The 71,929-nt window shown below is 45.8% G+C and overlaps 3 protein-coding genes and 1 non-coding gene across 5 annotated transcripts; 3 read left to right on the forward strand and 1 right to left on the reverse strand.

The window, feature by feature from the left end:
- The first annotated feature begins 605 nt into the window (after positions 1-605).
- Positions 606-3,165, forward strand: LOC125507869 (epoxide hydrolase 3). Its single transcript, XM_048672393.2, has 4 exons — positions 606-994; positions 1,063-1,239; positions 2,070-2,308; positions 2,386-3,165. The coding sequence occupies exons 1-4, from the start codon at positions 692-694 to the stop codon at positions 2,675-2,677; spliced, it is 1,011 nt and encodes a 336-aa protein (XP_048528350.1). The 5' UTR covers positions 606-691; the 3' UTR covers positions 2,678-3,165.
- A 4,259-nt stretch (positions 3,166-7,424) lies between these two features.
- TRNAE-UUC (transfer RNA glutamic acid (anticodon UUC)) lies at positions 7,425-7,498 on the forward strand. Its single transcript has one exon. It is a non-coding gene; the product is annotated as a tRNA-Glu (tRNA).
- Positions 7,499-7,689: 191 nt separating this feature from the next.
- MCCA (methylcrotonyl-CoA carboxylase alpha chain) lies at positions 7,690-14,014 on the reverse strand. Its single transcript, XM_048672394.2, has 16 exons — positions 13,573-14,014; positions 13,033-13,154; positions 12,701-12,848; positions 12,357-12,494; positions 11,854-11,949; positions 11,710-11,769; positions 11,384-11,476; positions 11,023-11,134; positions 10,226-10,330; positions 10,010-10,146; positions 9,550-9,775; positions 9,304-9,467; positions 9,036-9,152; positions 8,695-8,937; positions 8,512-8,607; positions 7,690-7,975 (listed from the first exon to the last, which is right to left on the reverse strand). Exons 1-16 carry the CDS (start codon positions 13,912-13,914, stop codon positions 7,958-7,960), a joined length of 2,217 nt encoding a protein of 738 aa, XP_048528351.1. The 5' UTR covers positions 13,915-14,014; the 3' UTR covers positions 7,690-7,957.
- A 21,146-nt stretch (positions 14,015-35,160) lies between these two features.
- LOC125507872 (protein tesmin/TSO1-like CXC 2) lies at positions 35,161-43,109 on the forward strand. Of its 2 annotated transcripts, none has more exons than XM_048672396.2 (11): positions 35,161-35,449; positions 36,658-36,827; positions 36,911-37,640; positions 38,041-38,417; positions 38,499-38,570; positions 40,713-40,893; positions 40,966-41,061; positions 41,143-41,209; positions 41,960-42,128; positions 42,232-42,631; positions 42,714-43,109. In XM_048672396.2, the coding sequence occupies exons 1-10, from the start codon at positions 35,402-35,404 to the stop codon at positions 42,605-42,607; spliced, it is 2,286 nt and encodes a 761-aa protein (XP_048528353.1). In that variant the 5' UTR covers positions 35,161-35,401; the 3' UTR covers positions 42,608-42,631; positions 42,714-43,109. The 2 variants fall into 2 exon arrangements, with proteins under 2 accessions (XP_048528353.1, XP_048528352.1); XM_048672395.2 differs by having other exon boundaries at positions 35,163-35,449; positions 38,029-38,417.
- Positions 43,110-71,929: the final 28,820 nt, after the last annotated feature.

Raw genomic sequence — 71,929 nt, forward strand, 5'->3', positions numbered from 1 at the left:
TGTGCTATTATTTCTTCTTCTGTAACGGGGTCAGTTTTTTCCTTTTGTAATCAAAGTTCAATTGTTGCCTTCTTTATTCAGTAAGAGATCAAAAAGAATTAGGACCCCAGTAAATCCTGAATGTTCGGATTTTAAGCATGTCATCCTGAACGTTTTTTCATGGCAATTTTAGTTGAAACGAGGTGACAAGTTTAGTTATTAAAATATGGCAATTTTGTCTCTGTTTGTTTTTCTGTCAGATAATTGTCATGTTTTATCAATCTCGCGTGAACTAAAATTATCATGAAAAACGTTTCGTTGTCATGCTTAAAATCCGGATGTTTAGGATTTATCATTTCCGAAAAATTATTGTGAAATCTTCAAACTGGAAAGTGTCCAGTGCAACGATTCTGCTATTCATGTCACCTGAAAGCTCGAGACTGCACGTCTCGGCGTTTTCCTTTTTTCATTTTCCTTGAGTGGATCATGTGCGTTTGATGTAGAATGAACGGCAGATTGCTCGGTGGCTGTGCTCTCAAAGTCGCTGAAGCTGACCTCATTGCTTATGTCAGTCTGACTCCACAAATGACAGATCGCTCGGTGACTTTGCTCTTCAAAACCACCGAAGCCGTCCCTCGAAAAAACAAAAACACTGAAGCCGAGTCCGACAAAGCACGCTCGGCCGGCGAGGCGAGTGAGAGTCAACCCAACCATGGAGTCCGGCGGTGCAGGCGAGGTGCGGCACTGGAACGCCGACGTCAACGGCGTCTCCCTCCACGTCGCCGAGCAGGGCCCCGCCGACGGCCCGGCGGTGCTCCTCCTCCACGGCTTCCCGGAGCTCTGGCTCTCCTGGCGCCACCAGATGGCCGCTCTCGCCGCCCGCGGCTTCCGCGCCCTCGCCCCCGACCTCCGCGGCTACGGCGACTCCGACGCCCCCGCGGACCCCGCCGCCTACACCATGCTCCACGTCGTCGGCGACGTCGTCGCGCTCCTCGACCACCTCCGCCTCCCAAAGGTGCGTACCTCTTGGTTTCTTTTTCCTTGGCCGCCGCGAGTGACGCACTGACGCCGGCGCTGGCGCAGGTGGTGGTGGTGGGGCACGACTGGGGCGCGCAGGTGGCGTGGCACTTCTGCCTGTTCCGGCCGGACCGGGTGCGCGCCGTCGTCGCGCTGGGGATCCCGTTCTTCCCCCGCTCCCCTCGTCCGATGGCGGAGATGTTCGCCGCGCGCGGCGATGGGTTCTACATCACGCAGTTCCAGGTGCTGTGATCCTTGTTCCAGGTGTATTCTGACTTAATTTCAGCATTCATTCTTCTTCTTGCCAATGCCATGGGGGGGACCTGATACAGCATGGAAGCAGTGAATTGGTTGTGTGAAATACTGAAATGGAAATTAATCACATACAAACTGAAGCAAATGTTCAAAGGAAAAATTATGAAGCAGATGCTGATACGAGGGGGCTAATTGGTTTGAATCTTTGAACTTCTATGCTGAAGAAGCATAGATTTATTAACCGATATTATGCATCTAAATTATGATCCAAATTGTTTTCTGAAAATTAGAACAAATACATCATCTATTAACATTTTGCCAGGGTAACATTCTATAATCAGGACACAAACGCTAAGATTATTTTTGTGGGTCCAAAACTACAGTCTAAGGTCCAGGATGGCACCAAGATGAGAGCGCGGCGATTTGGTGCCCGCACTCAGATGAGCCCAGACATGAACAGTACAGCGTTTTGAAAGGGGAAAAGGTTAAAAAAATCAATGTTTTTTGTGGTGCAAGATGCTTCTGTGCGTGAACTCCGTGCAAAATTTTGTGAAGTTAGAGCTCGTGGCAAAAAAGACAAATTTTGGACGAGCTCCTGAAATGTCCAAACTTCACAAAATTTTGCAAGGAGTTCACGCACAGGAGCATCTTGCACCACAAAAAAAATTGGAATTTTTCGAACTTTTTTTCTTTTTAAATCGCGGTACTGTCCACCTGGCTCTGGGTTGAATTATCGCTAAGATGAGCATATATTTGCCTTGTAGTTGCAGTCATGATCTGCATACCAACTTCGCCTTATTTAAAGCTCATCCCTGCAGGAGCCTGGAAGAGCTGAAAAGGCATTTGCTCGGTACGATGTCGCAACTGTCCTAAAGAAGTTCTACTCCCTTCAATTAGATGACCTTGCTGCCCCTCCTGGAGTAGAGGTCATAGATTTTTTTGAGGCATCATCATCCCCACTTCCTTGGATGTCGGAGGAAGAACTGGGACAGTATGCCGAGAAGTTTCAGAAGTCTGGCTTCACAGGACCCCTCAACTACTACCGCGCCATGGACACGTAAACTTCATTGCTTACATTCTTCCTATGGTTTCCATTTTATGTAGCTCATACGCACGAATTCACGTCAAACACAGGAACTGGAAGCTTACTGCGCCCTGGCATGGTGCAAAGATCATGGTGCCTGCGAAGTTCATCGGGGGTGAGAAGGACATCGGTGTCGAGTCCTTTGGAGTCAAGCGCTACATCGAGAGCGGGGGTTTCAAGTCCAATGTTCCTGATCTTGAGGTTTCCATCATTGAAGGACACCATTTCCTCCAGCAAGAGCAGGCCGAGAGGGTGAACTCTGAGATACTGTCCTTCCTGGACAAGCTTTCTGGAGAGGAAGCACATAATAAGAACGAAGTTGGCGAGGAGGTGGGTAACTAAGAACCGAGTAAAAACTAAAAAGATAGTGTATGAGCTTGTTTTAGATTGTGAAAGTTGTCTTTTCTAAACTGAAATATAAAGCTGGTGGACCGACATACTCAAATAAATGTCAGAGATAGGCTTCAATAAAGTGTACTCCTGGTTAACAGAATACAAAGGGGACCTTCGAAGGTGAACTCCTTTCTAATGTGGTACTCCCTCCGTTCGAAAAAACTTGTCCCAAGCTTATCCCTTAAATGGATGTATCTAGCACTAATTTGATGTTAAATACATTTATTTGGGGGACAGGCTTTTTCGGACGGAGGGGGTATGGAATAAGATTGTGTTGGAATGTATAGATTCTAAAATTCTAGTTGCTGAGCAGCCTATGTTCGGAGATCTTGTACTGAACAGTGAACATGGAGATAGTATTGAAGAAAAATGGCAACTTAATGTTGTTTATATCCTTATGAAACGATAATAAATACCTCAATGTTGTCTTTTTTTTACGGGAAGCCATCCGGCTAGCTTTATTGATTGGCAATAATAGTTACACCGTTCAAAAGAGAAGTAGTGGGTTCATCGACCCAGAATACAATATTTGCAGAATTACTAGAAGACCTAGCATCCAAATTGGCTTCTCATGGGCATCCAAATTGGCTTCTCTTGGACAGAATTCAAAACTAGCATCATCAGAACCGTACTGCAGAACTTGCTGTTGATGAGAATCCACTATCATGTAAAGTTCCGATAACTTGATGAGCACAATCAGATTGAAGTATGATTTTTATGGTGCCCCATCTGCTGGTCTAGCAAGCCCATCTCTTGCTGCACTTGATTCGGCCATAACAGCGTCGAGGGCGTTGTTAAATTTTTTATTTTTTTTAAACCGAGGCAAAAGATTTGTCTCATATATTAATTAAGAAGGAGGATAAAATTTGTTACAATTCACCCAAAAAGCGACAGGAATGATTACTCTCGCAATACAATTGACCCTAACTTCTTTGCCCCGGCGATGACCCAAAGTTTCGCCTCCCCCAAGATGATGTTTAGCAAGATCGGTGGGGGCGCGCTCTTGTGCCGAAATACCCGTGCATTCTGCTCATTCCATATGGACCACGAAACTAGCATGGTGAGAGAGGCCATTGCCTTCCTATCACGCGTGTGAGCACCGGTTCGGCTTGCCCACCAATCCTCAACATTGTCCTCCATATGACAAGTGGAGGTGTCCCAATCCTCAAGGCGAAATTTCTTGATGACCAAGTTCCACAACTGAAGAGAGTAACGGCATTTGTAGAAGAGGTGGGGTCCACATTCTTGCACCCTCCCACAAAGGGGGCAAAGGCCGCAGTTTGGCCGTCCCCTTTTAGCCAACCTATCGGCAGTCCATATTCGATCTTGAATTGCCAACGAAGCAAAAAACTTGACCTTTGACGGTGCCCAAACCTTCCACACCATTTGGTCCATGGGAGAGAGGACCATGACGAGGAATTGCGCTTTGTAGGCGGAAGCCGCCGAGTAGTGGCCACTGAGAGTATGCTTCCAGACAATGTCATCCTCAACAAGTCCATCAAGATGGATCTCCTGAAGCAGCATCCAAAGGGTGAAAAATTGACAGATGTGCTCAACGGTAACAATGGTTTCTGGGTTGATCTTGAGAATCCATTGTCGTACTTTAGGGCCTCCCCCACCTTCCAAATCTTCCTCGATGAGGCCTGAAAGATGAGCGGGGCAATATCAATGCGCTTGCGCCCAAGTAGCCAGGGGGGCTCCCGAAAAGGGGTCCTCATCCCGTTGCCCGCTCTGATGGTTGTCGAGGCATAGAAGAAGTTAAGGTCCTCCTCATCACACGGGTTTCCCATCCCCACCCACATCTTGCTTGGCTCCTTCCACTTGAACCATGGCCACCTCAAGCACAAAGCACGCACAAAATTGTCGGTGTTGAGAACCCCAAGGCCTCCATACTCATGCGGTCGGCAAACAATCTCCCAATTCACCTTACATTTTGTCCCGGCCGTCGTATCGGAGCCAGACCAAAGAAAAGCTCGTTGAAGCTTATTGACATTACGAAGGGTGGTTGGTGCAACAACAACAAGGGGAGCCACTCGAAATGTCCACATTTCTTCAGAACCTGAAAAACAAGGTAAACAGGGGGCGACGGCGGCATGAACCCTAGATCAGATCCACCGCCCAAATTCGATGGAAAAATAAAAACATCAGGAGAATTTAGATAAGCTGCTTGGTGTGGTACACGGATCTAACCTGCCCCAGTTGTGGCCTGCTCAAGCATTTGATGAACTCGCGCCCACGGTTGCCATTTTCCTCCTTCACACAAGTCAAACCCTTCAGAGGCTCCATGCGCGGGCAATCGGGGCATCTTGTCAACGGCATTGGACCGTACTGCGGCCATGATTGACGGGAGGCCGAAGTTGAGCTAGACATCACTCATCGGCGGCGCGCTTCGTTGCCAGAGAAGAGGGAGAACAAGGTGGGGAAAGGGGAAAGGGGAAGTGCAAGCAATGGGGGTGGGCTGACTCGGGCTCGTGGATGGCTCGGGTCGGGGCACACTGATGAGCGGGATGAGCACAAGCATGCTTATGTGGATAAGTTGTGGGTTCCGCACGCATGTGAGTAAGTGGTGGGTCCCACATTCATGTGGATAACTGATGGGTCCCGCGTGTCATAACTCAAACCACTGACCCCTTGTGTTTTGCATTTCATGGTTAAACAGGGCAATGTCGCATTGAAGCTATAGTTGGCTGCAAATACGTCGCACTAGAGATATTTTCGTTAACTACGTCGCTCCTTATTCAATTTATCTCAAAGATGTCACACAGGAGCTATTGACCTGCAATAAATCCCCGGTAAAATATGTGCTCTGATTGTAGGCCGCATCGCCATTCAGCATATATGCTCCCTCCGGAGGCCGCTTCCAACGAGCATTGCTTTTCTGAATTTGCCTCCTACAGCTTCTTGTACAGTTCAACGTCAGTCGGCGCTCCAGTTGACATGATTGCCCTGTTAACCGGCTGGACATCTTCCGCATGTGTCAACTGCCGTCTTTCCCGACAAAATAAACCATTCAGCCACAAGAATAAGTCCCCTCACACGGGTTTCTGGAGATAATAATAATACTCCAGAAGCTCTTCGAGAACAGCCGCTCCTTCCCTGTCAATTCTTATTAGCACGCTACGAACAAGGTCGTCAAGTCTAGGCCCCACCCATCAATCTCAGCCGCACCTGCCAAGGGAGGCCCACCTGCAGGTCAAAACCACTGTTGACTAATGCCACATCAGGAGCAAATGGAGACAAACCACCCAGGGGTTCTTTCATCCGGTATGGGTTTGTTTAGGGGGTGAAAAGAACAGAAAAATAGATGAGGGGGTAATGTGAACGAAAAAAGTCCATTTTACTATCCTGAATAAAGTGGGTGGTTCACTTTACCCCCTGATCTATTTTTTGGCTCCTTCTATCCCCCAAACAAACCAAAACCAGACAAAACACCTCCCTGGCTGGTTTGTCTCCACTCGCTGCTGATGTGGCACTAGTCAACGGTGGTTTTGACCTCGGTGGGCCCTCCTTGTCAGGTCGGGCGTGGGCATCCCCGTCGCTCCCTCGCGCATCGTTCCGGCTCCAGCGCAACCCCGCCGACGAGCCGCGTCGCCACCTGCTCCACCCCGCTGGCCCGCCTCCTCCCGCGGCTACGCCGCCCCGCCGTTTGCCGTGGCGCTCTCGGTGAGCATCCCGCTCGACCTCGCCTCGCTCATCCGCGACATTGGCTCCGGCGCCGTCCGCCCCGTCGCCGCTCCGGCCGCGCGCCTGCGCCGCCCCGCCTCCTCGCCGAGCTTGCGCTGTGGACCCCAGCCGCCCTCACGCGCTGCTCGTGTCGTCGTCCCCGGCCGCCCGCCGGCTCCGACCGCCCCCGCTCTGCCCTCGCGCGCGCGGCCCTGTCCGCGCCCAAGCCGGTCCAAGCCGCTCTACCCTCGCGTGCGTGAACCCATCGTTGAGCTTGGCCGCGCCCAGCCTCCCCCGCTCGACGCACACCGGCTCCGCTCGCCGGTTCCGACCACGCATGCTCTGCCCTTGCGCACGCAGTCCAGTCCGCGCCCAAGCCGGTCCGTGCCGCTCTGCCCTCGTGCGCGCGAACCCGTCACTGCGCCTGGCCGCGCTCGGGGCGCGCCGGCTCCGCCCGCCACGGCCGCCTGCCGGCTCCGCGAGCACCAGCTACCGCCGCTGTGGCCGGCTAGTACTGCAGTAGGGGGCCACCCTTTTTTTCTTTTTTCTGTTTCTTTTTTAAAAAAAAACTGATGAGTGGGACCCACCGGCAGGTCAGATACCACCTTTGACTGTGTCCACGTCATCATCTGGTCTGGGTAAACCACCTAGGGTGCTTTTTTGTCCGGTATGAGATTGTTTAGGGGGGTATAGGAACCGAAAAATAGATCGGGGGTAAAGCGAACCACCCACTTTACTCAGGGTAGTAAAATGGACTTTTTTCAATGTGAATCACCAATTTTATTCAGGGTAGTAAAATGGACCTTTTTCTTTTTTAGGGTATATGTGTTTAGTCATCTTGTGTGAGGCTTAATCCTCATTTTCCAAAATTAAGAAAAAATGCAACCAGACAGTTCTCATTTCCAATTTTTTTATCAGGTCACAAAATTCATTGTTATTAGAACTGTATTCTTTTCTAACAGTTAGGTACGAAAAACACCATTCTGGGTCACCGAGTATCTCATGTTCGAACCTAATCCTTTCATTTCACAAATCCATTGTCGTCCAGCCCGGTTAGGATACCTGGCTTTCACCCAGGCGACCCGGGTTCAAATCCCGGCAATGGAGCCTTTTTTCTATTCTTTCAACTATACCTAAATTTCCAATTTTTTTCTATTCTTTCAACTATACCTAAATTTCCAATTTTTTTCTATTCTTTCAACTATACCTAAATTTCCAATTTTTTTCTGTTCTTTCAACTTATACCTAAATTTAAATTGCAGCTCCTGCTACCGAAATTTAAACTTTTGAAAACTAGCTATCAAGAAGGTTCACGTTGGACAATGCAAGGCAGACAAATTGCGTTACATACTCACATGATTTGTTACATTGCACAATGCCACTGACACTAATGTACACGCTATACAGGAAATGGGTGCCGGAAGATATGATCTCCAGCTAACTAGGGAGATCACCTAGTATTATTTAGTCACAGAATGATCTCCAGCTGCTTTTTTGCTTATTCTTCTTTCTGAAAGGCGGAGTCGCCACTTGAATTCTGATGCGTGGCTCCAATTTCTTGGTTCATCAGTTTGTGCTCTTATCCTGGAGAAAGGAAAAAAATACAAGTTGATGGGGAATCACCAGAAAAGCTAAGGACAAAATACAAGTTGATGGGGAATCACCAGAAAAGCTAAGTGATTATATTTGTATACTGAATGACGGCACATTTTCCAGTGTTGCAAAATGGGAACATTATTTACTCCTGAGACGTTTGGTTTTATTTAGTTCGACACGGGATCCTGGTTTACCAGAAAACCATTATAGGGCTCTCTAGGTGGGGTTGAAACTCGCAGCCTCCAGGAGAAAATGAGGTGCACCGCTACCACCACTGTTTCTGTTAACTCAAATATTCACATTGTCGAACATTACTGTTTAGTTCAGCTCGTTAGAGACAGAGAAATTTTACATAAATGGTAACAAATGGATCCAATCTTCTAGGTTTGAATACTTCTCAAGACTTTCATCGGTATGGGTCAAAGTATAATGATGGCCAAACGTAGACTTGGGATACACTTTGTTGTGACAAAATGGAAAACAAAGTGTAAAATTCAAAGATATGGTCAATTGTTAATGCATACCTTGACAGTGAAAAGGACACTGGAGTCAAAAACTTGTTGTCCAGCGGTAGCCTTCAGCCCTTCTATATAACCTGCCCAAGGCGCCTTCACAACGTGCTGATAGAAGGAATACAAGAGAGTTATGTCAGCATTGACTAATTTGATCAACAATTTACAAAACATCGTCAGCAAGTTCATTCGGACCTCCATCTTCATTGCTTCTATAACCATGACAGGCTGACCATCTTCCACGTGTACCCCATCCTTAACCAGAACCTTAACGACCAAACCAGCCATTGGTGCCAATACACTCCCTTTTGGATGTGACCTTCCCTCGGAAGCCTGGCTAGGTTGAGAACTATCATCGAGTAAATGCTCAGCCCTCATGGTTTGCCTGTAATGATGGTGATGCTTCCCATGCCAGATGTGTATATGTTTGCTATTATCCTGAAAACAGCAGCGGAAGAAAAATTCAGTGATGAAATAACAGTCAGAAGAAACTAATGAATAAGCTCCAACCTCCATAGAAGGTATCAGGGCGTAACCTTTGAATAAAATGCTAATGTCACGTCTGTTTGCACACCACCAACTTCAACCCGGAAATCATGTTCACTCCTACCATCTACTTTGACATCAAAACCAGGAGAAGAGCCATCTTCAGTCTGGTCACAAGTCACAAGGGGAACAATGAGTGAAGGTATTGGTCAAGTGTTACAAACTTGTATTAGTATTCACACCTCAGCAAAGAAGCTTCCAAGGTTTTACAATTAAACAAACCAAAAGCATAAGAGGTTCTGTGTGTTAATTAATCACCTCAATGAAGTAGCCTCCATCAGATCTATATGTAACCAATAATTTAAGGAGCTCATCACTCAACCCCTCAAGTTCTTCATCTAACTCAAATTCCATCAAACGCTTCGCAGAGTGATGCATCCTGAAAGGTGGACGGGTATACCATACCGAAAGCGTCTTGTCACCTACCGACAAACATATGTCAATATCAGGTCATGTTGCCAATGTTGTTGAGTGACAAAACAAAAGGGCAGGCACATGACATACGAAGAGATTCTTCGGAGCTAATGTGATCCTTTTTACAAATGCAGGCAGCAGCCAAAATTGCACCGAGCTTAGCTGCATCATGTGCTTCACCCGAGGCCTTAGCAGAAGTACTTTGAAAATCATCTTTGTACCGCTCAATGAAATGTGTATCAACTAGGCCTCTTTCGAAGGCATTATGGCCTGCGAGTTCTTGAAGGAAAGCAACATTTGTAGGCAAACCTGCAATCTGTCTATTCATTAACTACAGCATGATAGGGACGGAATGATCAGAAGTACCACATCAGAATCCTTAAGTTGGCAGTTTTTTCGCAAACGATAATTAGTAGTAAATTTCCAAGTAACTAGGGCTCGTGGAAAAATTAATAATTGATCAGCAGAAAGAGGACACTAAAATATATTAAAAATCAAAGAGAGAAGACTTCTATATAGAAGTGTAAATTAAGGTGATGGGCATATATACCTGAAAGTCCGACAAACAGTTCTTTAGCTTGACTAGTGCAGCATTGCGACTTTCACCCCAAACGACAAGTTTGGCTATCATGGGATCATAATGCATGCTGACAGCATCTCCTTCTTCGACTCCAGTTTCAACTCTTACTGATCAAGAATATGTTACCAACACCACACCGAAAAATAACTAGTAAAAATTCTGTCGCTGGATATCTCCAAAACTTACCTGTTGGGGAAGACAGGACTGGTCGATAGTGATGTAAGGTCCCTGTTGCAGGAAGAAACCCTCTTGGAACATTTTCGGCGTATATTCGGGCCTCAAATGCATGTCCTGGATCAAGGTACACTGATGGTTAACAAATAGTTCTTACTTTAACTGGCATTATGATTTTTAATTGTTAATGATACCAACATAAATATAGAACCTAAGATCACCCATATAATTTGAGTAAGTAACTTAGAATAACTAATATTATTCATTTTACATAAATTAAGGTTAATGAATATTAGCTCAAGTATCAAGAGAAGACATTCAGATTATGTGCACCCTGCGCCCAGGGTTCGACTCCAGTCGGGAGCGGATTTCTGGCGCCTCACCCAGGTGGCTCCTTCTACAAAAATATGTCCTGGGTGCTAGTGCCCATGGATCTCTTTTTTTTTCAGATTCTGTGCGTATTTGTTAGATGCATAAAAGGTTCTGACCCGCTTCTAGAGAATGGTTGGATTCCTTTTCTCTTCTGGATGATAAATAGATCCAACAAGGCAATAAGCTAGAGAAGTGAACAGCAATAAGCAAGTCAATTTTGCTTACTCACTAAGAGACCTGCTTAATGAGTTTAAGCACAAATAAAGCATAAAACAATGCTTGCATCAACAGCATGATGTACAGTACTATCAGGCTAACTGATAGAGGTTGGATCTTCGAAGCATAACACAAATACGGCTAGAAGAGATGGTTATGTGATGAAGCTTAAACATATATTAGTGTTGAGGATGAGAACATGAATGCTCTGCAGGGCTTACCGTTTAATGGAACCTGCTCCTGAGATAATGGCAGGCGCTCTCCATTTGCAACACGTATTTGCCACTCCACAAGATCTTGACCGACGATCATCTCTGTTACTGGGTGTTCAACCTTCAAAGATCAAGGTGAATTTGAGAGAGAGCGAGAGTATGGAAGCTAGCACATACTTTTTTGTATTTAAGCTAAACGTGGTTACAAGGCTATCCATAATTCCATATACAGATGGAATAACATATGTGATCACTCAGGCTTGTCTGCTAGATTTGAACATATTATTCCACCTTTATGGTTCTTGCACTTTTGGGTTTTACAAGGTACTAAAGCATCTATATGATCAACTGATACTCATAAACATAGTACCTGGAGTCGAGTATTCATCTCCATGAAATAGAATTCTCCTGAAAGAGTATCCACAATAAACTCCACTGTTCCAGCACTGTAGTAACCAACTGCCTTCAACACAAAGAATCCAATAAGTGACCCTGTGTATAAAATATAAAGATTAAACAGAATAACTATTGCAGAACATAGGGTGGGGGGTTTTGTAGCTTGAAAGTGTTAAATTGGGTACTGTTTCATAAATAGTGAATGAACTAAACAGTGTAATGAACTGAAAACATAAGAGCATCAGATCAACATCTTCAATCACAGCATGCAATATTGTGTAGAAATATCAAGTATGTCACCTTCGCAGCCGACACAGCAGCTTCACCAATATGAGTCCGAAATTCAGTTGTCACATTTGGCTGCAGTCAGTACATAAACGGTTAACGTTAAATGTTACTTTCTTCAAAGGGAAACCGTGGCATTGACAGGTAATAAAGCCTTACAGCTGGTGCTTCCTCGATGATCTTCTGATGCCTTCTTTGTAGACTGCAGTCCCTCTCGTAAAGGTGAATAGCATTTCCATGTTTGTCACCAAATACCTACATATTGAAATAGTGCCACATTAACCATCATGTTTCTTTTGATCGTCTGAGTAGATCAATTTAGGCAAGCTGTTGCAATAAGTTTGTACAATCATAAGAAAAAGTAATCAAAAGAAGTGGTACCCATTAATAACACAGGGCATAAATTAAAACGAAATGGCAAGTATAAGTTCGTTATAATTCATTATTCATAATAGTGAATGCAAATATCATTCGAGTCTTATGGAGTAACGACTAACAAGAAGGAGCAAACAAACAAATCAGTAGATATCAGACTGAAACTGCATCTATAAATACTTGTTTGACTGTTCAGAGAGTACACAAATGGTAGTTTATATCACATCAACCGAGGACCTGCGCGCATTGAGAGAAGGATTGTGGAAGGAATGAAATCAGAATGTTACCTGGACTTCTATATGTCTGGGTTGAGTAATATACTTCTCAATCAACAGTGTGTCTATACCAAATGATGCTGCAGCTTCACGTTGAGCACTCCGTACAGAATCCACAAAGTCATCAGGCCCTTGAACTATTCTCATCCCCTTGAATGCAAAGATCAAAGATCAAAAGAAGAACATAGAGAACAGAAGACTTAATTGAGATGAGCGATGTTATGAATAAGCACGCTCTTAAATTTGATCATGTGACTCACACACAAGAGAACCTACGACTGCATACACAAATGCATTCCACTCTGCATAAAATTGGAAACTTTAAATAACATTGTAACAAAGCCTTCCCAGCGTACCTTGCCCCCTCCACCGTGTGTGGGTTTAATCAAAACTGGATATCCAATCTTATCAGCTTCAAGTTTTAACAACTCAATGTCTTGGTCAGCCCCATGGTAGCCTGGAACAAGCGGTACACCAGCAGCACCCATGATCCTCTTTGACGCGCTATTTTTTACAGAATGTCCTTAGAACGTATTGCCCGATGTATACCAAAAAAAGGGGGTACTGCCACTGTTTCTAAATGTAAGACGTTTTGGCAGTTTAAATTGAACTGCCAAAACGTTTTATATTTAGCAAGTAGCAACAGAGGGTGTAACATTTATGCAAACTACATGGCAAGAATATTTACCTCTTATCACCCATATCTCGGATTGCAGATGGCGGTGGCCCAATAAACGTTAGCCCCTCAGCTTCGCAGAGCTGAGCGAAATCTGCGCTCTCTGAAAGAAACCCATATCCAGGGTGGATTGCCTACAAGAACATATATCTGTCAGGCTTCAGAAAAATAGTATCCCATCATGACACACCACGACGTAGCACATAAATTGGCAAATGCACACCAAAACCAAAAATGCAGTAGTCCAGAAGTAATAATCAGTAATGTCTTTTAGGGGGTTTCAGTTATGTTGTTAATCCTAACGAATGACGAACATTGGACAGTTGGGATGGGACTGTTATAGGACCGCATCGCAAAGCAAAAAAACGTGATCGCAGCAGCAGCCACTCGTTTGGCAATCAGCAGTTCAGCACACAACTCAGCGAGCGCATCATGTGGCAGAATTCCAAGCAAGGGACGAGGCTAAGCGTACAGAGCAGCAAGCGGTGCTAGCTGATCCGAGTGCCACATTCGCCAAAGCGTAACGAGCTGCGGCTGGAGGGGCAGTAGTACCTTGGCGCCGGTGCGGAGGGCGGCGTCGACGATGGCGTCGGCGTTGAGGTAGCTCTCCCGCGCGGGGGGCGGGCCGAGCCTGACGGCCTCGTCGGCGGCGCGCACGTGCAGCGCGGCGCGGTCGGCGTCGCTGTACACGGCCACGGTGGCGATCCCGAGCCGCCGCGCCGTCCGCATCACCCGGCACGCGATCTCCCCCCGGTTGGCCACCAGCACCTTCTCCACCGTCTGGGACCGCGGTGGTTCGTCGGAGGAGGAGAGGAGCCTGCAGGGGACGGGGCTCGTGCAGTGGTGGCGCCGGCGCCGGAGGTGGTGGTGCAGGCGGAGGAGGCGGGAGGCCATCGCCGGTGGCGTGCGAGCCGAGCGCGGCGGAGTGGTGGGGTGGGGTGGGGACTGGGGAGTGGGCGAGGCGGAGTGGCGGGGCGATGGGCCTGGTCGGGGATATGTTTGTTTGGTTTGGTGCGGCTGCTGGGCTGGATAAGCGTGGTGACTGGGGACGGACGAGACGACGAGTCCCCGACGTTTCTTCCTCCTCCAGCGATGTCGGAGGCGGGTGAGGGATGGGCTGACGGCTGACGCGGACTGGCCACACTGCTCAGTGAACACACGTGTTGCATGCGCGTGCTTGAATTTGGGATCAAACTGCACAAAATCTCCCGTGAAATTTTGAATACCTGGCAAACATTCCCTGGAGAGCATTTTCCCGACGAACGCTCAAATTGCCATGCGATTTCGATTAAATTTGCCATGACAATTTTACTCGATTTGCCATTATCAGAAGAAAAGGTTGCCATGTGCCGCAAAAGAATATGCGAACGATTTCTAATAAGATTGCCATCCACGTGATCAGGGTCCAATGGTTGTGGGGACGTTTGCTAGGAGTTCCCCAATTAACATTTTCTCAATTTTTTTGTTACACTGTTTCCGAAACACGCAAAAGCTTTTGCATGTCATTGCATTAAGAATGAGAGAGGCTTTGCAAATTCAGTATTACAAGGACCAAAGCTTAGCCTACCACCTAAAAGCACATAAAACAATATACGTCTCACTCTGACCAACCTCCCGCCCAAGGGCGCGATTCCTTTGCTTCCATGCAAGCTGCCAGATGCGCCATTCTGCAAGGATCTTAGATGCCGCTACAGCCTCCACCGATAACTCGTTGTCGAAGGTTCTGACGTTCCTTTCCTTCCATATTGAGAACATCACCAGGTTGATCAGGGCATTTAGCTCTGCCCGACGCTTGCAAGGGGTATTGTTATGCGCTTCTTCTCACCATTCGACCACGCTAGAGTCAAGCTGGGGGGCGGATGGCGAGACCAACTACTGGGCCACTAACTGCCAAATCATCCTTGAGAAGGAGCATTGCATAAAAAGGTGGTTGATGTCCTCGCCTGCTGATCGCAAAGGATGCACTCCGGCTGATGTTGTACCCCCCCCCCCCCCTAGCTTGCAAATCGATCTGTCGTCCAACGCCTATTATGTAGCACTAGCCACCCGAAGAATTTCATCCTCAGCGGAGCCAGAGAAGACTATAACTGAGATGCTCCTGGCAGCCTTGTTTTGCCCTCGAAGAATGCTCGATACGCCGTTTGAGCAGAGTACACACCCGAGGTCGTCTATATCCACCTGAAGGAATATGGAGTTGTTGATAATTGTCATCACAAATAGTCTTTACTGTTATTTTTTGCTCCCTTTGCCTAGAAAAAAAAAACAAGTCATTTGTGTTGTAGTCGTTGTGTGGGCGGAGTTGTAAGTCGAAAGGTTGTATTATGTCTTTCTTTAGTCGCTTATTCTTTAATTTCACCTGAGAACGGAATTTAGGTCGGTCGACTTTTGGTGGGAAGGAAACAGAGGGTGCTTGGAGCATCGAGGCTATTAGTTCACCAAAGAAGCTAAGCACCGTGTCTATCTTAGGGGTGCGGGGGTGCAGGTTCGCCGGGGAATATAGGCCTCTGCATCTATCTTGTGGTGTAGGGGCTACCGGCATCGGAGTTGGAGATCGGTGAGGCTTAGAGGGATGGTCGGGGAGGTGGGGGTTGAGGGGAGGGCAAGGCTGGCGCGGGAGCGCCGCTGGTTGTGGGTGGTGGCAGCAGGCGGCCCGGCCACGGCGAAGGAAGAAGAACACGATCGATTTTTCAGGAAGAAAATGTAACCTGGTCGTTTGTTTTTTGTCTAACGCTTCAGATTGGTCCTGGCAAAATTGACTTACCCAATATATGTTTTTCAGTCGACTTGTATCTAGTCAATCCATTAATGATATGCCCATTTATGCATATTCTCGGTAAAAACATATTTTTGATATTTAAAAGATTGTTAGTTTGATAACCGTGTGAAGGATGCAACCCTTTCAATAATGTTTTGTTTATGATGCACGAAGTCATCGTATGACGAAAAAGGGTTTCCCCCGTTTTATATTATAAAGCCACAACACCCACAACAAACATCATCGAAAGTTCAAGATCCCAAGCTCAAGAGCCAAGTGTGACAAGGAAAATAAAGAAGTCTTGCTGGGGGTACAAGACAACAAACCCCTACATTGAAACTTCTACTAGCTCCATTGTATTATTGGCTCCAATCCTTTTTCTCACTATTATTATCCTTCAATTGAAACTTCTACTTCTTTTAGGCGATGTGAGCAGTGATACGTCCATTTTGTATCATGCTTTTATATCGATATTTATTGCGTCATGGGCTGTTATTACACATTATGTCAAAATACTTATGACTATTCTCTTTTATTTTATAAGGTTTACATGAAGGGGGGAATGCCGGCAACTGGAATTTTGGGCTGGAAAATGAGCAAATATTATAGACCTATTCTGCACATATCCAAAAGTCCTGAAACTTCACGGGAGCATGTTTCAGAATATATAAAAAATATTGGGCAAAAGAAGTACCAGAGGGGGGCTACCCACCGTCCACGAGGGTGGGGGGCGCGCCCCCTGCCTCGTGGGCCCCCTGGCAGCCCTATGATGCCCATCTTCTGCTATATGAGGTCTTTCGTGGAGGAAAAAATCATAAGCAAGCTCACGGGACGAAACTCCGCCACCACGAGGCGGAACCTTGGCGGAACCAATCTAGGGCTCCGGCGGAGCTGTTCTGCCAGGGAAACTTCCCTCCGGGAGGGGGAAATCATCACCATTGTCATCACCGACGATCATCTTATCGGGAAGGGGTCAATCTCCATCAACATCTTCACCAGCACCATCTCATCTCAAACCCTAGTTCATCTCTTGTATCCAATCTTTGTCCCAAAGCCTCAGATTGGTACATGTGGGTTGCTAGTAGTGTTGATTACTCTTTATAGTTGATGCTAGTTGGTTTATTCGGTGGAAGATCATATGTTCAGATCCTTTATGCATATTAATACCCCTCTGATTATGAACATGAATATGATTTGTGAGTAGTTACGTTTGCTCCTGAGGACATGGGAGAAGTCTTGCTATAAGTAGTCATGTGAATTTGGTATTCGTTCGATATTTTGATGAGATGTACGTTGTCTTTCCTCTAGTGGTGTCATGTGAATGTCGACTACATGACACTTCACCATTGTTTGGGCCTAGAGGAGGGCATTGGGAAGTAATAAGTAAATGATGGGTTGCTAGAGTGACAGAAGCTTAAACCCTAGTTTATGCGTTGCTTCGTAAGGGGCTGATTTGGATCCATATGTTTCATGCTATGGTTAGGTTTACCTTAATACTTCTGTTGTAGTTGCGGATGCTTGCAACAGGGGTTAATTATAAGTGGGATGCTTGTCCAAGGAAGGACAGTACCCAAGCACCGGTCCACCCACATATCAAATTATCAAAATACCGAACGCGAATCATATGAACGTGATGAAAACTAGCTTGACGATAATTCCCACGTGTCCTCGGGAGCGCTTTCCTTTATATAAGAGTTTGTCCAGGCTTGTCCTTTGCTATAAAAAGGATTGGGCCATCTTGCTGCACCTTATTTACTTTTATTACTTGTTACCCGTTACAAATTACCTTATCATAAAACTATCTATTACCGATAATTTCAGTACTTGCAGAGAATACCTTGCTGAAAATCGCTTGTCATTTCCTTCTGCTCCTCGTTGGGTTCGACACTCTTACTTATCAAAAAGGCTACGATAGATCCCCTACACTTGTGGGTCATCAAGCAGTTTCTCTAAGTTTAATGTTGTATGGTATGATTCCACTGAACTGATATAATGGCTTTGTTTTAGGTAGTTATCGAAGTGATTGATAGCGCTTGGGCATCATCAACTTCTTAGGGGACACGCTGTTATCTACTATATCTAAATAGCTAGCCCTATTACTAGATGTCTCTGAACATACGTGCTTCCACATCACCTTAATTATTTGTAGCCATCCGATCAAAATCTTTGACCTTAAAAGTTATGCATGTACTCATAAGTTACACTTCTTGCATCACCATGCAAACTATGCCACTTCATTAAATCATGCATGTATTTTCTTCCCCGGGAATTAATTCATAAATGCTAGACACAATTTATTTTTTTGTGCTAACTTTTGTGTAGTCATGAACAATATATGTTGGACCCTTGGAGCAAAAATATATAGTTCACGCTTCACATATTTGTTAAAAGATGGTGTCACATTATGTCAGTGCCAAAAAAGTTTCTCTTTTTATGCATCATATTGTGTCACTATGTTTTATTGTTTTTAGGACATAAACAAAGAACCCTCTTATATTTGTATTTTCATTAGTTTTTTTTAAAGCATTTATTGATGCATTTGTTTTAACATGTTTCCGCAAACGCGCGGGCATCATCTAGTTTTAGGAAAGCACGCATATAAAAAGCCCAAAAGGATGATGTTGTCCTCATAAACCGAGCGCACGTGCATCGGTAAAATTTGGTTTAAAGCATAGCTAGATTGAGGTTTCTAACCATCAAAAATTATTTCAATAAAAATAGAGGATGTGGGAAAATGTATCATGTTTGATCCAATTTGATGACAAACTTTGTGAGATTCTAACCAACGTATGTATCCTACAAAGGGAGAGGTCGGATACATGTAGAACTCTTGAAAGTGCATTTATGCCTCTGGATTGATTTGGTGTTCATGATAGTCAATTAAGGGACTAATGAGGTCGTTAAGTGTCATATCGGGTTTCTATCCAAAGAGGGAAGGTTGTTGAGCACCGACACCCCCGTAAAAATGAAAAGAACACATGCGAGGATTTCTGAAGAATATCTTGTGACCTCGTTTTATTTCATCCAATCTTTGGAGACTCCCAACACAATGTCAAGAGGTAGCTTGGATGGCCAATATACTGTTGGGAACGTAGTAGAAATTCAAAATTTTCTACGCATCACCAAGATCAATCTATGGAGTAATCTAGCAACGAGGGGAAGGAAAGTGCATCTACATACCCTTGTAGATCGCTAAGCGGAAGCGTTCAAGTGAACGGGGTTGATGGAGTCATACTCGTCGTGATTCAAATCACCGATGATCCTAGTGCCAAACGGACGGCACCTCCGCGTTCAACACACGTACAGCCCGGTGACGTCTCCTATGCCTTGATCCAGCAAGGGGAGAAGGAGAGGTTGGGGAAGACTCCATCCAGCAGCAGAACGATGACGTGGTGGTGGTGGAGGAGCGCGGGACTCCAGCAGGGCTTCGCCAAGCACTACGAGAGACGAGGAGGAAGAGAGGTAGGGCTGCGCCAAGAGGGAGAGGATCTCGTGTGTCTTGCAGCCTCCAATACCTCAAGTATATATAGGGGAAGGGGAGGGGCTGCGCCCCCACCTAGGGTTCCCTCCCTAGGGGTGGCGGCAGTCCCCAGATCCCATCTGGGTGGCGGCCACAAGGGGGAGAGGGGGAGGCGCACCTGGGGTGGGCCTTAGGGCCCATCTGCCCTACGGTTTGCCCCCCTCCCCTCTTGGAGGTGCCTTGGGCCTTGGTGGGAGGCGCCCCAGCCCACCTAGGGGCTGGTCCCTTCCCACTATTGTCCGATGTAGGCCTCTGGGGCTGGTGGCCCCACCTGGTGGACCCCCGGACCCCTCCGGTGGTCCCGGTACACTACCGGTGATGCCCGGAACACTTCCGGTGGCCAAAACCATACTTCCTATATATCAATCTTTACCTCCGAACCATTCCGGAACTCCTCGTGACGTCCGGGATCTCATCCGAGAATCCGAACAACATTCGGTAACCGCGTACATGCTTTCCCTATAACCCTAGCGTCATCGAACCTTAAGTGTGTAGACCCTACGGGTTCGGGAAACATGTAGACATGGCCGAGACACCTCTCCGGTCAATAGCCAACAGCGGGATCTGGATACCCATGTTGGCTCCCACATGCTCCACGATGATCTCATCGGATGAACCACGATGTCAAGGACTTAATCAATCCCGTATACAATTCCCTTTGTCTAGCGGTACGATACTTGCCCGAGATTCGATCGTCGGTATCCCGATACCTTGTTCAATCTCGTTACCGGCAAGTCTCTTTACTCGTTCCGTAACACATCATCCCGTGATCAACTCCTTGATCACATTGTGCACATTATGATGATGTCCTACCGAGTGGGCCCAGAGATACCTCTCCGTTTACACGGAGTGACAAATCCCAGTCTCGATTCGTGCCAACCCAACAGACACTTTCGGAGATACCTGTAGTGTACCTTTATAGCCACCCAGTTACGTTGTGACGTTTGGCACACCCAAAGCATTCCTACGGTATTCGGGAGTTGCACAATCTCATGGTCTAAGGAAATGATACTTGACATTAGAAAAGCTTTAGCATACGAACTACATGATCTTGTGCTAGGCTTAGGATTGGGTCTTGTCCATCACATCATTCTCCTAATGATGTGATCCCGTTATCAACGACATCCAATGTCCATGGTCAGGAAACCGTAACCATCTATTGATCAACGAGCTAGTCAAACTAGAGGCTTACTAGGGACATGGTGTTGTCTATGTATCCACAGATGTATCTGAGTTTCCTATCAATACAATTCTAGAATGGATAATAAACGATTATCATGAACAAGGAAATATAATAATAACCAATTTATTATTGCCTCTAGGGCATATATCCAACAGTCTCCCACTTGCACTAGAGTTAATAATCCAGTTCACATCGATATGTGATTAACACTCAAGGTCACATCCCCATGTGACTAACACCCAAAGAGTTCTGGGTTTGATCATGTTATGCTTGTGAGAGAGGTTTCAGTCAACGGGTCTGCAGCATTCAGATCCGTATGTACTTCGCAAATTTCTATGTCATCTTGTAGATGCAACTACTACGCTACATTTAGAGCCATTTCAAATAACTGTTCTACTTGGAGCTATTCTAAATTGTTGCTCCATTATACGTATCCGGTATCTCTACTCAGAGCTATCCGGATAGGTGTTAATCTTGCATCGACGTAACTCTTTACGTCGAACTCTTTATCACCTCCATAACCGAGAAACATATCCTTATTCCTCTAAGGATAATTTAGACCGCTATCTGGTGATCTACTCCTAGATCACCTTTGTACCCTCTTGCCAAATATGTGGCAAGGCACACATCAGGTGTGGTACTCAGCATGGCATACCGTATGGAGCCTATGACAAAAGAATAGGGGACGACCTTCGTCCTTCCTCTTTCTTCTGCCGTGGTCGAGCTTTAAGTCTTAATTTCATACCTTACAACTCAGGCAAGAACTCCTTCTTTGACTGATCCATCTTGAACACCTTCAAGATCATGTCAAGGTATGTGCTCATTTGAAAGTACCATTAAGCGTTTTGATCTATCCTTATAGATCTTGATGCTCAATGTTCAAGTAGCTTAATCCAGGCTTTCCATTGAAAAACACTTTCCAAATAACCCTATATGCTTTCGAGAAATTCTACATCATTTCTGATCAACAATATGTCAACAACATATACTCATCAGAAATTCTATAGTGCTCCCACTCACTTCTTTGGAAATACAAGTTTCTCATAAACTTTGTATACACCCAAAAACTTTGATCATCTCATCAAAGCATACATTCCAACTCCGAGATGCTTACTCTAGTCCTTAGAAGGATTGCTGGAGCTTTGCATACTTGTTAGCATCTTTCAGGATTGACAAAACCTTCCGGTTGTATCACATACAACCTTTCCTCAAGAAAATCGTCGAGGAAACAATGTTTTGACATCCTATCTGCAAGATTTCATAAATAATGCAGTAATCACTAATATAATTCCAACAGACTCTTAGCATCGCTACGAGTGAGAAAGTCTCATCGTAGTCAACTCCTTGAACTTGTCAGAAAACATCTTAACGACAAGTTGGGCTTTCTTAATGGTGATACTGACCACCATTGTCCGTCTTCCTTTTAAAATCCATATGCACCTAATAGTCTTACGACCATCAAGTAGTTCTTCCAAAGTCTACACTTTGTTTTCATATATGGATCCTCTCTCGGATTATATGGCCTCGAGCCATTTTGGAATCCAGGCCCACCATCGCTTCTCCATAGCTCGTAGGTTCATTGTTGTCTAGCAACATGACTTCCAAGACGGGATTACGTACCATTCTGAAGTAGTACGCATCCTTGTCATCCCACGAGGTTTGGTAGTGACTTGATCTGAAGTTTCATGATCACTATCATAAGCTTCCACTTCAATTGGTGTAGGTGCCGCAGGAACAACTCCCTGTGCCCTGCCACACACTAGTTGAAGAGACGGTTCAATAACCTCATCAAGTCTCCACCATCCTCCCACTCAATTCTTTCGAGAGAAACTTTTCCTCGGGAAAGGACCCGATTCTAGAAACAATCCCTTATTGCTTTCGGATCTGAGACAGGAGGTACACCCAACTGTTTTTGGGTGTCCTATGAAGATGCATTTATCCGCTTTGGGTTCGAGCTTGTCAGCCTGAAACTTTTCACATAAGCGTCACAGCCCCAAACCTTTTAACAAATGACAGCTTAGGTTTCTCTAAACCATAGTTCATACGGTGTCATCTTATCGGAATTACGTGGCGCCCTATTTAAAGTGAATGTGGTTGTCTCTAATGCCTAACCCATAAACTATCGTGGTAATTCGATAAGAGACATCATGGTATGCATCATATCCAATAGGGTGCAGTTATGATGTTCGGACACACCATCATACTATGGTGTTTCAGGCTGTATTAGTTGTGAAACAATTTCCACAATGTCTTAATTCTGTGCCAAACTCGTAATTCAGATATTCATCTCTATGATCATATCATAGATATTTTATCCTCTTGTCACGACGATCTCTCACCTTCACCCTGAAATTACTTGAACCTTTCAATAATTTAGACTCGTGATTCATCAAGTAAATATACTCAACATCTACTCAAATCATCTATGAAGTAAGAATATAACGATATCCACTACACGCCTCAGCACTCATTGGACTGCACACATCAAAATGTATTACTTCCAACAAGTTGCTTTCTAGTTCCATTTTACTGAAAACGAGGCTTTCAGTCATCTTGCCCATGTGGTATGATTTGCATGTCTCAAGTGATTCAAAATCAAGTGAGTCCAAACGGTCCATTTGCATGGAGTTTCTTCATGCATATACACCAATAGACATGGTTCGCATGTCTCAAACTTTTCAAAAACGAGTGAGCCCAAAGATCCATCAACATGGAGCTTCTTCATGCGTTTTATACCGATATGACTTACGTGGCAGTGCCACAAGTAGGTGGTACTATCATTACTAACTTATATCTTTTGGCATGAACATGTGTATCACTACGATCGAGATTCAATAAACCATTCATTTTAGGTGCAAGACCATTGAAGGTATTATTCAAATAAACAGAGTAACCATTATTCTCCTTAAATGAATAACCGTATTGCGATAGACATAATCCAATCATGTCTATGCTCAATGCAAACACCAATCTCGATGGTAGAGGGAGCGTGCGATGCTTGATCACATCAAGCTTGGGAAAAACTTCCAACACATATCGCCAGCTCACCTTTAGCTAGTCTCCGTTTACTCCGCAGCCTTTTATTTCGAGTTTACTAACACTTAGCAACCGAACTGGTATCTAATACCATGGTGCTACTAGGAGTACTAGTAAAGTACACATTAACACAATGTATATCCAATATACTTCTATCGACCTTGCCAGCCTTCTCATCTACCAAGTATCTAGGGTAATTCTGCTCCAGTGGCTGTTCCCCTTATTACAGAAGCACTTAGTCTCGGGTTTGGGTTCAACCTTGGGTTTCTTCACTAGAGCAGCAGTTGATTTGCCGTTTCATGAAGTATCCCTTCTTGCCCTTGCCCTTCTTGAAACTAGTGGTTTCACCAACCATCAACAATTGATGCTCCTTCTTGATTTCTACTTTTGTGGTGTCAAACATCGCGAATATCTCAAGGATCATCATATATGTCCCCGATATATTATAGTTCATCACGAAGCTCTAGCAGCTTGGTGGTAATGACTTCGGAGAAACATCACTATCTCATCTGGAAGATCAACTCCCACTCGATTCAAATGATTGTTGTACTCAGACAATCTGAGCACAAGCTCAACAATTAAGCTTTTCTCCCTTAGTTTGCAGGGTAAGAAAATCGTCGGAGGTCTTATACCTCTTGACGTGGGCACGAGCCTGAAATCCCAATTTCAGCCCTCGAAACATCTCATATGTTTCGCGACGTTTCAAAATGTCTTCGGTGCCTCAACTCTCAACCGTTTAACTGAACTATCACGTAGTTATCAGAATGTGTATGTCAGATGTTCGCAACATCCATAGACGACGTTCGAGGTTCAGCACACTGAGCGGTGCATTAAGGACATAAGCCTTCTATGAAGCAATGAGGACAATCCTCAGTTTACGAACCTAGTCCGCATAATTGCTACTATCAACTTTCAACTAAATTTTCTCTAGGAACGTATCTAAACAGTAGAACTGAAGCGCGAGCTACGACATAATTTGCGAAGACCTTTTGACTATGTTCATGATAATTGAGTTCATCTAATCAAATTATTTAATGAACTCCCACTCAGATAGACATCCCTCTAGTCATCTAAGTGAAACATGATCCGAGTCAACTAGGCCGTGTCCGATCATCACGTGAGACGGACTAGTCAACATCGGTGAACATCTTCATGTTGATCGTATCTTCTATACGACTCATGTTTGACCTTTCGGTCTTCCGTGTTCCGAGGCCATGTCTGTACATGCTAGGCTCGTCGAGTCAACCTAAGTGTTTCGCATGTGTTCCGAGGCCATGTCTGTGCATGCTAGGCTCGTCAACACCCGTTGTATTCGAACGTTAGAATCTATCACACCCGATCATCACGTGGTGCTTCGAAACAACGAACCTTCGCAACGGTGCACAGTTAGGGGGAACACTTTCCTTGAAATTATTGCGAGGGATCATCTTATTTAAGCTACCGTCGTTCTAAGCAAATAAGATGTAAAACATGATAAACATCACATGCAATCAAATAGTGACATGATATGGCCAATATCATTTTGCTCCTTTTGATCTCCATCTTCGGGGCTCCATGATCATCGTTGTCACCGGCATGACACCGTGATCTCCATCATCGTTTCTTCTTGAAGTTGTCTCGTCATCTATTACTTCTACTACTATGGCTAACGCTTTAGCAATAAAAGTAAAGTAATTACATGACGTTTAAGTTGACACGCAGGTCATAAATAAATTAAGACAACTCCTATGGCTCCTGCCGGTTGTCATACTCATCGACATGCAAGTCGTGATTCCTATTACAAGAACATGATCAATCTCATACATCACATATATCATTCATCACATCCTTTTGGCCATATCACATCACAAGGCATATGCTGCAAAAACAAGTTAGACGTCCTCTAATTGTTGTTGCAAGTTTTTACGTGGCTGCTATAGGTTTCTAGCAAGAACGTTTCTTACCTACGCCAAAACCACAACGTGATATGCCAATTTCTATTTACCCTTCATAAGGACCCTTTTCATCGAATCCGATCCGACTAAAGTGGGAGAGACAGACACCCGCTAGCCACCTTATGCAACTAGTGCATGTCAGTCAGTGGAACCGGTCTCACGTAAGCTTACGTGTAAGGTTGGTCCGGGCCGCTTCATCCCACAATGCCGCCGAATCAAGATAAGACTAGTAACGGCAAGATAATTGACAATATCGACGCCCACAACTACTTTGTGTTCTACTCGTGCATAGTAACTACGCATAGACCTAGCTCATGATGCCACTGTTGGGGAACGTAGTAGAAATTCAAAATTTTCTATGCATCACCAAGATCAATCTATGGAGTAATCTAGCAACGAGGGGAAGGAGAGTGCATCTACATACCCTTGTAGATTGCTAAGCGGAAGCGTTCAAGTGAACGGGGTTGATGGAGTCATACTCGTCATGATTCAAATCACCGATGATCCTAGTGCCGAACGGACGGCGCCTCCGCGTTCAACACACGTACAGCCCGGTGACGTCTCCTACGCCTTGATCCAGCAAGGGGAGAAGGAGACGTTGGGGAAGACTCCATCCAGCAGCAGAACGATGGCGTGGTGGTGGTGGAGGAGCGCGGGACTCCAGCAGGGCTTCGCCAAGCACTACGAGAGACGAGGAGGAAGAGAGGTAGGGTTGCGCCAAGAGGGAGAGGATCTCGTGTGTCTTGCAGCCTCCAATACCTCAAGTATATATAGGGGAAGGGGAGGGGCTGCGCCCCCACCTAGGGTTCCCTCCCTAGGGGTGGCGGCAGCCCCCAGATCCCATCTGGGTGGCGGCCACAAGGGGGAGAGGGGGAGGCGCACCTGGGGTGGGCCTTAGGGCCCATCTGCCCTAGGGTTTGCCCCCCTCCCCTCTTGGAGGCGCCTTGGGCCTTGGTGGGAGGCGCCCCAGCCCACCTAGGGGCTGGTCCCTTCCCACTATTGGCCCATGTAGGCCTCCGGGGCTGGTGGCCCCACCTGGTGGACCCCCGGACCCCTCCGGTGGTCCCGGTACACTACCGGTGATGCCCGGAACACTTCCGGTGGCCAAAACCATACTTCCTATATATCAATCTTTACCTCCGGACCATTCCGGAACTCCTCGTGACGTCCGGGATCTCATCCGGGAATCCTAACAACATTCGGTAACCGCGTACATACTTTCCCTATAACCCTAGCGTCATCGAACCTTAAGTGTGTAGACCCTACGGGTTCGGGAAACATGTAGACATGACCGAGACACCTCTCCGGTCAATAGCCACAACGGGATCTGGATACCCATGTTGGCTCCCACATGCTCCACGATGATCTCATCGGATGAACCACGATGTCAAGGACTTAATCAATCCCGTATACAATTCCCTTTGTCTAGTGGTATGATACTTGCCCGAGATTCGATCGTCGGTATCCCGATACCTTGTTCAATCTCGTTACCGGCAAGTCTCTTTACTCGTTCCGTAACACATCATCCCGTGATCAACTCCTTGATCACATTGTGCACATTATGATGATGTCCTACCGAGTGGGCCCAGAGATACCTCTCCGTTTACACGGAGTGACAAATCCCAGTCTCGATTCGTGCCAACCCAACAGACACTTTCGGAGATACCTGTAGTGTACCTTTATAGCCACCCAGTTACGTTGTGATGTTTGGCACACCCAAAGCACTCCTACGGTATCCGGGAGTTGCACAATCTCATGGTCTAAGGAAATGATACTTGACATTAGAAAAGCTTTAGCATACGAACTACATGATCTTGTGCTAGGCTTAGGATTGGGTCTTGTCCATCACATCATTCCCCTAATGATGTGATCCCGTTATCAACGACATCCAATGTCCATGGTCAGGAAACCGTAACCATCTATTGATCAACGAGCTAGTCAACTAGAGGGTTACTAGGGACATGGTGTTGTCTATGTATCCACACATGTATCTGAGTTTCCTATCAATACAGTTCTAGCATGGATAATAAAGATTATCATGAACAAGGAAATATAATAATAACCAATTTATTATTGCCTCTAGGGCATATTTCCAACATATACTTGCTAAATGATGGTAACAAAGGCAAGGATTTCGACGGTTAGACTGCATAGATGGACATCATTTGCTAGTAGACAGAGTGCTAGGTTAGACTACCTGGGGTTGCTCGACGCAATGGGATAGAGTGTCTGTTGAAAATACGCCCTAGAGGCAATAATATTGTATTATAATATTTCTATATTAATAATTAAGTGTTTATATTTCATGTTATAACTGTTATGACCCTGGAATATGCAATTTAGTGGAAAACTCATATGCACGTGTGAAATGATAAACGGTTAAAATAAATGTTCCTGGTCTCACCTCTAAGACTAGCTCAAGCGTTGTTGGTGATCATGTTTTTTTGGATCTTAGGATGAAGTTAAGTGTAAACGATGGTCCTAAAATAACATTGAGATTATGACATTAGAAGAATGATCATATTGAATCAACCCAAACTTGTTTGTTACAAATTGAGATAATATCGTTTGTAATCAATTGTAATAACACAGAGTATTAACATGTGATTTTGCTCCGTAGACCATGAGAGTATCATAGTCACTTCTTACAGTACAACGGGCTTTGGGGTTTCTCCGACATCACCTGTAACACGGTGATTATAGCGACAACTTATAGGTTCATCGAAAAGTTTGACAAATGATTAGATAGCTCGAGAGTGGGATTTGCTCCTCTGATAATGGAGATATATTGTTATGGCCCTCTTAGTATGTGATGGCCTGGCTTATTACGAATGATAGACTACTCATATCAATAAGGAATTCCTTCTTTTCCGGGAGCCCATTCGGACAGAACTCCAAAGTTAAGCGTACTCAGCTTGGAGTAGTGTCAGGATGGGTGACTGACCGAGAAGTTGCTCCCGGGTGCGCATGAGTGATGACAAAGTGTGTAGAAAAGACTAGTATTGATCTGTGGGGCCAGTTTAGATCCCGCCAGGAGTAACGACCACCGGCGGGTGTGTCCGGGGCGTTACAAGTTGGTATCAGAGCCGACCCTCGCGGTTACACGGATGGTTGCGGATAGGTGCGTGGTCATGTTGTTCATGACGTTTGTGATCCGTCGTGGCACACGGCATGGCACATGTACTGGACTGGAAGCACAGACGTATGTGCCAAGAGGGAACGTTCCTGTGGCCCGACGAGGATGTCGGTTCCTCTGAGTGGGGGTGTATGTGATGGCCTGACTTATTAGGGATGATAGACTACTCATATCAATAAGGAATTCATTCTTTTCCGGGAGCCCATTCGGACAGAACTCCAAAGTTAAGCGTGCTCAGCTTGGAGTAGTGTCAGGATGGGTGACCGACCGGGAAGTTGCTCCCGCATGCGCATGAGTGAGGACAAAGTGCATAGAAAAGACTAGTATTGATCTGTGGGGCCAGTTTAGATCCCGCCAGGAGTAATGACCACCGGCGGGTGTGTCCGGGGCGTTACACAGTATGACGACATCCATCATCGTCTGACCAGAAACATGGTGACTATGTACGGGGATGTCGGAACACGATAACGAGAAAAAAGAGCAAAACCGGTAACGAGGATAACAGTGTAGTGAGCATGTGATTACTCAAGAGGATACTAATGCATCTCGGGTTTTGTGAAGTATCGCCAAGCAAAGGAAACATCACATGATAACCAAAGATTCACCCAAATATCATCCGTGTGCTCATAGGGATCGATATGGACATCCACAGTTCCGTTGTCGGTCATTGAACGAAGGGGTTTCGTTCATGTCTATGAGTTACCGAACCTATGAGGTCACAAGCTTAAGGCAATCATGATCTGCCGAGTGTTAGGAGGACGGGAGTATCGAGGATTTATTTATGGAATTCTTTTATTAATATTCAAAATAGTTTTAAGAGGAACCAGAAGCATTTCGGGTTCACCGAAAGGGTTTTGGAGAGTATCGGTAATACCGAGTATTACCGATAATTAATATATAGGTGGAAAATGTTTTCGATGATGTGAATTATATATAAAAAGTGTCTAATAATTATTAGAAGGCTTTTATATTAATTTAAATATCAACGGGCCTTAAAATACAAGAGACGGGGAAATAATTGGGCCACCAAGGCCCAAGAGGGAGAGGCGCCCCCTTCCCATAGTGGGAGGCCGAATTAGGGTGGAGGAAGGACTCCCCCTTCCCCCTTTGGCCGACGCAAGGGGGGGTCCTTCCCCTCCTCTTGGCTGCCCCCTCTCCCCTCCAACCTATATATACATGAGGTCTTGGCCCCTTTTGAACACACAAGTTTGGAGCCTCCTCCAGTCTCTCTAGTTTAGTTCTAGTTGGTCCTAGTTGATCTAATTAGAGCTAGAAAAATCTTCTAATCCTCATAATTATAAGCCTATTGTGGTTCTAATCTCCTACCTCTAATTCTCCGACAACGATTAGCTCTAGACGGTGAAGCGCTGCCGAACCGTGAAGGTTGCACGCTTGCAACTAAGTAGAGAGGCCATGCTTTCGGTCTTCGGTTTAAGGGACTGTTCATGGGTGGTTCGCGGGATCATTCATCGACGGTCGTGGGACTCCAAGTATGATCTACACCGACACGTTCTTCTTCCGCCGCAACTCGTTGACGGTAACAATCATGATCACAACCTGTTATGCATATTCATATTGATCTTGGGTGTGCGTAGGTGCCTTTTTTTGTTTTCTACTATGTTTCACAACAGTGTCCGGGTAAGTGTCTTGGCCAGTGGCCAAGGTCGCTCAACCACTATGGCGAACTATCTTTGGTGATACTCGGAGTGTTCAAACATGGGCTAGGACGATGTCTAGATCAGAGTGATTCCCAATGGTGATAGCTTGGACTCCTATGAGGTAGGAGTCACCGATAAAGATTTGTTAATGTGGATTTTCCCAAACCCTGTGAAGGTTAGAGGCAACCTCAAGGTCCAATGCTAGTGGACTAAGCTCATACTTTGTGGGGGTGAGGTCCAAAGATAAGAAGGTGAAACTTAATTTGGGGGTACGTCGTGCTCTCCACGCTTCTCCAATGAACATTAGCTTCCCTCCAAGGAAGTGAACTTCCGAATACATCTTTGTCTTCTTTGCTTTGGTTGTTTCCATCTTATATCATTTCATTTGTGGTAGTAACTACTTTTTGCATGCTCATCATATACGGTGTCACACTTAGTCATATAATTGGAGAACTTATTTATCTACAATACCCTATTTTCTAAGAAGGATTGAAATTTGTAGTCCCCTATTCACCTCCTAGTTGATATATTAGGCCATTCGGTTGGTATAGGAGACAATGACACTTTATTAATTGTTTGCTGCCTAAAGAGTAAGATGACGAACGAGGAGGGAGCTCAAGTAAGCTTTACCGTGTAGGGGGTGCGGAAGACAAAGTTAAAAACCAAACTCACAACCTCCATATGTGCCAACATGAAAATGAGCTAGCCAAGCCCTTAAATTCATGTCCCTTGCAGCTTCTAAATCCTCTTGCCAAAGAGGTTGATAAATCAGAGGACAATAACATCATCCAGTGAACCTGAGAATTTTGTTGACATACTTTACCAACATATCCCTCCACCTACGCCCCTTCCACATATTCATAACCTCGACAACACACACATATTGGATGGAACATGTTTTTCTCATTGTTCTCATGGAGTATCATTGTTGTAGGGAAGCGACCATGGAGCTTCAGGGTTCGTCTCATCGTCATTGAGTGTCACGAGCCACCGGAAGCAGATATGATGCCAAAAATGCGAGTTCATCAACCCAGAAGGAGTAGGACATGTCTGCCCCAACTAGAAAGACTTAGGACGTGTTTGGTTCAAGTTTTAAACAGTAGCTGCATTCTGAACCCAGCCTGGTTGAGCAAAAATAGCCTCAAATGCGTCATCTACAAGTTGTTTGGTTGCTTGCATCTAGGGTCCCTGCATTAGGTAATACGTAAGTGCACTTTGTTTGGTTGCCTACATTGGCCCAAGCGGCACATGAACACGGTGTTTGGTTGCATACGGCGTACATGCATGGTGTGCTTACCTTGTACCATAGTTGGTGAGCTCACCCACAATGATCACACCTAGCACACCAATGCCACAACACAACAATGGCGATGAACTGGGCGAAGATGATGAAGTTCTTCAACTTCAGCCCAAACTGACGATCCACCTTAGCACCTTCCACTTTGACACCTCCAACCTTGCCACTGTCAACACTCCTGCCTCCGTGCTTTCGCACCCAGTCGGAGTAAGCTTGTTCTGCTGCCTGCCTAGTCTTGAACCCTCTATGGTTGTTGTTGCTATACGATGCCACTTGTGCACTGGCTTCTTCCCATGAACTGTAAACCCCTGGAGCCTTACCGATGAACACGGCATACCACTTACCCTAGCAATGCACAAGAGCAAGAGTTGAAGCAGCAAATCAATGGAGCACACAAGTAGAGAGCAAAGTAGCACACAAACAACAATGGAGCATAAGAGAAAAAGTAAAGCATGCATGATCATACGACATAGCAAGTTCTACCTAGCACTACCATCGTGTCATCCTACCACCACATCCAAAAGAGGGTGTCGTCCTAGCACCGCAAGTTCACCATCATCGTGAGGGGTTAGTATGTACCACCTCACCAAAATATACAGACCATCAAATAGTTTTCCAGCCCTAGCTACACAAAATGTATGTCGTCATCGTCATCGCCGTCGTCGTCGTCGCCACTGCCATCGCCGTCGTCGTCGTCGCCACTGCCATCGCCGTCGGGGATCATGCACGCTCACAGGCAACACTACTCTAGTAGTAGTGCTTGCCCAGCCAGCTCCTGAGCCACAACAACCTATGAGCGTCTGCCATGGCAACAAACCCAACACCCTGGGACTTGTTGTCAAGCAGGTGGATGAGAGCTGCCATGAGAGCCTCGTGGCCGAAACCACCCTGGGTCATGACAACGCCATATAGGTCAGGGTGGATGTCGAGGGGCTTGCACTCCCTGATGGCTGTTGCCACCTCCTTCACCGCCTCAATCATGCTGCAAAAGACATTGATCACCTCCTCCATCAGGCCTCCTCTCTTCCTCTTCCTATCATGGCCGGGGTCACATGGCTTGTCAAAGGGCTTCTCAAAGGGTTTGTCAGGGCCATCAAGGACCTCGACGTCTGGGGTCCCAGGTAAGTCTGGCATGGGAGAACCAAGAGGCTCCCCCGAGCCCATGGCACGCTTACTAGTTGCCAGCCCGAAGGAGAAGATGTGATGCATCTGGCTGTAATTCTGTATGGGTGTGTTGAGGAACTCAGCGTTCCTTGGGTGGTCCTAAGAATGAAACACAAATGTTGTTACTTGCGATTAGGAGTAGGCAATGGTGGATAGTATGAAAAAAGGGCTATGAGCTAACCGCGACATGGCCGGCGTAGTGCTCTGCCTCCAGAACTATGGAGCAAGTGTTCTCATCCCATGAGGCGCCGCTAAGGTCTCTCAGCTTGAACACTTGGATCCATCGACCTCTCCACTTCCTCAGGTGGTTGTACACCTGGGTGGCGGACACCTTCTGTCCACAGAACTCGAAAACCCGCTTCGCAACGGTGTTCAAGTGCACCTCCTTGAAGCCCTTGTCAGTCCTAACTCCACTAGAGATGAGCTCACACATCTTGTTCAACACGAACGTGGACATGAACGACTGTCACTTCATGTTGTTCGACCTACCATCCTTCTTTGCCTTTGTTGTTGCTACCTTGAGTGCAGCGGCAACAACAGTAGCAGGAGGAGTTTGCTCAATGAGCACTGCACATAGATAAAATCAGACGCGAACACCTCTGAATCAGGTGCCATCTCAGACATAGACTGCGAGTCCTCGACAAACGATGGAGCAAATTGGCTGTCGGACAGGATAATGGCCTAACTAAGATCTTGCGTCTGCGTGGTCATGCACTACAATCGTATCACGCATTGACAGTAGGCATAACACACAACATACCGGACAATACATGAAAGTAGTAGCATACATGTACATGGTTCATCCCTATCATACCAAGCACATGCTTCATCACTATCATACTGAACACATGGTTTATCGCCATCATACTAAGCACCGGACAATCTATGAGGAGGAACATACATCTACAACAAACAACATGCTACAAATGGACCACCAATAGCTACAAATCACAGATCTAAGCACGAATCAACACAAGCACAAGGTTCAACTTCAAACTCTACTACTAATCTAGCCTAACACATGCTTGAACATCTAACCCTACCACAAATTGCAACTGCAGCATAGCAATCAACCATATGAGCTCACAGATCAGAGCACTAATTAACCATGCATCTACATCAAACCCTAGCTGCAGCTCAGATCTAGCTAGAAGGAACATAGAGAAAAGGGGGATTGAACTCACAAAGGCCATGGCTGCAACTCGAGGACGAGGGGGGAACGGTCGTAGAAGATCACCGCCGGCCGGTGAAGTACCGCCAACATCGTGGACCGCCGTCCGATGAAGATGCACCGCTTACCTGCTCGTCGGTGCCGACGCGCGTCGGTGGGAAAGCTCGAAGGGAGAGAGAATGGTGGCGGGAGTTGGGACGGTGAGGGAGAGGGCTAAATAGGGGCGGACTCGGCGGGAGGTGAGCCGAAATCCTCCCGCCGATTTTTCGGCGACGCGGGCGAGCTCGCGCCATCTCCTTGGTCGCACAAGGAGAGAAGCGCGTCGCCCTCCCCTGTGTTGCCCGAGCCAGGCTCGCGAGCTACTGCCGATTCGGGAGTTTCCCCTAGGCCTGGCCTGGAGGTGATTTAAGTTTCATACCATGCGGGCCGCACAGTAAATGCAGGCAACCAAACGGGCCAATTTCTTCCCGCACAGGCCAGTCTGGGGCATATGCAGGCAACCAAACACGCCCTTACAACAAGGATCTTGGTGCTCATCCTTTCAAATACCATCCAAACAGCCGGATGGGTGGGTGGGTGGGGGGGGAGGAGGGTTGGGGGCTCAGGTCTCCAACGCTCTGCATGACTTCTTGAAACATCCACCCTAGTCATCACCTACACAGGCGAACACTCCAGACGAGTTCAAAACAAAAAGCGATAAGTGGCCGCTGTAAAGGTAATAAGAGCACACTTCGCTTAGAATTAGAAGTTAGAACCACTCACTCTCGCCATCATGGTCCACATCGAAGCCTCCCTCGATCTCCCAGCTGGACTTCACCCAGCTGGACTTCACCTCGCATTCACAGGTGCCTCCCAGCTGGAGTCCACCCACACTCACAGGTGCGTCCCAGCTGGAGTCCACCTCGCATTCTTAGGTGCCAGCCGGCGCCGTATGTTCCAAAAGCCAGCAAATTTGTTTTTGGACAACATAACTGACTTGGTAGGTTTTAGCCAAAATTAACTATGTTAGTGACATTGTTATACTCCTATTATATAATAAATAAAACGGGCTGCATGTAAATATTTTTGTTTTGCCAGTTGGCCAAAGTGCTGTGTGCCCCACACACTCCCAGTTCCCCGTTCCCGTCCCATTTTCCTAGCCGAAACACATCCATCTTGACCGACCCACCGACAGCGGCGCCCCACCGGTCAGTGCGAAAAAATGGGGTTCCCGCCCATGGGCGCCCCCCGCTCAAAACGCAACCCACCCGACCACGCGGACGGACCAGTGGCACTAGTACCCACCCGCGGTACAGCACTAGTATATCTAGCTAGGTCGAAGAAAACAAACGCGAAGGCCCAGTAAAAATTCTTCATCATCAGCGGAGCGCTGGTGCTCATGCCACTCATCACCCCTCGTCACTAGCAGGAGGCGGTAGAGTAGGGTAGGGTAGAGAGAGCGAGCGAGAGAGGGGGCGGCGGGGAGGCAGATGCGGGAGATCCCACGGGGGGTCGCCGCAGCCGGAGGAGGAGGAGGACGAAGAAGAGATGGACACGCCCGATAGGCCCCGCGCCGGCGCCGCCGCCGGATTCGAGGTCCGCTTCTCGGCCCGGGCCCTGATTATTTCCGGGGGATTTAGGGGGGAGCGATTCGTGGGGGATCGGGCTTGCGGGCTGGGGGTCGGCGGCCGGTTCGCTCCTCCGGTCCGTGGACGCGCGTGCGTGGATTTGGTAGTGCGGTGGGCTGCCCCCTTGTTTCCGGGGGGTTCCGGGTGCTTGGATTCGTTCGGTGGGTTAGGTCTAAGGGGATGCATTTGGTGTGCGATTAGGGTTTTCATTCTGGCATTTAGTCAGCACTTTGTGGATGCTGTATTGGTGAGATTTAGGGGCCTTTCCTGGCGGTAGAGGGGCTGGGGTTTGACTTCATTTCTGAACAATCATGCAATCTCCAATGATGTTATGGGCGTCCTCCCTCGGGATTTTGTCCATTCTTATCAAATGAACAGATTTGATTGTCGATACTGGGGTTTAATTGTTTGCTTTGATTATCCTCTTCATTTTCCTCAAGTATTAGATGCTCTGATGCGTGCATTGTTAAGAAACAGAGGTTTAGTATGGGAATTGGTTTTCAGATCCGTGCCTTACAGCAATGGCTGCTGATTTAGTTCCATTGTTGGTGGCATATCCATGGGAAATTGAAGTTCTTGCCGGCTATTCATACTTCTGACTAGGGATTCTGCCTTCAGCTTGGACACAGAGTTTTATTAGGAGTACTACTTGATCATGCATAGTTGCATACATGGTTGTGCCAATAATAAATGATGATACCAGTGTACTTTGCCTGGTGCTAGAAAACTTGTAGTCCTGATGTCCCTCACATTCTTCACCCTTCATTTCATTTGGTTGTGATTGAGAACTCTGTTCACCAGGCCTTTCTTAATTCTGTTAAATAATGATGTGCTAGTGGTCTACAAATTTAGGATTTGATTGTGCCAGTGCTCCACACTAATTTTCTTCCGCAGCATTGGGTTATTTTGCATATTTACATGAGTCTATAATCTGTAGGTCAAGGATAGTTGTTTGTTTGCTAGTGTAACCTATGATTGATCCATAATTGGTACATTCAGGATTCGCCCACCCTCTGCATTTGTTGATTTTGTAACCTTACTAAGTTGGATAACATGTACATTTTCTTGCATCTGAGCTCACTTTAATACCTGTGAGGAGATGAATATATGCACTTTCAAATCCTCTGAAAGATAATCCAATAGTTTGTTTGCTAATAAGATTTTTCCTACCTGCAGGACTCCCCCGTCTTCAATTTTATCAATAATCTATCTCCTATACCACCTCCTAAACCTCAAGACACATCACATAATGTGCACCTATTCAAGTCGTCTGACTTGGCTCCTGTTTCTTCAATCTTTGCCTCACCCCATGTCAATCCACCAAAGGAATCTAAACTTCTGATAAGGTAAATTTGTATTATTTTTGTAACCTGTGTTTAGTTTCATCCATTTACGCTTAAGGTTTACTATGTCTTTTCATATTAACCAGGGATGATTCTGTTCAACTTTCTCAAGATTCAAACTCTCCTAATAGTGTCAGAACTCGACTAGGGAGTGCTATTAGGTTGATCAAATGCAAAAACATTGTTTCGGAGAATTGCAGTTTCACCTGCCACCTAAATCAGGGACCTATTGATTCTTCTGCCAATAGATCAAACTCTACAAGTAAATTGCCTCAAACCATCCAGTTTGTTGGTGACAGTTCAGAATGTGGTAAGAATCAAAATGCTGATGGTAAAAAAGATCTTGCTAGAGATCAGGAGGGCATAGAACTAGAAGGCGCCCTCCTTGATCACACTGGCCCAGATAAAATCGACTCATCACAACCTGGAAGAATCGTTCATGAAAACCAACAATGTGAACAACAAAAGGATGGATTTACAGCATATGATGGGGATTACTTGATTACACACGAATCAAGTATGGATATGCTGAGATTAGCCCCACCATGTGAGACAGATACACAGTTAGTGAATGAGACACTAAACGCTGATAATGTGTTCTCTGGCAATTCCTTGCTGACCGATGGGCCAAGTGGCTCTTACATCAGCAATGCTGCACATGATCCAAATCTTTACTGGGATGGAACGGTTGAAGGGCCCACGACAGATTATACCCCCCAATTGCTCCCTGGTGCTTGTCAAAGTCAGTCAGTGTCAAATGATCAAATCTGTAATGCAGTTGAAGAGCCCAGTGATCACATACCAATCGACCAAAGTGTATGTATACTTTTATCTTCTTTGCTGCTATGATTGTTTTTGGACATGGTCCTCATATTGGCTTACAGATGAATAATAGTTAGGTGTGTAGTTTTCTAACTGGATGAGATAATGGTTATTTACCCTGGATGTTACATCTTGCAAGATTGACAATTAAATGTAACAGAACCGAAAGTTTATTCGGATTCTGCTTCCACTTTGACAATTTGTTGTTGATATCTTAACAACCTTAGCATTAAGGTTTAGCTCTCTGCACTCTTTATTTTTTAAATAAATCTAATCTTGCATACATTGCATATTGCTGGTTCTTTTACTACCTGTCACTAATCTGGCTGAAGAGTCAATGTTCTTATCAGTTATCACAGCAAAATACTTACTGTTCTGGCAGGCCTTGTCACAGAATATGCGTGGTATGCGAAGGCGTTGCCTTTTCAATGAAAAGGCTGGGGCTGTTAACAAAGCTGCCAAGAAGACCTCGGATCGCCATTCTGCAAATACAACTACCCCCAGATGCAAAACTAATTCTGGTGATAAGCCTGTGCGAACCCCTCCATGTGCATTGCCTGGTATTGGCTTGCATCTGAATGCCCTTGCCCCAATATCAACAGACAAAATAGTCCCCCAAGCTGCTCAATCTTCCATAAATCAAGCCAGCAACTTCCCCTGTGCTGTCAGTTCTTCAACATCTGAACCAAATATTGTAAATGAAGATTCCTCTCAGGCAATCGTGGTTGCAAATGCTGATGAGTCTGGTCAGGGCAGTCCCAAGAAGAAAAGGTACAATGTCTATGCCTGTCATTTTATGTCACCAGCACCATTTTATTGGACAAATCATGGAAATGCAATATTACCATGCAGACACAAGTTTGATGATGGTGATGGGACTTCATGCAAGCGTTGTAGCTGTAAGAAGTCAAAATGCTTGAAACTGTAAGGTCTCTTGTACCTTTTCTTTGATTTCAATCTACTGGATGCCACAAGATTAATCCAAACATGAACAAGTTTGAATATTGGTTCTCTAAATGTACTGGCGCTGTTTATGCACTTGAGGTCGAAGATGCAGGTGTGCAGGGTTATCATGCTGTATCAGCTGCTCCAAATTTTGCTGTAGATAAATCACTGTAGCCTCTACATGATTCTCTAGGCTTCCTTTTATAGTCATCTCCCTCTTATGATTACCTCATTTATCACTGCATTTCTGAGCTGGTTAATATTCAACATTTTCTTTAGGTTTTGTGCTTGTTGTGATTCGCTGCGGAGTCTAGTTATGGTAATCTTTACAGGTTTTAGCAAGATTTTCCTGTTATGCCTTGAACAAAGATGTTTTTGAATCTCATGTAGTTACATCATCCAATTTAGAATAATGTACCACAAAGATAAACACAGCCTTGTTAGTTGGCCACATAAGTTTATTCTTTTTTTCTTTCTGCTGGGCAGGTAGCTGAATAGTTAGAATTTGCGGGTCCTCCAGCTCTTCAAATTTTCAGTTTTTCTGTGTACCAGTTTGGTCACATTAGCGATGCTTGTTTTGACTGAATTATTGTCAAAATTGTACTAAAATTGTTTTCCTGTAATTGTTGCACATTTTGACCCGTGCAATACTGATAAAGGAAAATCCTCCTGACCTATATTTTGGATCTCTACAGATTGTCGGAGATGTCATATAATTTTAAATATCTTATTGCTGAGAAAAGTTAGTTTAGTTTATTAAAAATTACCAATACCTTATACCTACAATATCCAAATCTCTCCGTATCCACCTTGCTGGCCTCTTTCTTAGATCTTCATCTTGCAAAACTGAAATATGGTCAGGAATTTTGCCAATTTATATAGAAGGTTTCCCACAGAAACAAAAACATATTGGTGGGTGTTTTTTGTTTCCAAACCAATAGAAGACTCAGCCTGGAACACCCACAATTACTCCCTCCGTTCCACAATATAAGATCGTTTTTCAACCTAACATAGCTTGCAAAAAATCTTATATTGTGGGACAGTGGGAGTACTACTGTAGTATTTATGGCAAAAATTGGTGAAGACTCAGTCTCCAGCGCTCCATGTGGTTTGAGTCCCAGCATCATCTAAGGTTCTATTTGGCATGACACTATATGGTTGAACTGCTTTTAGATATTTGGGTGTTTAGTTAGCGTTTTTTTTTCATAAGAAGCCAGTTGCAAATGGATACATTATTGTACTTTAGAACATACGAGACTAGGATACTATAACAGTTGTTGGATAACATAACTTTCAACTTTATAATCTGCTCTACTTTAGAGTATAGACTTTTTCACAACAGTTTAAAGTTAAGCACAGCACAGCACATTAACCACAGACTGAGCCTCACAGTCCTTCACCTGTTCTACACAGCAACTGATGGTGGTATACTGACATGATAATTAGTCGTGTTGTAAGGCTTCTATCTTTTCTGATGACATAATAATCGGCATAATTCAATATGAGCAAAGCCTAAAGCAGAAAGCTGTGGTGCACTTGGCTAATACACAGTCACACTCACTGTATCACCACATCTGGTCTTCTAGCCACCCCTATATACTTTAATGAAGGCCATTTTGGTCTCTCATCACTAACTGTGTAAGACTTAAACTAGTGGTGTAAAACGTTCTAAGGGTACAGTGCAACTGACTTAGGATTTAGAGGAATTTAAATGAAGATATCCGGTATGGGTTGTTAGTTGAGCTATCAGCTACTGCGGTCATATGCATAATGAACTCGCTGCCATAGCACCACACCGCTAGTGAGGTAGCAAGGTATGCCTCCCAAGAATACGACCATAAAGGGGAGATGCTAAAATATACTTAAGTATAGATAGAAACAGTACTTGAAATGTCCATGTCTGTGTGAGACTTCTCTTTTTCTTTTAGATATGCACATCAACAACTGCAGATACTATTACTTGAAATGAATTTGGTTTGACTGGTTAAACTATACTTCTTTTGTTAACAAATCAGTTTGATTTTTTAATTATTTTTGTTGCCAAAAGGTGCTGAAAACGCAGACAAATTTAGATGATGCATTCTATCTGATGTATTGATGACTTGGCTAATTCTCATGCAGTTACTGCGAGTGTTTTCATGCTGGAGTCTTCTGTTCAGAACCCTGTTCATGTCAAGGCTGTCTGAATAAGCCTAGCAACATGGAGATAGTTCTATCTACTCGAGAGCAGATTGAATCTCGTAATCCACTAGCATTTGCTCCTAAAGTGATCCGGACATCTGAGCCTGGTCAGGAATCAGGGGTAAGAACAATTCTTTCATATTTTACTTTCTTTCCCTTCACCATCACTCATACCATTTGTCCAACATTGTAGGAGTACTCTAACAAAACTCCTGCCTCGGCTCGTCACAAAAGAGGCTGCAACTGTAAGAAGTCATCGTGTCTAAAAAAGTACTGCGAATGTTATCAGGTACATACTCTTATATGGTTTAATATTCTTTACTTAGCTGGCTAGCGTACCTGAATTTGTATTACTGTACTCTTCATCAAGGGTGGCGTGGGATGCTCCATAAGTTGCAGATGCGAGGGATGCAAGAATGCTTTTGGTAGAAGGGAGGGTGAGCTCCTTTTATCTCTTTTTATATACACTTATCTTATAAATCTGCAAACTTCTGCATGCATCACAGCGCATAGTTTCATCTTTAGCCTTTAGGTTGACAGCACTTGCTTCAGACAAACAAAAGTACAAAACATACCCAACAAGTGTTCTTTGATTTGTCAATACATGTTACTCTCTGAAATGTGCTCTATTGACAATGTTTTGTAGGAACGATGTGATAAGTTTAGTTTTTTTTTTTCCGAATCATGTGATAAGTTTAGAAGACCTGGCTACACTGGTTTAGTTTTAATTTGGACCATTGCCTGCTGAAAATATAACCTGTTTCTGTTAAGGCTGCCAGCCATCATTTCCTTATAACCACAATCACACCCATACTACCACATCATTATTGGTGTGCTTCTGCAAATTTTTGAAATGAAAATATACAGGCAAGACATCTGATGATTAGCTCGTAAATGGGTGGTGTTATTTTGTGTAAAGTAAGATGTCACAGTACATTGTAAACATGTACATACATTCTTTTTAAATGCAATAGCACCAAATAGGCCAATGAGAAAGAAAAGGGATAATCATCTTGGTGGAACCAAAGTTTTGGTACTTGTGTGACTGACATATCTCTTTCTTGTATTGTTCACTGAAATTTTGGTGCTAGCCATTACTGTTAAGTAGAAGGTCGTAAGTCTTCTTGAAATTTTGTTACTAGCCATCGGTATCTACCAGCTTTTGATGTTCCTTTTGTCCATTGAAGGGCTCGGACCGTTAAGCATTGAGGAAGCTAAGCAGGGAAATGAGGAAAATAGTGCTTGTGTGAAGGAAGAAAAAAAGGAAGATGATAATAATCAGCTCGTTATCTGCCCAGCTGCTAATCCAGCTCCTGCTGAGAATGTACTGACAACACCTTCAGCTATGGATATCAGGTTTGTGAGTCACACCTTTGTGGCTTTGCACATATGTTACCATGAAATGTGAACCTACTGTTAGGTAAAATACTGAACTTTGAAGCAATTTTCTATTCTTCAGACCCTTGGCTTCTCTTCCACCTTCAAGCTCTAAGAGGCCACGGTCTACGACAAAGGTCCTCGGACATCCTTCTCGACTATGCAACTCTCAAGCTCCTCTGAAGACGGACACTGTGCTCTCCCCATTTGAAAACTATGCAGAAATTATGTTTGGGGTGGGTACATCAGATAGCCTGAAAGGAGGGTTATCTCCTCGAACTTCTGTCAAGGTCGTGTCACCGAATAAAAAGAGGGTATCTCCCCCGCGCATTGGTACTGGGTTGTCTCCAATTTGCAAGAGTGGCAGGAAGTTGATCCTGAAATCCATCCCTTCATTCCCTTCTCTTGGTGGTGATGTAAATAACGCGGATACCAAGACCACCTTGCCAGCTCCTTGAATTCATCAAGCATTTGTCACTGAGGTAAACCTTTATCTTTTCCTCGTCGAGATGTAAATTCAGTTTCCAGTCTTTATTCATCCAGTTAACAGCTATTCCTATGCAGGTCATTTCATTAGTTCCTTGTTGATTCCCCAGATGGCCAATGCCTCGTAGCTGCATCAGCTCCTTCATCCTTGAGAGTTTAATGAACATCCAAGGGAGTTTTATTTCGCCAGTTCTTTTTAGAGCCTGATAAGTATCCCATGATCCTATAGTGGACCGTTGAATAATAATGTACCAAAATACCCCCTCGAGAGTCTTCGGCATGCTAGTAATTATATCCACACCTGTGGAGACAGAGTCCTTGTTGAGTTGCACATCCATGTTCATCTGTATAATTAATTTATATATTTTTGAATCTATGTAACTGTAACTGAGATCAAATCACCGAGCCTTAGATGTACTTATGGTCAGAAACCTTTAAGATTTATATGTAAGAACTCTGGGTATTTTGGGCCTTCGAGTATGTGTTTGCCAATGAACTTGATGGAATGTCTGATTCCAGTACCAGTGAAGGAGTCAATTTTGCTCTCTTCCGATCACGGAAATATTGGCCTACATAGTATTAATGGAACTACTCCTATAGAAGTTGTATACGGAGTACTACTAACCACATCATGAGGAGAACGGTCGACCAAGGGATAATAGAAGAATCAACCAATGAGCTACTCTATGGATATATTCCACAAACGGCGAGGTTTTAGATTGTGCAGAGACGAACACAGCGTCTTCCTCCCGCTTTGACACCCTTTGACCACTGTGTACCTGACAAGGCATTGCCTTCTCTTTCACCTATACTCCACAGACGTGAGGCTTTAGCTCATGAAACATGATTCTAAAGAAAGGCTTAAGATGAGCTTGACTTTGAATTAACAAAGCCATCAACTCATCAGGATTACATCTACCAACATTGAAACGAAAAACCAAAAGATACATAGCGATGTCTAAACAGCTAACTTGGAGACCCCTGCAAAAAAAAAGTTTCGTCTAAACCACTAACAAAGATATGGGAACAAAGGCACTACTGTAGCTAGAAGTCAAAGAAGCCATCCACAACGAGTAGACCACCACATAGATACACAAGCAAGACCTTGAGGAGGAGGAGGAACAACCTGTTGGTAAAGAAGCACCTTTGTCAGCTCCATGAGGTTTGGCCGACTCGGTAATGACCTCTTTCATCCCCGAAGGTGGCTCCCTGCCCCCTTTACCCTGTCATGGAGGGCGTCGATCTGTCGAAAGATGGAAGACGCCCACCCAAGGGCTAAAGCGTGAACCAACGCCGCTGCCATCCGGAAGACCAAACTAAGGCATCGCCACCGTACTTACTTCAAGCTCAACCAAGGGAAACTTTAATGTTGATTAGGCACCCGCACACGAGGAGAAGCAACTACATGGCTAGGTTGTTGATGACAAAGCAACAAAGGAGTAGAGGCAAGCAGACAGAGTTAAGAGACAACACCAAGTCCGCAAAGAAGAATCCTGAGCTCACGCCACCCCTGGTAGGTCATGGCAACCCCAGGAGGGGAACCTTTTTTTTAGAAAAGGAGGATGACCCCCGGCCTCTGCATCTGGGCGATGCATACGTCCACTTTATTAATTATTGTCATAAGACCTTACAAAGTCATACAAAAGTAAGACTAAAGCCGCCGTCTAAGCAACAAATTGTCGCTATACCTATCCAGTTGATGAAGGGGCGCAGATAGCCTGGGCCTAATACCAAACAGACATCGCAGCCAAGCCTAACATCTAAGACCTGAGACCCCAACCTACCCTCTTGCTGGGTCTGGGGCACACACTGGTCCGGCGTGCTCTCAGAGGCCGCCGCCGCCAACTGCCACCGCTCCATCTTCAGAATTGTACTGATGCATCAACCTTGCGCCAGGAGGGGAACCCTATCCCATGCTCGATTGTCCTCCGTAGGACGCCGGTCTCAGACGAGAAGGGATGACCATGAGCGGCCAGAAAAGAGGCAAATAGGTGCGGCCTCGCCGCACCAACACAAGCACACAACCTCCGACAACGTCGCCACCAACCACCGAACAACCAGACCAAGCACACTGGCACCCAAAGCGCATCGAAGGCGACACCCACTTGAAGGTGACGATTCCCACATCGTCGCTCTGCCCAATCCAGAAGTAGGGGACGATGCTGTAACACCCACGATGCGGCTATATCTCCCACGTGTCGGAGCACGACTTAGATGCATAACCGCATAGTAGGCATGTCGCAAGAGGGGGTAATCTTTACACATCACATGTACTGAATAAGAAAGGGATAAAGAGTTGGCTTACAATCGCCACTTCACACAATACATAGATATAGCATACATCATCCAGAATACAATCAAGGTCCGACTACGGAACCAAATAAAGAAAGACAACCCCTAATTGCATAGATCCCCGATCGCCCCGACTGGGCTCCACTAATGATCAACTAGAAAACGAAACAACACAACGGACACGATCTTCATCGAACTCCTCCTTGAGCTTGGTTGCGTCACCTGCACGGTTATCATCGGCACCTGCAACTGGTTTTGGAAGTAATCTGTGAGTCACGGGGACTCAGCAATCTCACACCCGCGAGATCAAGACTATTTAAGCTTATGGGTAGGAAAAGGTAGTGAGGTGGAGCTGCAACAAGCACTAGCATATATGGTGGCTAACTTACGCAAAAGAGAGCGAGAAGAGAAGCAAAGCACGGTCGTGATCTAGAAGTGATCAAGAAGTGATCCCGAAACTACTTACGTTCAAGCATAACACAAGAACCGTGTTCCCTTCCCGGACTCCGCCGGAAATAGACCATCACAGCTACACACGCGGTTGATGCATTTTAATTAGATTAAGTGTCAAGTTCTCTACAACCGGACATTAACAAATTCCCATCTGCCCATAACCGTAGGCACGACTTTCGAAAGTTCAAAACACTGCAGGGGTGTCCCAACTTAGCCCATCACAAGCTCTCACGGTCAGCGAAGGATATTCCTTCTCCCAGGAAGACCCGATCAGACTCGGAATCCCGGTTACAAGACATTTCGACAATGGTAAAACAAGACCAGCAAAGCCGCCCGAATGTGTCGACAAATCCCGATAGGAGCTGCACATATCTCGTTCTCAGGGCACACCGGATGAGCAATCCGTACAACTAAAACCAACCCTCAAGTTTCCCCGAGGTGGCGCTGCAAGGGTCTCTAGTTTGGACCAACACACAGAGGAGCACTGGCCTGGGGGGGGGGGGGTTAAAATAAAGATGACCCTTGAGTCTGCAGAACCCAAGGGAAAAGGCTTAGGTGGCAAATGGTAAAACCAAGGTTGGGCCTTTCTGGAGGAGTTTTATTCAAGGCGAACTGTCAAGGGGTTCCCATTATAACCCAACCGCGTAAGGAACGCAAAATCAAGGAACATAACATCGGTATGATGGAAACTAGGGCGGCAAGAGTGGAACAAAACACCAGGCATAAGGCCGAGCCTTCCACCCTTTACCAAGTATATAGATGCATTAAAGTAAACAAGATATAATAATGATATCCCAACAATAATCATGTTCCAACAAGGAACAAACTCCATCTTCACCTGCAACTAGCAACGCTATAAGAGGGGCTGAGCAAAGCGGTAACATAGCCAAACAACGGTTTGCTAGGAAAGGTGGGTTAGAGGCTTGACATGGCAATATGGGAGGCATGATATAGCAACTGGTAGGTATCGCGGCATAGCAAAAGAGCGAGCAACTAGCAAGCAAAGATAGAAGTGATTTCGAGGGTATGGTTATCTTGCCTGCAAAGTTCTCCGAGTTGACGTAAGCTTGATCCTCGTAAGCGTACTCAATGGGTTCCTCAATCACGTACTCGTCTCCCGGCTCTACCCAAGGCAAGAACACAAGCAAAGGACCAACAATCAATCACGGTGCAGTGCACAAGCAACATGATGCAAAACACGACATGATATGCGGGATGTGATATGCAATGCATATGCGAGCTCCGAAAGGAAAAGATTGACCCAGGCCTCAACTTGGCAAACCAAGTGTGCCGCTAGAAAGATGAGTTGATTTCGGTCGAAATTGATATAAAGATCACCAGAATCGGATGCATGGTTTGCAAATGGCAAGCAAAACAAAAATGGCACAATTCTGCGATTAACAGCACGATGCCAACTAGTATGCAACAAGAAACTAAGCTACTGCACCCCAACATAGCAACAAATCACATGGCAGTGATCTACTCAAGATGCTTGACAAAAGATGAACATTGAGCTACAGCTAAATCACACAAGAGCAGGTTCAAACAAGCATGGCAAAAGTGCAAAAGATAACAACATCACAGACTTAGTGAAAATAACAACATGCTAGGAATTAATATCAGGAAGCAATGTTTAGAGCAAGATAACAACATGCTACTGCAACATATCATGGCAAAACAAGGCATGGCATGAATCTACTCAAAGCATATAACAAAAGCCCCTTACTGACCATAAGCCAAAAGGGCACATAAAATATGATGGCACCCATGTAAACATAGCAAGTTTCGTTAACAGATTCAGACTTAGCAGAAAACCGGACAAGGCAAAAACAGAATTATGAAGGCATGTTTGCGAGCTCGATGCACTCAACACAAGCCATTGCATGATAAACTAAGCATACTACCAGCAAGAAGACATGTTCATGAAGCTAACCAAAGCAAGAACAAACACATAGCATGCATGGATCAACTACAACAACCTTGGCAAAATTGATTAACACGTAAACAATCTGCCAGGAACATTTTATAGCAAAAGTAGAGCAAGATTGAGTCATGCTAGGGCACTCCATAAATGCAAACAGGGACATGGATGGATAGAGCATAACCATATGTCCAAATCATCCTTATTGAACATACTCAAAAGAAGCATGGATCTCACTGTAGCAACATGAATTCATGGCATAAAAATAACAACATAGCAAAGACTTAGTGAAATTCTAAGTCCCTGAGATCAGCATTATCACGAGAACTACTTTGCATGCTTGTGCTAGTCACCACATTGATCACAAAAATACATGGCATACACCCCTGTAAAGATGGCATGGCATAGCCCAAAACACATGTAGAGCTCATGCCCATATGTAGCACACAATAATCATGGCAAAAATGACAAATGCTCATAATCTGATAAGAATCATGAACTAACATTTTACAACACTCTTGCAACAGTCATTTGGGCATCAAGATGGACTCAAACAAGCATGGTACAATGGAACAAAATGAAGAGCACAACCTGATGAACATTTTGATATATCATGCATGCAAAACAGAGCTACGAGTGAGAAGTTATGGCATGATGAACAGAGGCATATATCATGAAGATCCGAGGACTTGGAGAAATTAGACCTCGCAGAAAGTCAACGCGGGACAAGGACGAGCGGGAAGGAGCGGTCCAGGCGCGGGGCGCGGCGTTTGGTTGAGATCCCGGTGGATCTCATCCCGATCCACCGGGTCCAACCGGCGGGCTCCGGCGACATGGCGGCGCCGGCGACCGGCGGAGAAGGGTGGCGGCGGCGGCGTGCTCCGGGCGGCGGACGAGGGCGGCGGCGCGAGGCGAGGCGGTGGCCGACGGCGAGCGAGCGGGGCGGCGCGGGTGAGGCGAGCGGGGCGGCGCCGGCGAGTACAGGCGGCGGGGACGGGCGGCGGCCGGCGTCAGGGATCAGCGGCGGCCGGCGTCAGGGATCGGCGACAGGGAGCCGGGCGGCGCAAGGTTCGGTGGCGGTGCGGGATCCGGGCCCGGGCGGGCCGGATCTGGGCCAAGCGGGCCCGTGGCGGTGGAGGAGAGAGAGGGAGGCGCGTGGCCGCCTCTGATTGGCTGCGCGCGGCGGGGACGATGACGTGGCGCAACGCGATTTGACGGAGTGAGGTGGCCGGCGGTGGTGGACATGTCCGGTGCGACGCGGACGTGTCCGGATGCGCAGAGGAGGAAGATCTAGGGTTTGCACCGCGAAATTCGGAGGGAGAGACATATATATAGGTAGAGGGAGCTAGGAGAGTCCAAATGAGGTGCGATTTTCGACCACGCGATCGTGATCGAACGACCGAGAGGATGGAGGGGTTTTCGATGAGTTATTGGGCCACTTTGAAGGGGTGTTGGGCTGCAACACACACAAGGCCTTTATGGTTCCCCGGTTAACCGTTGGAGTATCAAACGGACTCCAAATGGCACGACACTTGACAGGCGGTCTACCGGTGGTGTACCAAGGCCGCTTGGCAAATCTTGGTCCATTCCGAGAATGTTTAACACCCGCTCACGAAAAGAGGCAAAAGGGGGCGCCGGAGGACATAGGAGTGTCGGATCGCAAAACGGACAACGGGGAAAATGCTCGGATGCATGAGACGAACACGTATGCAAATGCGATGCACATGATGACATGATATGAAATGCATGACACGCAAACAAATGACAAGGCAACAACAGCGAATAACTGGAAGACACCTGGCGCAACGGTCTCGGGGCGTTACAACACTCCACCACTACGAGAGGATCTCGTCCCGAGATCTAGGATGGCACCGGAGGGAAAAAGGAAGAGGAAGAGAACAGGTAAAACTAAGTTTCTTCTTTGACAAACGAGTGAAACCAAAGAACCTTGAAAGGTTAAACCATTTCAAGATAAGAATACAATGGAGATGAACGAAGTTGAAAACACTCCGCTAGATAAGAGGAGCAAGGAACATCATGAGAACACTGTAGGTTGAAAGACATGAGAAAAAGGGGTTGCAATGGGCAAGAAGTACATGCAAGCACTCTGATTGAAACGAGATGTACAAAGAACGATAAGGATCAATTATGACAACACTCCGGTTAAAACAAGATAGAGACGGAATAAGAATGATATAATTTGGACAACACTCCGACTGTAAATGGAAGGAATTGAATATGATCTTGACAAGATGAGAGGATACTTGAAAAAGAGGACACGACACTCCTGTTGAAAGGATGAGCATGAAAAGAACATGATCTTTGACAAAAATGGGATGATGGGTGAAGAAAGCAACATCATAATGCCTCCGGAACGAAAGAATAGAAGTTGGATCGTTGGAAAGGAAAGAATTGAGAAGAAAATGAAAACTTCTACCACAAATGAGTTTGGAAAGCACCCTTCCAAGAAGGTGGGCTTATGGAAAACATCGCAAAACTAAGGTGAAATTCTGCCACTAACGGAAACAAAAGATTGGATTGATATGAACAAGGATACGAGAAACTTAATTCACTAGGAGGGTAACTGAAGAACTTGGGTCATTTATAAGCACCATAAATAGCAACGATCCTTAGGGAAAGCTTTAGGTGAAATATAACCCAAGATAATTCCAAAGAAGAGATTGATGGATTGAAAAGATGTTTTGAACGAAGAGAAAATGATGGATTTTAGACATGTCACTCTTGAAAACATGTGAATCATGTAACATGAAGGAAATTATCAACAATGACGTAACACCACCTCAAAAGATAAGAGGAGAAATAATTGCACTCCAGATTGCAAGATGAAGAATGCTTGAAGTATATCTTGACGGATCATAGCTTCGAGAGTGAAAGTGCGTTATATCGACTAGAGGGGGGGGGGGGTGAATAGGCGATTTTTATGAAAGTCTTCAAAACGTGGAAGTTTCGAAGACAAACGATAGAAATAAACCTATTACCATGCAGCGGAAGGTAGACTACACTAGGCAAACCATAGTCAAGTATTCAATGAAGTGAAAGCACAGTGACTAATAGCAGCTAGGTAGTAAGGATCAGGTAGGAAGATATTATGAAGCCAAACATAACACGCAGTCACTCAGTGAAGACAGAAGATAGTTCAATCATACAATGACTTCACAAGGACCAACAGTAAGTAAAGGGAAGGGAAGGATGAAACCAGTGACTCGTTGAAGAAAATGATTTGTTGGACCAGTTCCAGTTGCTGTGACAACTGTACGTCTGGTTAGTGCGGCTAGGTATTTAAACCTGAGGACACACAGTCCCGGACACCCAGTCCTGAACACGCAGCTCAGGACACCCAGTCCTCACCGTATTCCCCTTGAGCTAAGGTCACATAGACCTCGCCCAATCACTCTGGTAAGTCTTCAAGGTAGACTCCCAAACCTTCACAGACTTCGTTCACCGGCAATCCACAATGTCTCTTGGATGCTCAGAACGCGACGCCTAACCGGCTGGAGGATTCACAGTCCTCAAGTGTAATAAGTCTTCAGATCACACAGACAAGAAGACTTAAGTGATGCCTAACACTCTTAGGCTCTGGGTGGTTAGGGCTTTATCCTCGCAAGGAATTCTCTCTCAAAGGCTTCGAGGTGGGTTGCTCTCAAACGACAAAAGCCGTACTCTAACTCTGAGCAGCCAACCGTTTATGGTTGTAGGGGGTGGGCTATTTATAGCCACTAGGCAACCTGACCTGATTTGTCCGAAATGACCCCGGGTCACTAAGGAACTGACACGTGTTCCAACTGTCAGATTTCAAACTCACGCGGCAGCTTTACTTGGGCTGCAAGCAAAGCTGACTTGTCCGACTCTGAACAAGTTTCGCTCTCATAGTCTTCACTCGAAGACATAGGTTTTGGTTAAGCATCACTTCAGTCATTCTGACTGGTTCTCTTGGACCCCACTTAACAGTACGGTGGTTCCTATGACTCAACAAAGAAGAAAAAGAACTACGAAAGATCTAAGTCTTCGAGCTCCATAGGCTTCATGCGATGTCTTCTCTTGTCATAGACTTCAATGTGAATATCTTCATATACCACCATTGACATCAATGTCTTCATACATTTTTAGGGGTCATCTCTGGTAGGAAAACCGAATCAATGAGGGACTTCTACCTGTGTTATCCTGCAATTCTCACAAACACATCAGTCCCTCAACTAGGTTTGTCTTCAATACTCCAAAACCAACTAGGGGTGGCACTAGATGCACTTACAATCTCCCCCTTTTTGGTGATTGATGACAAACTAGTTGAAGTTTTCAACGGGGAATATAATATGTGAAATTGTAAAGAATAAGGAATTGTCTTCATAAGTTGCAAGGGCTCCCCCTGAAGATGTGCATATAAGTAATTTGCTTTTGGAATGCAAATGCACATGGCAGGTTGTGCTTATGGAGATCCTCTTCAACTTATGATGACAATCCACTATGCAAGTGAAGGTATGTGAAGATAATGACATGCATAATGGAAAATGGACGTCTGCAAAATGATCTAAGTGCGGAATTTATCGTTGCACATGCGGAATTTATCATCGCATCACAAAGTGGCAAATAAGTAGCAGACGACCATCGAGTTTAAGTGTTACAACTCAAAGAACCAAAAGTATCAAAACGAGAGTTGTAAACATGAAGCAAAATATAAAGCACCCGCCCATATGGACCCGCTTGAAGACTATCAAACTCATATGCTTCTCCCCCTTTTGTCAGTAAGGACCAAAAAGGTTTGAAGACATAGAGCATCTACTCGTTCCCATGAAGAGTAGGTGAAGCAGCAGGGTCGTCGGTGGTGTTCGGCGGTGCAGAAGAACTTGGAGCAGTGTCGAAGCGTGCTGAAGGAGGTGGTGGTGAAGTAGCATCGTCTTCATCCTCGATCACTCTGGCATTCACAGTTGTAGCAGAGGAAGAGAACTCAGAGTCTTCAAGAGATGGAGTTCGTCGCAGCACTGCCCTTCGAGGAGGTGTGGAGTCAAACTTGAAGCGCTCAGAGAAGCCATCCTCTTGAAGATCATCTTCAGAGCACATCAGCGTCAGCCCCTTCCATGTGCGTCGAGAGGTTTCATGGGCAACAAAAGCATTCTTGGTGGCAAGATTGCGAATGCGGTTGACATGAGGCCTGTGCTCAACATGATAGTCGAACTGAGGACCGGTAGCAAGTGCAGGAATAGAAGCAGTGGGATCAGTGGCTTCGCTGACTTCTGGTGCTTGGGTTGGTGAAGGCTCCACATTAGCTTCAGCCATGACAGCGTCAGTGGCTTCATTGTGTTGATGGTGGCAGCCTCAAGATTTGCAACCTCCACTTGACGAGCTGGAGGGTCGGTCACAGTCACGTTCTCCTCGAGAACAGCTTCTTGGTGGGACAGGGGAGTAGCAACTTGTGGGGCTTCTTCTTCATCGGCTGATGCAGCCAGAATGTCTTCAGCAGCTTTAGCTTCAGACTCAGAGACTGGAGGCCTTGGTCCTTTGCGAAGCCTGCGCAACGCTGGCGACGCCTGTGGAGTTGGAGTTGGCTGGGCCTCAAAGTCTTCTTCCTCTTGTGGGCGATCAGCCCATGAAGCATCCTGAGCAATTGGCGTCAGAGGACGACCAATGCTGATGAGTTCGCTGTGCGTTAGCACAGGCGATGACACCTGTTGGTGCTCGAGCTGAGGAAGGACTGCATCATCTTCAACATGGTCATGGTGACCAATGTCTTCAGCAGCGATGTGATCAGCTGCTGGAAAGTCTTCAGCTTCATGAGCCTCTGTGAAAGCAGGCTCATGGACAGTCAGTTGACGTTCTTGCGGTTCAGCGTCAGGGTGAACCATGGAGATGGGTTCAACAATCAAGGGCTCTGTGGGAGCAGCCCGTTCCTTCTTGGTCTTCCTCTTCTTCTTGGAGGGGGCAGTAGCAGAGGCTTCAGGATGTTTCCTCTTCCTGGCTTCAGCCTCAGCAGTCCTCGTCTTCTTCAGCTCTGAAGCGGTTGACCGGGCCTTTGGCTTCGAGCCAGTCATGCTAGTTGGGAAGACAATGAGATCTGCTTCCTGCCTTGGTGCGTTAGGTTCGGCCACAATGGGATTCTTCTTTTGCTTAGCAGCCATCCTGGGATCAATGCCCGGACGCCCAAGGGCCTTGCGCTTCTCAGCCTTGTTGTAGCCTTGCACACACTTGTCAGCCAGGCTCTTCATGCGCTCCCGAGAACCCTGAGCTTCTGCGCGTTTCTTGAGAAAGGCTTCTTTGAGCTCGTGCAGCATAATCTTGAAGTTTTTCACCTCTTGCACGCTGAGTTTGGCCATATGCTTCTTGAACTGAGCCTTTTCATAGTCAACCTTTTGCTTCAGTTCGATGATGCGCTGAGCGAGAGCTAGCTCTGAAGCAATGGCGCCATGGAAGGCGACACTGAGGCCAATGGGTAGTTGCAGATCTTCGAAGCTGATGTTGGGCGTGTCAAACCAGTCATCAATGAAGTTGTGGATGATTGTCACGTCAAAGAAAGGCAGATCATTGAAGATTTCTGCTTCTTCTTTGCTCTTGATGAGTTGCTCAAGAGCGTCATCTGCAAGATCTTCATCACTGGACAGATCAATGGCATCGTTGCGCAGAATGGCAGCAGCTGTCAGCTCTTGGCCGGTGTGTGGCAGAGGCATCTTGACCTTCTGGGGCTTGGAGATGCGTGACAAATCTTCAGACTGCACACTGTCTTCAGGAGGTGCAGTTGCCAATGGCTTCGCTCGTGAGATTTTTGGTGCAGAGGCAGGCTTTGAAGCTTTAGGCTGCTTCAACTTCTTTGGCTTCGGCACTGCAGGCGCTTCATCTGATTCAGCGTCATCTGCAGGCTCATTCACGGCTGTCCCTTGAACCACGATGTGAGTGATGAGACCTTCCAAGTTGTAGAAGGGCCCAAGAAGATTGGGTTCAGCTTCACGAGTTCCATCGGCACAGGGAGCAGAGGGACCAGGGTTGAAGTCTAGTCCTAAAGACTTCTTGTTCTGCTTCACTGAGTTCTGGGCAAACTGGAAGTTGCGCTTAAACAGATTGTCGTCACGACACCATAGCAGTGACGATGGGTCAGCATCCGCAGGCTGTGGTCCACGGACCATGCAGGGATAGAAGCCTTGTTCAATGGCTTCATCTCTGGTCCTGGGTTGAAGATTTTTGTAGAGGATGTCTCCCCATGGTCGCTTGATGGCATTTTTTTCAGCATATTCCTTTGTCACAAATCTGTACTTGAACCACTGTTCTGCCCAATAGCGTCGAATCCATTGGATTCATGTCTTGCGCTGATTGTAATCCTCTTCAGGATCTGTCTTGTACAGCTCTGAGAGGTCATCGGGCAGATCTCTTGATGTTTCTCCTCGACGCTTTCTGCCACCCTTCCTTGCTGATTTCTCTAAAGCCATGAACTTTAAACTGAAAGGCTTCAATACGTTCAAAGACTTCAAAGGTTTTCGCTTGCTGGACAAGCAGGAACTAGCTTCGGGAGAATTTATGTGATGCTGTAAGTATTCTGCAAATGAATGCAGCCTATGAGAACCAAGGGATTCTCCCACGGACATGTACCTATGACAACATTAAGGTGCGAGGGAAGGGGAAGAGGTCATATGCATTCTCAGAAGATTTTGAAGATAAATCAGTTTAGAAGATATTGACCTCATCGTGCGAAGACATTCACTCATAGATAAGGAGTTGGTTCCAGATTTGTACGAATCCATGGATCAGTACAAGTGAGGAATCTAACTACTTTGTGAAATACAAGTGAATATACTAGACATATTATGAGATGCAGTATGTAAGAGATCCAACTTGTGTGAACAGAAACTGCTTGTGGTAGAAAGTGACGAAGCTATAGGATCAAGGGGGCTGTAAAAAGGAAGTTTTATTTACCACACGAAGAACTGCTAGACGGAGTGGAAGAGGAGGCCGAGCAGTTTGATCGTCCGTGCCCTAACTTGGCGACGGAGGACACCTACGGCGACGGAGGAGAAGACGATGTCTGCGTCGTCGAGGGCTAGCGGTGGCGCTAGGGTTCGTGCGAGAGTGGAAGAAGAGATAATGACTGCTGTGAGGTGTGTATTTATAGGTACAGGGGCAGCCCTGCGTTATTACACAGGTGCCCCTGGCGATTCACATCTGAGGAACACGTGGCCATCATGCAGCATATCGGGGGTTGTTCCACGTCCCACGCACGCCTGGATTGTCGGGTGGTCGTTCCCACTTCTCCGGGTTTCAGGTGAAGGAATGAGCATTGAAAACGGACTTAATGTTTGTCTCTGTATCTTCTGCTGACAAGGACGCAGAGAAGACATTCGACAGTTTCAATAGAATGCATATGACTTGGAGAGATGGAGTTTGATATAGAGAGCATAGAGAGGTTAGGGTTCGATCACATTCACTTAGTTCAAAAGACTCAACATGAAGACATAGCTATAAGTGAATGCTGTAGAGGACAGAACACTAGTATATATATATTCAACATAGAGAAGATAGTCATGAAGACATGTTGAAATTTAAGCCAAACCAAATGTGAAGACATAGCAAATGTAACGCCATGAGTGAAACACTTCGAACAGAACCTTTGGTGGTGGCGTTACCCACCGTATAGGAAGTATTAGACCCAGACACGGCGCACAATTATCGTGGCGTTCCGAAGTCAAATTCCACATTAATGTATTCACACTTAGAATGTATGTCTTCATTGATTGAAGATATACTTTACTTCGTGTGTTGCACATCTAAGTCAACAATATGCATAAGTGTTAGGATGTGTGCCTGATCACATGACATTTGAGGATTCCAGGATATTTAGCTCACACCGTAACTTGCAAAATCTCTTCTCATCCAAGGGCTTGGTGAAGATATCTGCCAATTGCTCTTCAGTGTTGACGTGTATGATATCAATATCTTCCTTCGCAACATGATCTCTGAGAAAGTGATGACGAATTTCAATGTGCTTTGTCTTTGAGTGCTGAACTGGGTTGTTGGCAATCTTGATGGCACTTTCGTTGTCGCAGTAGAGTGGCACTTGCTTCAGATGAATGCCATAGTCCTTGAGTGTTTGCTTCATCCACAGAAGCTGAGCGCAGCAAGATCCAGCAGCAATGTATTCAGATTCAGCAGTGGAGAGAGATACACAGTTCTGTTTCTTTGAAGACCAACATACAAGTGATCATCCCAGAAAGTGACATGTGCCTGATGTAGACTTGCGATCCACTTTGTCACCAGCATAATCAGCATCCGAGAATCCAACTAGATCAAACTCTGAGCCCTTCGGATACCATAATCCTAGAGTTGGGGTGTGAGCCAAATATCGAAGAATTTGCTTCACAGCTAAGTGATGCGACTCCTTTGGTGCCGCTTGGAATCGAGCACACATGCAAACACTAAGCATAATATCTGGCCTAGATGCACATAGATAAAGTAAAGAACCAATCATGGAGCGGTATACCTTTTGATCGAACTCTTTACCATTGTCGTCGGGACCCAGATGATGTTTGGCTGGCATAGGCGTCATGAAGCCTTTGCAGTCTTGCATACCGAACTTGTTCAGGCAATCTTTGAGATACTTCTCTTGAGATATGAAGATGCCGTTGCGTTGCTGTCGTATTTGAAGACCGAGGAAGAACTTCAGCTCTCCCATCATGGACATCTGATATTGCTCTTGCATCATATATCAAAACTCTTCACTGTACTTCTGATTGGTGCAGCTGAAGATGATGTCATCCACATATATTTGGCACACAAACAGTTCACCATCATATGTCTTCGTGAAGAGAGTAGGGTCGAGGGAACCAGGTATGAAGCCTTTGCTCTTCAGGAAGTATTTGAGTGTGTCATACCAAGCCCGAGGGGCTTGTTTGAGGCCATACAGTGCCTTGTTGAGCTTATATACCATGTCAGGATGTTTTGGATCTTCAAAGCCAGGCGGTTGTGCAACATACACTTCTTCTTCAATCTTGCCATTTAGAAAGGCGCTCTTCACATCCATTTGATATAGAAGTATGTTATGATGATTTGCATAGGCTAGAAGTATGCGTATGGCTTCCAGTCTAGCCACATGAGCAAATGTTTCATCGAAGTCAATGCCTTCCACTTGAGTATATCCTTGAGCAACGAGACGAGCTTTGTTTCTGACAACTTGACCATGCTCATCTTGCTTGTTGCGGTATATCTATTTGGTGCCTATTATGTTGTGCTTCCGAGGATCAGGACGCTTAACCAGTTCCCATACATTATTCAGCTCAAACTGTTGAAGCTCTTCTTGCATAGCTTGAATCCATTCAGGTTCCATGAAGACTTCTTCAACTTTCTTGGGTTCTATTATTGAGACGAATGCGAAGTGCCCACAGAAATTTGCTAGCTGAGTTGCCCTTGAACGAGTGAGCGGACCAGGGGCATTGATGCTATCAATTATTCTCTCAATCTGCACTTCATTGGCAACACGAGGATGTACAGGGCAAAGGTTTTGCTCTTGCTGATCATTGTCATTGTTAGTGGGATTGTCTTCAGGCTGAGCATTGTCTTCAGGTTGATCAGGTGAGGAGATGATAAGTTCCTCTTCAGGTTGAGCTTCAGAGGGTATGATTTCTCCAGTTCCCATTAGCTTGATTGATTCGCTGGATGGAACTTCATCTAGCACATTTGGGAGGTGCTCTCTTTGTGAACCGTTAGTCTCATCAAACCGCACATCCACTGTTTCAACCACTTTATAATGAAAGAGATTGAAGACTCTGTAGGAGTGCGAATCCTTTCCATATCCAAGCATAAAACCCTCATGTGCTTTTGGTGCAAATTTTGAAGTGTGATGTGGATCCTTGATCCAGCACCTGGCGCCAAATACTCTGAAGTAACTGACATTTGGCTTCTTGCCAGTAAGGAGCTCATAAGATGTCTTGTTCAGAAGCTTGTGAAGATAAACACGATTGATTGTATGTCATGCAGTATCAATGGCTTCAGGCCAGAATTTTCTTGGAGTCTTGTATTCATCTAGCATCATTCTGGACATCTCTATGAGTGTTCTGTTCTTGCGTTCGACGACGCCATTCTGCTGTGGCGTGTACGGAGCTGAGAATTCATGTGTGATGCCCAAAGTATCAAGATATGTATCAAGGCCAGTGTTCTTGAATTCAGTGCCATTGTCACTTCTGATGTGCTCTATCTTGGCGCCATAGTTGTTCATTGCTCGATTGGCGAAGCGTCTAAAGACATCCTGCACTTCAGTCTTGTAGAGGATTATGTGCACCCAAGTATATCTAGAATAATCATCAACAATGACAAAGCCATAGAGACAAGCAGTAGTAGTAAGAGTTAAGTAATGAGTGGGACCGGATCTAGGCCAAGCGGGCCCGTGGCGGTGGAGGAGAGAGAGGGAGGCGCGTGGCCGCCTCTGATTGGCTGCGCGCGGCGGGGACGATGACATGGCGCAACGCGATTGGACGGAGTGAGGTGGACGGCGGCGGTGGACATGTTCGACGCGACGCGGACCCGTCCGGATGCGCGGAGGAGGAAGAGGGAGCTAGGAGAGTCCAAATGAGGTGCGGTTTTCTACCACGTGATCGTGACCGAACGTCCGAGAGGATGGAGGGGTTTTGGATGGGTTATTGGGCCACTTTGAAGGGATGTTGGGCTGCAACACACACGATGCTTTTATGGTTCCCCGGTTAACTATTGGAGTATCAAATGGACCCCGAATGGCACAAAACTTGACAGGCGGTCTACCGGTGGTGTACCAAGGCCGCTTGGCAAATCTCGGTCCATTCCGAGAATTTTTAACACCCGCTCGCGAAAAGAGGCAAAAGGGGGCGCCGGAGGACATAGGAGTGTCGGATCGCAAAACGGACAACGGGGAAAATGCTCGGATGCATGAGACGAACACGTATGCAAATACGATGCACATGATGACATGATATGAAATGCATGACACACAAACAAATGACAAGGCAACAATGGCGAATAACTGGGAGACACCTGGCGCAACGGTCTCAGGGCGTTACAGACGCCCACGAGCGTTGCTTCCGGTGCGTCGGTGTAGCCGGCCACCGATTTCTCCGGTCCCTTCACCTACGCCCAACCGCTAATCCATACCCGGCTTCAGCTCCGGTTGAAGGAAATATGCCCTAGAGGAAATAATAAAGTTATTATTTATTTCCTTATATCATGATAAATGTTTATTATTCATGCTAGAATTGTATTAACCGAAAACATAATACATGTGTGAATACATAGACAAATAGAGTGTCACTAGTATGCCTCTACTTGACTAGCTCGTTGATCAAAGATGGTTATGTTTCCTAACCATAGACATGAGTTGTCATTTGGTTAACGGGATCACATCATTAGGAGAATGATGTGATTGACTTGACCCATTCCGTTAGCTTAGCACTTGATCGTTTAGTTTGTTGCTATTGCTTTCTTCATGACTTATACATGTTCCTATGACTATGAGATTATGCAACTCCCGTTTACCGGAGGAACACTTTATGTGCTACCAAACGTCACAACGTAACTGGGTGATTATAAAGGTTCTCTACAGGTGTCTCCAAAGGTACTTGTTGGGTTGGCGTATTTCGATATTAGGATTTGTCACTCCGATTGTCGGAGAGGTATCTCTGGGCCCTCTTGGTAATGCACATCACTTAAGCCTTGCAAGCATTGCAACTAATGAGTTAGCTGCAGGATGATGTATTACGGAACGAGTAAAGAGACTTTCCGGTAATGAGATTGAACTAGGTATTGAGATACCGACGATCGAATCTCGGGCAAGTAACATACCGATGACAAAGGGAACAACGTATGTTGTTATGTGGTTTGACCGATAAAGATCTTCGTAGAATATGTGGGAGCCAATATGAACATCCAGGTTCCGCTATTGGTTATTGACCGGAGACATGTCTCGGTCATGTCTACATAGTTCTCGAACCCGTAGGGTCCACACGCTTAAAGTTTCGATGACGGTTGTATTATGAGTTTATATGATTTGATGTACCGAAGGTTGTTCGGAGTCCCGGATGTGATCCCAGACATGACGAGGAGTCTCGAAATGGTCGAGACATGAAGATTGATATATTGGAAGGCTATGTTTGGATATCGGAAGTGTTCCGGGTGAAATCGGGATTTTACCTGAGTACCGGGAGGTTACCGGAACCCCTCGGGGAATTAATGGGCCTTAGTGGGCCTAGGTGGAATAGAGGAGAGGCATCTAGGGCTGGGCCGCGCGCCCCTCCCCCCAGTCCGAATAGGACAAGGAGAGGGGGGCGGCGCCCCCCCTTCCTTCTTCTCCTCCACTCTTTCCCCATCCCAAGTCCTAATCCAACTAGGAAAAGGGGGGGGGGGAGTCCTACTCCCGGTGGGAGTAGGACTCCTCCTGGTGCGCCTCCTCCCTGGCCGGCCGCACCCCCCTTGCTCCTTTATATACAGGGGCAGGGGGGCACCCCAGAGACACAACAATTGATCTGTTTGATCTTTTAGCCGTGTACGGTGCCCCCCTCCACCATAGTCCACCTCGATAATACTGTAGCGGTGCTTAGGCGAAGCCCTGCGTCGGTAGAACATCAACATCGTCACCACGTCGTCGTGCTGACGAAACTCTTCCTCAACACTCGGCTAGATCGGAGTTCGAGGGACGTCATCGGGCTGAACGTGTGCTGAACTCGGAGGTGCCGTACGTTTGGTACTTGATCGGTCGGATCGTGAAGACGTACGACTACATCAACCGCGTTGTGCTAACACTTCCGCTTTCAGTCTACGAGGGTGCGTAGACAACACTCTCCCCTCTCGTTGCTATGCATCGCCATGATCTTGCGTGTGCGTAGGAAAATTTTGAAATTACTACGTTCCCCAACAGTGGCATCTGAGCTAGGTTTTATGCGTTGATGTCATATGCACGAGTAGAACACAAGTGAGTTGTGGGCGATATAAGTCATACTGCTTACCAGCATGTCATACTTTGGTTCGGCGGTATTGTTGGATGAAGCGGCCCGGACCGACACTACGCGTACGCTTACGCGAGACTGGTTCTACCGACGTGCTTTGCACACAGGTGGCTGGCGGGTGTCAGTTTCTCCAACTTTAGTTGAACCGAGTGTGGCTATGCCCGGTCCTTGCGAAGGTTAAAACATCACCAACTTGACAAACTATCGTTGTGGTTTTGATGTGTAGGTAAGAACAGTTCTTGCTAAGCCCGTAGCGGCTACGTAAAACTTGCAACAACAAAGTAGAGGACATCTAACTTGTTTTTGCAGGGCATGTTGTGATGTGATATGGTCAAGACATGATTCTAAATTTTATTGTATGAGATGATCATGTTTTGTAACGGAGTTATCGGCAACTGGCAGGAGCCATATGGTTGTCGCTTTATTGTATGCAATGCAATCGCCCTGTAATGTTTTACTTTATCACTAAGCGGTAGCGATAGTCGTGGAAGCATAAGATTGGCGAGACGACAACGATGCTACGATGGAGATCAAGGTGTCGCGCCGGTGACGATGGTGATCATGACAGTGCTTCGGAGATGGAGATCACAAGCACAAGATGATGATGGCCATATCATATCACTTATATTGATTGCATGTGATGTTTATCTTTTATGCATCTTATCTTACTTTGATTGACGGTAGCATTATAAGATGATCTCTCACTAAATTTCAAGATAAAAGTGTTCTCCCTGAGTATGCACCATTAACAAAGTTCGTCGTGCCCAGACACCATGTGATGATCGGATGTGATAAGCTCTACGTCCATCTACAACGGGTGCAAGCCAGTTTTACACACACAGAATACTCAGGTTAAACTTGACGAGCCTAGCATATGCAGATATGGCCTCGGAACACTGAGACCGAAAGGTCGAGCGTGAATCATATAGTAGATATAATCAACATAGTGATGTTCACCATTGAAAACTACTCCATTTCACGTGATGATCGGTTATGGTTTAGTTGATTTGGATCACGTGATCACTTAGAAGATTAGAGGGATGTCTTTCTAAGTGGGAGTTCTTAAGTAATATGATTAATTGAACTTAAATTTATCATGAACTTAGTCCTGGTAGTATTAGCATATCTATGTTGTAGATCAATAGCTCGTGTTTAGCTCCCCTGTTTTATTTTTGATATGTTCCTAGAGAAAACTAAGTTGAAAGATGTTAGTAGCAATGATGCAGATTGCATCCGTGATCTGAGGTTTATCCTCATTGCTGCACATAAGAATTACGTCCTTCATGCACCGCTAGGTGACAGACCTATTGCAGGAGCAGATGCAGACGTTGTGAACGTTTGGCTAGCTCAATATGATGACTACTTGATAGTTTAGTGCACCATGCTTAACAGCTTAGAATCAGGACTTCAAAGACGTTTTGAACGTCATGGACCATATGAGATGTTCCAGGAGTTGAAGTTAATATTTCAAGCAAATACCAAGTTGAGAGATATGAAGTCTCCAACAAGTTCTATAGCTAAAAGATGGAGGAGAATAGCTCAAGCAGGAGCATGTGCTCAGATTGTCTGGGTACTACAATCGCTTGAATCAAGTGGGAGTTAATCTTCCAGATAAAATAGTGATTGACAGAATTCTCTAGTCACCATCACCAAGTTAGTAGAACTTCGTGATGAACTATAATATGCAAGGGATAACAGAAACGATTCCCAAGCTCTTCGTGATGCTGAAATCGATGAAGGTAGAAATCAAGAAAAGCATCAAGTGTTGATGGTAAACAAAACCAGTAGTTTCAAGTAAAAGGACAAAGGGAAGAAAGGGGAACTTCAAGAAGAACGGCAAGCAAGTTGCTGCTCAAGTGAAAAAAACCCCAAGTCTGGACCTAAGCCTGAAACTGAGTGCTTCTACTGCAAAGGGATTGGTCACTGGAAGCGGAACTACCCCAAGTAATTGGCGGATAAGGAGGATGGCAAAGTGAACATAGGTATATTTGATATACATGTTATTGATGTGTACTTTACTAGTGTTTATAGCAACCCCTCAATATTTGATACTAGTTCAGTTGCTAAGAATAGTAACTCGAAACGGAAGTTGCAGAATGAATAGAGACTAGTTAAGGGTGAAGTGACGATGTGTATTGGAAGGGGTTCCAAGATTGACATGATCATCATCGCACACTCCCTATACTTTCGGGATTAGTGTTGAACCTAAAATAAATGTTATTTAGTGTTTGCGTTGAGCATGAATATGATTGGATCATGTTTATTGCAATACGGTTATTCATGTAAACTAGAGAATAATTGTTGTTCTATTTACATGAATAAAACTTTCTATGGTCATACACCCAATGAAAATGGTTTGTTGGATCTCGATCGTAGTGATACACATATTCATAATATTGAAGTCAAAAGATACAAAGTTAATAATGATAGTGCAACTTATTTGTGGCACTGCCGTTTAGGTCATATTGGTGTAAAGCGCATGAAGAAACTCCATGCTGATGGGATTTTGGAATCACTTGATGCTTACGAACCATGCCTCATGGGCAAGATGACTAAAACTCCGTTCTCCGGAACAATGGAGCGAGCAATTGACTTATTGGAAATAATACATACTGATGTATGCGGTCCGATGAGTGTTGAGGCTCGCGGCGGATATCATTATTTTCTGACCTTCACAGATGATTTGAGCAGATATGGGTATATCTACTTGATGAAACACAAGTCTGAAACATTTGAAAAGTTCAAAGTATTTCAGAGTAAAGTGGAGAATCATCGTAACAAGAAAATAAAAGTTTCTACGATATGATTGCAGAAGTAAAATATTTAAGTTAACGAGTTTGGCCTTCAATTAAAACAATGTGAAATAGTTTGACCACTCATGCCACCTGGAACACCAAAGTGTAATGGTGTGTCCGAACGCCATAACCATACTTTATTAGATATAGTGCGATCTATGATGTCTCTTACCGATCTACCACTATCGTTTTGGGGTTATGCATTAGAGACAACTACATTCACGTTAAATAGGGCACCATCTAAATCCGTGGAGATGACACCGTATGAACTATGGTTTGGCGAGAAACCTAAGCTGTCGTTTCTTAAAGTTTGGGACTGCGATGCTTATGTGAAAAAGTTTCAACATGATAAGCTCGAACCCAAATCAGAGAAGTAAATCTTCATAGGATACCCAAAAGAAACTGTTGGGTACACCTTCTATCACAGATCCGAAGGCAAGATATTCGTTGCTGAGAATGGATCCTTTCTAGAGAAGGAGTTTCTCTCGAAAGAAGTGAGTGGGAGGAAAGTAGAACTTGATGAGGTAACTGTACCTGCTCCCTTATTGGAAAGTAGTTCATCACAGAAATCTGTTCCTGTGACTACTACACCAATTAGTGAGGAAGCTAATGATGATGATCATGTAACTTCAGATCAAGTTACTACCAAAACCTCGTAGGTAAACCAGAGTGAGATCCGCACCAGAGTGGTACGGTAATCCTGTTCTGGAGGTCATGTTACTTGACCATGACGAACCTACGAACTATGAGGAAGCGATGATGAGCCCAGATTCCACGAAATGGCTTGAGGCCATGAAATCTGAGATGAGATCCATGTATGAGAACAAAGTATGGACTTTGATTGACTTTCCCAATGATCGGCGAGCCATTGAGATTAAATGGTTCTTCAAGAGGAAGACGGACGCTGATAGTAGTGTTACTATCTACAAAGCTAGAATTGTCGCAAAAAGGTTTTCGACAAGTTCAAGGTGTTGACTACGATGAGAGTTTCTCACTCGTATCTATGCTTAAGTCTGTCCGAATCATGTTAGCAATTGCCACATTTTATGAAATCTGGCAAATGGATAAACAAAACTACATTCCTTAATGGATTTATTAAAGAAGAGTTGTATATGATGCAACAAGAAAGTTTTGTCAATCCTAAAGGTGCTAACAAAATATGCAAGCTCGAGCGATCCATCTATGGACTGGTGCAAGCATCACAGAGTTGGAATATACGATTTGATAAGTTGATCAAAGCATATAGTTTTATACAGACTTACGGTGAAGCCTGTATTTACAAGAAAGTGAGTGGGAGCACTACAACATTTCTGATAAGTATATGTGAATGACATATTGTTAATCAGAGATAATGTAGAATTATTCTGCAAAGCATAAATGAGTGTTTGAAAGGAGTTTTTCAAAGAAATACCTCAGTGAAGCTGCTTACATATTGAGCATCAAGATCTATAGAGATAGATCAAGACGCTTGATAAGTTCTTCAATGAGTACATACCTTGACAAGATTTTGAAGTAGTTCAAAATGAAACAGCCAAAGAAAGAGTTCTTGCTTGTGTTACAAGGTGTGAAACTGAGTAAGAGTCAAAGCCCGACCACGGCAGAAAATAGAAAGAGAATGAAAGTCATTCCCTATGCCTTGGCCATAGGTTCTATAAAATATGCCATGCTGTGTACCAGATCTATTGTATACCCTACACTGTTTTTGGCAAGGGAGTACAATAGTGATCTAGGAGTAGATCACTAGACAACGGTCAAAATTATCCTTAGTGGAATAAGGATATGTTTCTCGATTATGGAGGTGACAAAAAGGTTCATCGTAAAGGGTTACGCCGATGCAAATTTTGACACAGATCCAGATGACTCTAAATCTCAATCTAGATACATATTGAAAGTGGGAGAAATTAGCTAGAGTAGCTCCGTGCAGAGCATTGTTGACATAGAAATTTGCAAAATACTTACGGATCTGAATGTGGCAGACCCGTTGACTAAACTTCTCTCACAAGCAAAACATGATCACACCCTAGTACTCTTTGGGTGTTAATCACATAGCGATGTGAACTAGATTATTGACTCTAGTAAACCCTTTGGGTGTTGGTCACATGTCAATGTGAACTATGGGTGTTAATCACATGGTGATGTGAACTATTGGTATTAAATCACATGGCGATGTGAACTTGATTATTGACTCTAGTGCAAGTGGGAGACTGAAGGAAATATGCCCTAGAGGCAATAATAAAGTTATTATTTATTTCCTTATATCATGATAAATGTTTATTATTCATGCTAGAATTGTATTAACCGGAAACACAATACATGTGTGAATACATAGACAAACAGAGTGTCACTAGTATGCCTCTACTTGACTAGCTCGTTGATCAAAGATGGTTATGTTTCCTAACCATAGACATGAGTTGTCATTTGATTAACGGGATCACATCATTAGGAGAATGATGTGATTGACTTGACCCATTCCGTTAGCTTAGCACTTGATCGTTTAGTTTGTTGCTATTGCTTTCTTCATGACTTATACATGTTCCTATGACTATGAGATTATGCAACTCCCGTTTACCGTAGGAACACTTTGTGTGCTACCAAACATCACAACGTAACTGGGTGATTATAAAGGTGCTCTACAGGTGTCTCCAAAGGTACTTGTTGGGTTGGCGTATTTCGAGATTAGGAATTGCCACTCCGATTGTCGGAGAGGTATCTCTGGGCCCTCTCGGTAATGCACATCACTTAAGCCTTGCAAGCATTGCAACTAATGAGTTAGTTGCGGGATGATGTATTACAGAATGAGTGAAGATACTTGCCGGTAACTAGATTGAACTAGGTATTGAGATACCGACGATCGAATCTCGGGAAAGTAACATACCAATGACAAAGGGAACAATGTATGTTGTTATGCGGTTTGACCGATAAAGATCTCCGTAAAATATGTGGGAGCCAATATGAACATCCAGGTTCCGCTATTGGTTATTGACCGGAGACATGTCTTGGTCATGTCTACATAGTTCTCGAACCCATAGGGTCCGCACGCTTAAAGTTTCGTTGATGGTTGTATTATGAGTTTATATGATTTGATGTACCGAAGGTTGTTCGGAGTCCCGGATGTGACCCCGGACATGACGAGGAGTCTCGAAATGGTCGAGACATGAAGACTGATATATTGGAAGCCTATGTTTGGACATCAGAAGTGTTTCGGGTGAAATCGGGATTTTACCGGAGTACCGGGAGGTTACCGGAACCCCTCGGGGACTTAATGGACCTTAGTGGGCCTAGTGGAAGAGAGGAGAGGCGGCTAGGGCTAGGCCGGCGCCCCTTCCCCCCAATCCGAATAGGACAAGGAGAGGGGGGCTGCGCCCCCCTTCCTTCTTTTCCTCCACTCTTTCCCCCTCCCAAGTCCTAATCCAACTAGGAAAGGGGGGGGGGGTCCTACTCCCGGTGGGAGTAGGACTCCTCCTGGTGCGCCTCCTCCCTGGCCGGCCGCACCCCCTTGCTCCTTTATATACAGGGGCAGGGGGCACCCCAGAGACACAACAATTGATCTGTTTGATCTTTTAGCCATGTGCGGTGCCCCCTCCACCATAGTCCACCTCGATAATACTGTAGCGGTGCTTAGGCAAAGCCCTGCGTCGGTAGAACATCAACATCGTCACCACGCCGTCGTGCTGACGAAACTCTCCCTCAACACTCGGCTAGATCGGAGTTCGAGGGACGTCATCGGGCTGAACGTGTGCTGAACTCGGAGGTCCCGTACGTTCGGTACTTGATCGGTCGGATCGTGAAGACGTACGACTACATCAACCGCGTTGTGCTAACGCTTCCGCTTTTGGTCTACGAGGGTACGTAGACAACACTATCCCCTCTCGTTGCTATGCATCACCATGATCTTGCGTGTGCGTAGGAAAATTTTGAAATTCTACGTTCCCCAACACCGGTCTCTCACGAAACATTACTGGCACAATAGGCTTGAGTTTAGATGGATTTTTTTTGAAATGAAGGAGAGATAGGGTTTCGTTTGCCTTTCGATGAAAAATAAATAAGTCACCGCCGTCAGTCGTCGTAACCATTTTAGCAGCGAACATTTACCTTGATAAGTATACATGGTCACGAGGTGATAATTATGTGCCTTTACCGAAAAAGGGTTTCCCCCGCTTTGTATTACAAAGCAACCAACCGAACCATACAGGGATAGATGCTGGGGCGGAAGCAGCACAGTCACGCCCAAAAGAAACGACAGAGAAAGAGAAAAAGAAACAAATATTGACAACAACGGATCAACAAAAACGAAGAAGCCTCGCGATCGTTGCGCCCACCGGGATCTTCCACTTGGCTCCAAGATTCCGAAGCGCCGACACCTATCAGCACCTCCAAGAAGGATCGCGATGATGACGACATTGCTACCAAGGGTTTTCCCCGGTACACGACGAGGCGAGAGGAAAGGAAGGGTAGCCCCCGATGCCCTCCTAGGTCAGGTGGCACCCACAGGCGCCACTGCACCGGAGTCGGCCATGCCGACAGGGGTTTCCCCCGATCCCAACCCGCACCTCGGGCGCTCTGGAGCCTGCCACCAAACCAACCACCACCCTGCGCCAACACAGTCTTGAGGTCCCCACGCCGTCTCACCACGGCACCGCGAAGTGAGGACAACACAACGAAGAATCAGAGCCGGGACGAGGGGCGGCCCGCTAGGACCCAGACGGAGCCCGATGGGCCTAGATCTGGGCCGAGGGCGCGACGCCGGCCACCCAGCGCCACCACGCAGTTCCGCCGCCAAGGAGCGGCGCCAACACCACGCCTGTCGCCGGCCGCCGTCGCAGGGCCGCCGGGCCGCAGCCAAACCGAGGAGCACTACCCCCGGACCGCAGCCAAACCAAGGAGCACCGCCACCGCCTCCTTGCATTGAGAAGGAAGCACGCACGCGCGGGGACAAGAATGCCCGCCGCCGCCGGCACCACCCGGGCCAGCGCCGGGAGCGTCCACCAGCGGCAGCGGGGGAGACGGGGAGGAGGGAGCCCGCGGGAGAGGAGCTCGAGCTCCGCCTCGGCCACCTCCCGGGGAGGCGACGCGAGGCGGATCTGGACGGGGGAAGGAGGGGGCGGGAGGGGACGGTGGCGGGGGGCTAGGCCGGCGGCAGGAGGGGAGGAGGGGGAACCCTAGTCGCCCCCACCGGCGGCTATCCAGCAGGGGTCTGGATTTGTGCCAAGTCACTGATCCGTGGCACTGTCATTCTCTCCACCATGCCTTCAATTATGTGCCTTTAGGCGTTGTGATATTAGGCAAAGCTAAAATATTCAAGTGGTACCAAGTAAGAGATGATATCAATCCATAAAAGTAGCTAAAACATTCAAGTGATACATATTACGATCCAATAAAGCATTCGAATTATAGTACTTCAAACTAGAATGTAACTAGCACAAATGTACAAATACTCAATCAATCTTCTTTTAGTTGCTCATGAGTTGCTTGATGCTAATTTGTTAATGCAGCGAACAAATTGATCAAACGTGGCCGGATTCTGCTCTTGAAGTTTGATGGACTCATGCATGTTCCCAAATTCAAGAGCTGCGTCAACATTTCCACCCTCATCCTTTACAATTATGTTGTGCATGATCACTCAACATGTTATCCGGATCCCATTGTTTAGTATGTCCACAAACAACTGCAAAACGGGCTTGAAAAACTCTAAATACCCTCTCAACATTCTTTCTAGTTGCTTCTTATATTTAGGTGAAGTGCATCCAATCGCTGGAATCCAATCGTAGCATGTAAATCTTCCTTAATCTCTTGGAGGAGCATCCTGTGAGCAGCAAGGTCGTAGTCATTACTATTTGATCTCAACGACCAGTACCTGCGAATCAGATTCAACGACCAGGTTCATCATTCCCTCGTCCGTCGCTGCGTTGGTTGCGCAGGTGCATGGCAGAGCTTCGGGGTGAAGTGCATCCCGGGCGATACGAATCTTACCGGCAGCAGCTCCCAGAACATTTCCATCGCTATCTTGATGACAAAGAAAGTCCGTCGTCGTCCCGCCCGAAACACACTTGGCATACTGACCTGACACGCAAGTTATCAACTTGTTAGGCCAACTCCACCGTGTGACCCCAAATGAACGTCCTTTTTATTCGGATTCTATCCGTTTGGGTAGGGATTTGGAGTCATGTCCTGGGATGCGGTGTCCGTGCGCCCAGCGCGCGGACGCATCCCAGCCGCATCCTGTCCGCGTATTATTTCTTCGCAAGTCCTTAACTTTATTTCATCATTTATTTTTGGTACATGAAAAATACATCATCATATTTTGACTAGTAAAGTAAGACAAAAAAAAAACAAGAACCACAAGAATACATTTTAGAAGATACCCAACTTCCATAACTGCTTCCTTAAGTTGGGTTAGGGCCTTCTCGATGCACTCGTTGTTGATCTGTGGAGGAGGAGGCTCGATCTGGCATCCTCCTTTCTTCTTCAAGCCAGAAGTCGATGTTGCTTCCTCCTCACACCTAGTCTCGTGTCTAGCCTCTAATCTAGCAACAAGTGCACTTGTCTCATTTACAGCCTCTATGCTAGCTAAAAGTGCACGAACATGTACTAAATTTCGCTCTATCAAGATATCGATGTACTCTTCTTCCCAATACCAAAACTTGCATCCATTCTACACAACAAAATTTGAAGTCAGTACAACTAGTCAAATCTAGAGCACAAACCGAAGCTAAAAAAAACGCATACCCCATCGTTTAAGCACTTGATGAACACCCATCCGAGATGTTCCGGCGTTGTAGACACGCGGCGCACGACCATCCTTGGGCAGTGGTCGCACTTAATGAGTGGCAACGGTGCGTCGGCGAGCTTTTGGGCAAGCACCGAGCCCGGTCGGCTGCCATTCGTGTATCTGCCGGCGGACCACCGACGGTGCAGATCCGAGCGGCTAGAGGAGGAGCCACTGTCTGCATGTGGCCTTGCGGCCCTGCCAGGGCCTTCCGGCGAGGTGCCCGGCCAGTCCATGGCGCGGCCGGCCTCCCACAGCCGGCCGAGCTCAAGACCGACCGGATCCGCCCCAAAACCGGCCGGCGGGTGCGCAAACCAGGTGGCCGTGGTTGGGTAGCTCGGCGGCGCCAAGGGGAAGGGGTTGGGCGAGGTCGCATCCGAACTGCATGGCTGCAATGGCAGCGGCGGCGGCGGCGAGGGGAAGAGTGAGGAAGAGTGGAGGGGGTGCGGCCGGAGGGAGGGAGGGGGCGGATAGAAAAAGCCCTGCGTTGTGCCACCGACGGGCGGGTCAGGGGAGGACACGCGCAGACGACCCGTGCGTCCGTTTCACCCCAAAAGCGACGCAAATTTGGACCGCGGATGGGTCGAAAGCGAACACAAAACGGACAAAAATCCGTTTGCGGCCGCGCGCTGGACCGTCTCGTTTGTTCCTTTTACCTCAAACGGATGGAGACGGACAGAATAAGGTCGCGCGATGGAGTTGGCCTTAGGCAAGGAAAGCCCAGGGCACGCCCAAAAGAAAGAAAAAGGAAATCGCGGAGCGGGCTGGCACTTGTCCATCTCGCAATCACTGAGCAGTGGGACTGGCTAGCATTAGAGCAAACACCGCGCGGGTAGGGAGGAAGAAAAGACTTGTTGTCTTGTTCCGTCGCTACAATCTTTTTTTTTTCTTTTTTTTACGGGTGAACTACAATCTTTTTTTTGAAAGAAGCGTCGCTACAATCTCACCATGACCTTAAAAAAAATCACCATGACATTTTTTTTGAGGGGAAATTCACCATGACCTAATTGGCATCACTTCACAAACCGTAGATACCTTTGCGCCAGGAGAAATTTAACGATCCGGGCTAGCCATTCACAACTAAAATGCTCCTTTCATTATAATTATAA

This window comes from Triticum urartu, chromosome 5A, assembly GCF_056163025.1.
Source record: "Triticum urartu cultivar PI428250 chromosome 5A, HENAU_Tu73, whole genome shotgun sequence".
NCBI lineage: Eukaryota > Viridiplantae > Streptophyta > Magnoliopsida > Poales > Poaceae > Triticum > Triticum urartu.

Excerpts from the sequence above, each read along its gene's own strand:
- MCCA (XM_048672394.2), bottom strand. The coding sequence starts at position 13,914 with ATGGCCTCCCGCCTCCTCCGCCTGCACCACCACCTCCGGCGCCGGCGC. Across the intron at positions 9,153-9,303 it reads ATGGAGGCTACTTCATTGAG|ACTGAAGATGGCTCTTCTCC; the intron begins GTGATTAATTAA and ends ACTTGTGACCAG. Across the intron at positions 8,938-9,035 it reads CATTAGCATTTTATTCAAAG|GATAATAGCAAACATATACA; the intron begins GTTACGCCCTGA and ends TGCTGTTTTCAG.
- LOC125507872 (XM_048672395.2), top strand. The coding sequence starts at position 35,402 with ATGGACACGCCCGATAGGCCCCGCGCCGGCGCCGCCGCCGGATTCGAG. Across the intron at positions 36,828-36,910 it reads GAATCTAAACTTCTGATAAG|GGATGATTCTGTTCAACTTT; the intron begins GTAAATTTGTAT and ends CATATTAACCAG. Across the intron at positions 37,641-38,028 it reads ACATACCAATCGACCAAAGT|GCCTTGTCACAGAATATGCG; the intron begins GTATGTATACTT and ends CTGTTCTGGCAG.
- LOC125507869 (XM_048672393.2), top strand. The coding sequence starts at position 692 with ATGGAGTCCGGCGGTGCAGGCGAGGTGCGGCACTGGAACGCCGACGTC. Across the intron at positions 995-1,062 it reads ACCACCTCCGCCTCCCAAAG|GTGGTGGTGGTGGGGCACGA; the intron begins GTGCGTACCTCT and ends GCGCTGGCGCAG. Across the intron at positions 2,309-2,385 it reads TACTACCGCGCCATGGACAC|GAACTGGAAGCTTACTGCGC; the intron begins GTAAACTTCATT and ends CGTCAAACACAG.